Source organism: Taudactylus pleione, unplaced genomic scaffold, assembly GCF_031769625.1.
Source record: "Taudactylus pleione unplaced genomic scaffold, aTauple2 ptg000418l, whole genome shotgun sequence".
NCBI lineage: Eukaryota > Metazoa > Chordata > Amphibia > Anura > Myobatrachidae > Taudactylus > Taudactylus pleione.
The window spans coordinates 326,114-398,202 of record NW_028284820.1 but is presented as its reverse complement, the minus strand read 5'-3'; the positions used below and the strand labels follow the sequence as shown (position 1 = coordinate 398,202).

At 44.7% G+C, this 72,089-nt stretch overlaps 2 protein-coding genes across 4 annotated transcripts in view; both read left to right on the top strand.

Moving 5' to 3' along the window:
* SCUBE2 (signal peptide, CUB domain and EGF like domain containing 2) overlaps positions 1–213 on the top strand; it is a 118,298-nt gene extending 118,085 nt beyond the window's left edge. For all 3 annotated transcript variants that reach the window (XM_088447101.1, XM_088447100.1, XM_088447099.1), the window contains one exon: positions 1–213. This exon is cut by the window's left edge and continues 1,317 nt beyond it. The gene's annotated coding sequence lies outside the window, so the exon portion shown is untranslated.
* Positions 214–19,299: 19,086 nt separating this feature from the next.
* Positions 19,300–52,103, top strand: NRIP3 (nuclear receptor interacting protein 3). The gene is made up of 7 exons (XM_088447088.1): positions 19,300–19,588; positions 35,951–36,130; positions 36,797–36,879; positions 41,240–41,379; positions 42,936–42,988; positions 45,201–45,298; positions 50,115–52,103. The coding sequence occupies exons 1-7, from the start codon at positions 19,415–19,417 to the stop codon at positions 50,128–50,130; spliced, it is 744 nt and encodes a 247-aa protein (XP_088303214.1). The 5' UTR covers positions 19,300–19,414; the 3' UTR covers positions 50,131–52,103.
* The last annotated feature ends 19,986 nt before the right edge of the window (positions 52,104–72,089 follow it).

Sequence of the window (72,089 nt, the reverse complement as noted above, 5' to 3'; positions counted from 1 at the left end):
GAAGGGGCGTTTGGAACCGCCGTGGAGAAGAGAATACTTTACTTGCTGTAAATGTTGTACAGAGTTTTTTATGCACTACAAAAAGAAAGCATCTATGCTCTTTACAAGAGTACAGAGAGCGGTAGGATCGTAGCTTTAGTTTTCTTCAAAATCTATGGGGATATTAAGAGAATATTTTTTTAGTTTTGTGGACTATTAAAAGCGCTTATTCACAATAGAGAATGCTTGTGCTTGTGTGTATTACTGGAATTTAATGTACAGAGAAGAGATGAAGATGTCTTTTTATTATCCCGAAAGGAGATCTACACCCACTTGTTTTACAGTCATAGCCCTCGAGTGATAACAAGGTGATAGGTTCAATCTTTGGGCTCTGCACCGAGGCAAATATGGGGTAAATAATGATGCATTACTAGTCTTTACTCCATATTTGACTTAGGACAGCTACCCCTGTTGTATCAGCGGCGTGGCGGTAGGAATAGACGCGGTGCGCACTGTATTTATATTAACCATTACCATGCCACCTATTATATATATTGCTCCGCTCTAATCCAAAAGCAAAGCTCTAGGACTGTTGTGTATTTGAATCAAACCTTCTGCACACAGGTGAAGAAGTTGCCCATATCAGCCAATCAGCTTGTAGCTATCATTTCATAGAAAGTACTTGATAAATGATAGCTAGATGCTGATTGGCTTCTTTAGGCTACGCCGTCATTTGTCTTCTTTAGAAAGTTTGATTTAATTACCCCTATATGTGCATTGCCTATAGACCGTTGTTCTGTTTTGCACACAAAGGGCTCAATTCAATTGAAAGCGAATTATATAGCGCTGGGAAGGAGCTCCCGAAGCTATTCAATTCAGCACGCTGTGAAGGATTTCTTCTCGCCCACTTCCAGGGGTGCGAGCAGAAATCAGCATCGCGCCGGGCAGTTTATTCGGAGAATGCCCGTTCTCACGACTAAACACCCTGTTTAAGGATCGGGAGAACCGGCATTCTCTGACCTAACAGCGCTGTGAATTGAATAGCTCTGAGAGCTCCCTTCGGACGCTATTTAATTTGCGTTCAATTGAATCGAGCCCAAAGGGTTAATCGTTTCTTACATACTCATTTGATAACAGCACCTCTGGATCTGTCTTCAGACAAGTAGGTACAACTTTTTTTTTTTTTTACGTGTACTTCACAATAATACATAAATCAGCATTTACGCAGGTTAAAGCAGCAATTGCATAGCTAGGGACATTTTAAGCCTGTATCTCAGGGGTATTTTTGTAGCTGTTTTCCTGCTATTATCTCCTTTTCAAAATCTCATTGGAAGGCAGACAAGCATGGCTGCCAGATATACACAAAGGGCCTGATTCAGAGCCGGTCGCTATTTGCGGTCGTTCGTTCCGAAAAAAGGGGTGGCTATTCAAATGAACCGTTCGCTCTTTGCGGTCTGTTCACGCCTCTCGGTCTGAACGAGCGAACAAAACTTGCGGTCGTTTTTTGGGAAACTACGCCCCTGGCCGCTCGCATCCTACATCATGTCCGCTATTTATTTGATTAATCGAATACATACCAGGGTATGAACTGCTCGCTATTCTTGTGGTTGGTTTTTGCTACCACAATTTTGCGAGCAGTTCTGGCTATAAAATAACCCAGTGACGTGGCCAATGACGCTGCTGTTTTAATTATGCACACCCATAAAACGCCCGTTTTGACCTTCAAGCACGCCTGCGATCGGATCTCCACTCCCCGTTTTCAAGCACCTTCCCCTGTTACCACCCACATACGCCTCTTTCTGTCACTCAAATTATCAGGCATTCGCTATTTTGTGAGCACATGAATTTCGGCCGCACTGACTGGTTTGCGCATGCGTATAACGATCCGTACGCATGCGCAGTTGGGCAAACATCGCTTGGAGCGAACGAGTGGCCGCTGAATCAGGCCCAAAGTCTGTCTGCTACACAGACTATTAGCATGTCATGTGATGGCTAAAGGGGGAGGATGTCAAACAAAGCTCAGAGGGGAGTCCCAAAGCCTCTCTGTTCGCTACATAATGTGCCATAAGACCAAACCCCTCAACAATGGGGAGGATAGGGTTTGGACTTTTGAGCACGCCCCGGAAATTGGGCATGGCCTCATGATGTGTGAGGCAACACCCCCCTGGTGCTCTCGTTTTGGGGACGTGACTGCGCGTCATGCCTTTGTTTTCGTCACAGCACTACGGGAGCTGCTGAGCAGGCCCTGCCTCTCCTGAAACAGTGTGGATGATGCTGGACACTGTTGCCCGTGGGTGCGGCAGCTGGATAGTGCCCAAATAGCGCATGGGAGGTACGTAAGACTGTGGTTGCTATGATAGTCATATAACACTGTGGAAAAAAAGCACAACAAGCAGTTCAAGGTGCTGTCACAAATTTTGTAGTTTTTAAACACATTTAATTAGCATACTGTATATAAAACAATGAATTGCCATAAACTCACATATCCAAAAATACAATAAAACATATAATCACATAGCACATCAAGCCGTTTTTCTACCAAGAGGTTAATATATGTTAAAGACACAGAAAAAAAAACTACTTATTCCAGAGTTAATTGTTAAATCTCACAGCACAATTTAAATGCTCTAAACTGACTTGAAAGGGATGGCATTTATTTATTTCCCATCTCTGAAAGAATGTATCACTTTAGTTTCTAATAGTATCCTGTTATTGTAATATAGTTCAGAAGATATGGAATTCAGGGCCTGATTCAGAGCCACTCGCACTGTGCGTTCGCAAGCGCTCTGATGTTCTGCACACGCGCATGCGCACGCTTCGTTCTGCGCGTGCGCGAACTACACACTGCGATCGCATCCCCCTCGCTCGCCCAGCAAAGGCAGCCCAGGGTAATGAGTGACAGGAGAGGCAGTTTGTGGGTGGTAACAGGGGCAGGACACTAATAACGGGGGGTTGGAGATGCGAACGCAGGCGTGCCTGAGTGTTTCAACGCCGTTTTAGAGGTGTGCATAAGTAACAGGCAGCGTCATAGTACACGTCAACAGCCTTTTTTGTACACTGATTTCCTCGCAATGCTTGCTGTAGGGTAAAGCTACCTCAAGCACTGCGTTCACATCCGATGGTTCTCGATGTACCAATGGTTTAATACACTTCCTGGAGATGACGTGTTGCTGGTGGGCGGCTCTGCCTGTGCGATTGGGCGTACGCATACACAAAGTGGCCGCTCGCTAAGACATGGTGGGCGTGCTTATGCCTTGGCAAGCGGTCGCTTCCCGTGGTGTCACTTTTAGAAATTTGCATATGCATCCAGCGATTGTACGCCGATAGAGAACGGGTCTGAATCAGGTCCTTTCAACAAGGTGCACTGTATATCCAAATAAAGGACACAAATGTCCACAGTATTTTAACAGCCTCCGGCTATCCGCAATATGGTATCTAATGTGCAGCCACCAACAATCATTTGCAGGAAAAAACGGAAATGATTTATTTAGCCAGCTCAGTACTTCCTAAAAAGTGCACTATGTATCCAGAAATAAAACACAAGATGTTAGATGTTTCTTTTAATATATGTGACAGTTCCGGTCACCGGCAATATAGTATTTTATGAGCAGCCACAGATAGCCATTTGCAGGAGGGGCTCTATAGTCTCTGCCTTATGCAGGAGACGTCCTATTTGGTCCAGAAGATGGCGTTCCTGCCCTCTGCATATAATACAAAGCCACGGATGCCATCCTTTCGCCCTCAGGGCAAAGCCAAGGGTCAGTCCTTTCCACGGCAGCAGACCCTAGCCAAAGCCTCCAAGCCTAGGGCCAAACAAGCCTGGGCTACTAGACGTCCACCTGCCAAGTCTGAGGACAAGCCTGACGGGACAGGCCTCTCCCTGCGAGGCCGACTTCTTCAATTCGCCCAAGTTTGGCATCAAACCACGTCAGATGCCTGGGTAAGAGAAGTGGTCTCCCACAGATACTCCCTCTCCTTCCTGAGGCAACCCCCCCACCCCAACAGTTCTTTTGCAGAGGACCTCAATCGGAATCAACCAGGACCCTGCTGCTCCAAAAAGCTATTCAGTCCCTACCGAATTCAGAAGTAATAATTCGGGTCCCCTCCTCACAATAGGGCAAGGGCTATTCTACCCTTTTCTTAGCTCAGAAACCCAATGGGTCTCAGCGGCCTATCCTCAAGTCTCTGAACAAGTTTATCAGGGTGCCCAGGTTTCGTATGGAAACCGTCCGTTCTATTATCCTAGCTATGGAGCCTGGAGATTTTATGGTATCTCTAGACATTCAGGAAGCTTACCTACATGTACCTATAGCGCTTTCTTATCAACAATATCTCAGGTTTGTTACACTGCAGCAACATTACCAATTTCAGGCTCCGCATTTGGCCTTTCAACGGCCCCTCGGGTCTTTACCAAGATCATGGCATCAGACTGCGCCCATCTCTTGCTGTTGGCCAGCATCCCAGAGAGTCTTCACTGCCATCTGCAGGTAACCATTGCCTTTCTACAAATGCACGGTTGGCTGATCAACTGGAAAAAGTCTTCCCTGACACCTTCTCCAAGGATGGTACATTTGGGAGCCCTCCTGGACTCTCGAGTTAAGAGTATCTTCCGAACATTGGACAACATTTCACTGCAGCACAAGCTACGCAGACTGCTCCACAATCGCAAAGTTTCAGTGCAGGCCTACCCTAGCCTAGTGGCTACAGACTTCCAATTTGAACAAGAGTCGTCCCTTTTGGATACCGGACTGGGCTCTCCTCACCACAGACGCAATTCTCTGAGGGTGGGTCACAGTAACCAGCCAGCACTCCTTCCAGGGCCGATGGTCCCCAGTCGAGGCAGTGCTACCAATCAATATACTGGAACTTTGAGCCACCTATAGAGCTCTCATTCTGGCTCAGAACATTCTTAAAAAAGGGGCAGTACAAGTACAGTCCGACAACGCCACGGCTGTAGCCTACTTCAATCACCAAGGGGGCACTCGAAGTCAGTCAGCAATGACAGAAGTGTCCTGCATTCTCACATGGGCCGAACACAATCTCCCAGCCATCTCCGCAATGTTCATCCCAGGGATTCTCAATTGGGAAGCGGATTTTCTCAGCCGTCACGACTTGCATGCAGGAGAATGGTTTCTACATCCAGAAGTCTTTCAGCTTCTGCTGGACAAATGAGGTCTTCCAGAAGTGGATCTCATGGCCTCAAGACACAACAACAAACTTCCAGTTTATGGAGCTAGTACAAAGGACCCCGACACGGCTTTCATAGACTCCTTCATGGTAAAATGGAACTTCCCTAGAATATCCCTGCTTCCTCAAGTACTTCTGAAGTTCAGACAGGAGGGGGGCACAGTCCTATTAATAGCTCCGGCTTGGCCCAGATGTCATTGGTACTCCGATCTTCGAAGGCTCTCCATAGATGTTCCTCTTCAACTTCCTCTATGAATAGACCTATTGTCTCAGGGTCCATCTCTACATCCAGTCCTGGCACATCTGTCTTTAACAGCGTGGCTTTTGAGACATCCCTCTTACCGGCTAAGGGTTTCTCCAGCTCTGTGGTCCAGACCATGCTCAGAGCACTTAAACCGGTCTCAGCCAGGATTTATCATAGAATATGGCATACCTATTTCCAAGGGTGTGCTCCAAGAAGCTATGACCCTCAAGACTTTAAAGCTTCTCGTATTCTTGCCTTTCTACAGGCTGGACTAGATCTAGGCCTCCGCCTAGCATCTCTCAAAGTGCAGATCTCTGCTTTGTCTGTCTGATTTCAGTGCAGAATTGCTCCTATACCGGATGTTCACAGCTTCATGCAAGGTGTTCTACATATACAACCTCCCTTTGTCCCTCCTATGGCTCCATGGAATTTGTCATGGGACTTCAGGAACCTCCATTCGAACCCCTGGAATCAGTGGATGTCAAATGGCTCACTGTGAAGACCCTGTTTCTTCTGGCTATAGCGTCTGCCCATAGAGTATCAGATTTAGGGTCGCTTTCCGGTTTCTCCCCCTTTTAATATTTTATCAAGACAGGGCTGTTCTTCGAACATGCCCAGGCTTCCTTCCCACGGTGGTTCTTCGCTTCCACCTGAATGAGGAGATTGTGGTTCTGGTTTTTAATTCACCAGACGTCTCAGCAGGTGAGGCCTCTTTGGATGTGGTCCGTGCTCTGAAGATCTACGTGGACCGTACTACTTCCATTAGGAAATCGGACTCCCTCTTTGCCCTATATGGATTCCAGAAAAGATGGCCAGCTAACAAACAGACTCTGGCCAGATGGATTCGCATAACTATCTCACAGGCTTACACGCAAACTGGCCTTCCTGTGCCGACTACAGTCTCTGCTCATTCTACTCGATCTGTCGGTCCCTCGTGGGCAGCCTGGCGTGGCACCTCAGCTGAACAGCTATGCAAGGTGGCTACGTGGTCTTCTGTCCACACCTTTCTTAGAATCAGAATCATCTTTATTGGCCAAGCATACAGCTGTATACCCAGAATTTAGATCCGGTTTGCTGCATGCCATGAGCTCACATGGAATGACAATTTACAATACAGTAATAAAACTTAAGACAATACATAAGTAACAAACAATAAAAGAAGAGTGCCCTATTTAAAATACTACCACAAAAAAAATTATGCAAATCCGGGCTTTAATTATTCAACAAGCGTAAAGCCTGCGGGGAAAAAACGCCATTTTGGTGTCCAGAAGTATTTAGAGGCAATGCCCTATAACGCCTGCCTGACGGAAGCCGTTTAAACAAGCAAGCATAGGTTTTATGCCTTTAATACATTTACCTCTCAGGAGAACCCTACGTCCGAAGGAAGCATCCTATCAGCTCAAGAGCATTCCCGCCCTGGAACAACTGTTTTAGGACATCCCCAATGTGTCCCTGTGGAGCCCTATGGACCCTGAAGAAGAAAAAGAGAGTTATGGTAAGCTTACCTTCGTTAACTCTTTCTTCAAAGTCCATAGGGTCCACAGGGCACCGCCCTGATGCTCCTAACTTCTATGGGTTCCTTCTCTGTGTGAGAGTGTGATTCCTCAGTGTACCAGTCTTCCTTCTCTCCTATCATTTTCGTGCCTGTGGCTTATAAAAAAAACTGAAGTGTCCTCAGGCTGTGGGCGGGGTATAGGAGGAAGGACTGGAGCATCCTGGGATTGAAAAGTTTTACTGTTGGTGTCCAGTTCTCCAGTTTCCACCTACACCCCAATGTCTCCCTGTGGACCCTATGGACTTCGAAGAAAGAGAGTTCACGAAGGTAAGTTTTACCATAACTCTCTTATTTCATACATCCATAAGGGGAGAGACAATGGGCCTGATTGTGAGTTTGAGGCCAGTGAACGTATCTTGCGAATGTTAGCATTTGGCGCATGCCCCAAAGAAAACGTAGACAGTGCGTGCTTGGATCGGGCTTGTGCACATGAAAGTAGATCACTAGTGCACACAGATTTATCCGTCCATCGAGAATCCACACTTTCTGTAAAAAAAAAGGACGTTTTTCTATGCAGTGAGTGACCACAGAACTGTTCCATCGACCAACTTCCTTGCTCGATCGTAGCGTGCAGATGGAGGTGGGATGCCGGGGTGAGCGCAAGTCCAGATACTACAGCGATGGCTGCAGGTGACAAAACAGTGGGCAGGACACTTCCACGTGCAGACACATGAACACGGGGGGGTTCTCACATTCGCAAGTACGTAGCCTGCCATGTTCATAAGGAATAGCCATGTTTATTCATGGCGCGACCATTCACACAGTGGATGAAAGCAGCAACCACGTGAATAAATAACATGCTCAGTTTCCACAGAGAACGTGGCAGGATGTGTTAATTGGGGTGAGATCATGATATACGTATCTGATGCAGCCGTTTCTGTTTTGCCCTGTGAATGAAATTGATATCACAGCCCAAGTTTCTTTACCTCCATATCTGTTGTACTTAGCAGGAGAAGTCTCCCATTTGGAGCCCATGCTGGTATTTCATCAGGCTGGTGTCACTGTGTCGTTCTGTTGCTCCAATTCTGCAACCAAAAATAAAACGCAGAGATCAGATACTTACATTGACAACTGCGTTTCCCTGTCACAAGAGCGCTGCGTTTCCCGGTGACTGTAATACGTGACGATGGGTTCTTAGTGCTCCCTTGATTGGCTGGAAGGAAGCGATCAAATTACTGGTGTGACACCAGCCTGAGACCATTATAATAGAGCAGTGGCTGCAGCCGAATTGCCCCTGGAGTGTGAATCTCATTTTCCCATATCTAATATGCACCAGTTTATATAACAGACATCTGTGGCCATGAAATATTCATAATCTTAAGCTGATTTTTCCGAAGCTTCTGGATAAATACAAATGGACACACACCTCCCTCACCCTCAGTAATGTCTCATCTCACAGCCAGCATTATAGAGAGACAGCCTGGACATGATTAGACCTGGCCAGATAGGATTGTGTTTGATACATACAGTTGTACCAGTGTCCTGAATGTCTCCCCATCAGCCAATAGTGATCTTTCTAGGTGAGAACAGTTTCTCTCCATAATTCCGCAGGGGCGGGGTGGCTGAGCCTCTCTGTCGCCACAGGCACAATCTGACATGGCGGCCGTCGCTTCCCTTACACAGACCGCCGTTAGATAACTATATATGAGTACAAATACTTTCACCTCAATCATTATATCTGCAAGGAAGGTAGGAGCCTCTGATATAGGCATAGCCGCGTCCGTGTCTGCGTTTTTTTTGTTTTTTCTTTGCCACCCTTCACTGGTGTAAATCTGTGCATGTGGTTGTGTGAAAGTGCTGTGACTCCCACTTTAAACGTCTTTCTGGCGTTTAAATACCGCTTGGTGCGTCCTTAGCAGTCCACCATCGGTCACATCATCGGCGCATGAACCAGCCCCGTGCTAGGTGCATATTTCCCGTCTGACTATGGCTTACAATGTGAGCGATGAACAGGACCGGATTGAGGGCCACATGGGCCTGGAGCTGAAAATGACCAAGGGCCTATTATGAGAAGCAGAGGAGGCGTGACCAGTGCTGTGTGGGTGTGTCCAGTGCCATGTGGGCGTGTACACCCCCTATACTCTCCAATGTCTCCCTAAATATGTAAAGGAAAAAAAATCCTTCATTTTGTGAGGTAAAAAGAAATTCAATTTTACTACTTATGATTTATAGCTGACCGTGTGGAGAGCAGACGGCCAGTCAACATCATGTTGTCATGACAATGGGCCTATTTTTATGTGAAGGCCTGGAGCTGTAGCTCCATCCGCCCCATTGTTAATCTGGCGATGAAGTGTCCTTATATGCAACCGCTTACAGCGACACAAATACTCCCATAAGACGCAGCATCTACGTGCGTCTGAATCGCCATCGCTCTGGAACGCCCGATAACTTTCTAATACAATTCAGACATCCGAGTCAGTGCTGCGACTCTGAGCTAACAATCGGGATGCCTTTCTTTATTATGTTTAGTTTGAGGGATTCCTTTGTTTTAACTAGAGTCCACCCCACTTCCCCCCCGAACCCCCTTTTTTTTGTCTACTGATTTTTATTTTTTACTATTTCTCCTATTCCTTGACGGTTGGCCGCACCGTTGCTGATAGATATTTTCTAGTTTTCTGTCATTTCTTTTTTACATTTAAAACTGAATCACTGTATATAGTCGTGTGACTTGATACAGTTTTTTTCATCATAAGTATATTTTAAGCTTTAATGCTTTGGAAATCTGTCTGTATCTTTATGTTGTGATTCGCTTAATAAAAAAAGTTTATAAAAAAAACAAAAATACAATCGGGATGCACGCACAGTGCGACTTAGACCCATGAGCAGTGCCCAAACATCGCTCCACTGCGTCCAACATCGGCAGTACGTGCGCCTCAGGACCCGTCCCAATGTGCCTTCATATGGGGCCTGATTCAGAGTTGTACGCTATTAGCATGTTAAAATATGCTAATCCTGCAGGGGGCGCCTTCTGTAAATAGGAACCCCCTGCATGCTTCTGCTATCGGATCACTTTGCGTGACCATCGGTCATCTGAGTAACGCTGAGGTTACTCAGGATGGCCGGTGGGTTCACAAAGCTAAAAGGACGCACCCGCTGGCATCATCACGCACAGGGGCCAATACTGCCTGACACCGCCACCCAAATGGCCGCAGCCTATCAGGCTGCAGGGTCCGGGTACTGTACATGTGAATGTGCAGATCTTCAAAGATCGGAGTTGTATGCAAACCATCGGGTAGTATTATACAATTCCATATAAACTGAACAAGTAGTATCCTCCAAAATTTTACAGTTTCAAAATACATTGAGCAATGGTTAAAATAATATTTCATATTAGGCTGTTGGCACAAAAATGCAATCAGACAGTCATAGTAAATGAAAACACTAATTATACATTAAATATGTAAAAAATAAACAATAAAATAAAGGCTTCCCAGTGCTCCCCGCATAAGTCCTCACACCGCAAAGGAAGAGCTGTTTTTTTTTGTTTCAATCGCAAATTTTTGTGCATCTGACGTTAAAAAAGGGCGCTATGCATGTGATCAATCTAAATGGGAGTGGCAGACAGAAGGGGACATGATGCCATCCTTCAAAAACTGCCATAAGACTACCGCATTGCAGTTTTTTAAATTGCCCTAAAACTGTCATCCCTGATAAATGGGGTCTATTTACTAAGCAGTGTTAGGAGACAGAGTGAAAAGTGATAAGGTGCCAGCCAATCAGCTCCCAACTGTCATTTTTCAAACACAGCATGTGAGATGACAGTTAGGAGCTGATTGGCTGGCACCTTATCACTTTTCACTCTGTCTCCTAACACTGCTTAGTAAATAGACCCCAAAATCTTATGTGGACGTGGTCACCACCAATAATGACGGGACCGTGCGAGAAATTGTGATTTCTCAGGTGTAAACCTCTCCCGGTAAACTTTGAGAAGTGCAGTTTATAGGCTACAGCGGCACAATGTAAGTCTGGAATGTGGAGCAATCTGGAGTTTGGTAAATCAGATAGCGTTGCATTCCCTATAGAAACCTAGGGGGGTTGCGACTGCTTTTGGAAATAGAGGAATCACAGCAGATATCTCAAAGAATCTGATGCAATCCCTCCATAAAATATCTGGGGGATACTTATTTGCAGATATCCCCCTAAAACCGGTTGATTCCAGGGAATATGCTGCAAATATGTAATGATCAATAGGCCCCTTAGTCAATGTCTTAAAACAACGATAAACCCTTTCTCCCTTGAAAAATGACTGCTTAGTAAATATACCCGTGTTGGAACGTGCTGACGTTACCGTACAGACTTCAATATAAATTGAGTTTAAACTTTCATTTTGCTCTTCAAATAACAAGTTTATTTTTTGCATGAATTTAGCTGAACTGACATGAAGTGAGGTTAACATGGAGTGAAGCACCTAATTTCACCAGGATTATGTAATAAAACAAGATATAATAAAGTCATTATTAATAGAGTCATTCATTGAGCATAACATGTATATGGGCATATCAGCATTGACCTTGCAGGGAAATTTTGTTCGGCAAGGTGGAAAGCAGAATATAAGAAGATGATTTATTTCACCTGTATCATGGAAATAAAGAACATGACAATGGTTAAACTTCCCCCAGACTTTCACATCAGGGTCAGACAAGGAACAGCAAATTCACCTAATCCAGAACAAGTCTGTAATATGCTGAATCATTGTAACCCAGGACGACTCTGCCCCAGTACAGCTTGTGTTAGATTACACAGCACACCTTGTGTTAGATTACACAGCACAGTTTGTGTTAGATTACACAGCACACCTTGTGTTAGATTACACAGCACAGTTTGTGTTAGATTACACAGCACAGTTTGTGTTAGATTACACAGCACACCTTGTGTTAGATTACACAGCACAGTTTGTGTTAGATTACACAGCACAGTTTGTGTTAGATTACATAGCACAGTTTATGTTAGATTACACAGCACAGTTTGTGTTACATTACACAGCACAGTTTATGTTAATAACACAGCACACCTTGTGTTAGATTACACAGCACACCTTGTGTTAGATTCCACAGCACAGTTTATGTTAGATTACACAGCACAGTTTGTGTTAGATTGCACATCACAGTTTATGTTAGATTACACAGCACACCTTGTGTTAGATTACACAGCACAGTTTGTGTTAGATTACACAGCACAGTTTGTGTTAGATTACATAGCACAGTTTATGTTAGATTACACAGCACAGTTTGTGTTACATTACACAGCACAGTTTATGTTAATAACACAGCACACCTTGTGTTAGATTATACAGCACACCTTGTGTTAGATTCCACAGCACAGTTTGTGTTAGATTACACAGCACAGTTTGTGTTAGATTACACATCACAGTTTATGTTAGATTACACAGCACAGTTTATGTTAGATTACACAGCACAGTTTGTGTTAGATTACACAGCACAGTTTGTGTTAGATTACACAGCACAGTTTGTGTTAGATTGCACATCACAGTTTATGTTAGATTACACAGCACACCTTGTGTTAGATTACACAGCACAGTTTATGTTAGATTACACAGCACAGTTTGTGTTAGATTACACAGCACAGTTTGTGTTAGATTACACAGCACAGTTTATGTTAGATTACACAGCAGTTTGTGTTAGATTACACAGCACAGTTTGTGTTAGATTGCACATCACAGTTTATGTTAGATTACACAGCACACCTTGTGTTAGATTACACAGCACAGTTTATGTTAGATTACACATCACAGTTTATGTTAGATTACACAGCACAGTTTATGTTAGATTACACAGCAGTTTGTGTTAGATTACACAGCACAGTTTGTGTTAATAACACAGCACACCTTGTGTTAGATTACACAGCACACCTTGTGTTAGATTACACAGTACAGTTTATGTTAGATTACACAGCACAGTTTGTGTTAGATTACACAGCACAGTTTGTGTTAGTTTACACATCACAGTTTGTTAGATTACACAGCACACCTTGTGTTAGATTACACAGCACAGTTTATGTTAGATTACACAGCACAGTTTGTGTTAGATTACACAGCACAGTTTGTGTTAGTTTACACATCACAGTTTGTTAGATTACACAGCACATCTTGTGTTAGATTACACAGCACTGATTGTGTTAGATTACACAGCACAGTTTCTGTTAGTTTACACATCACAGTTTGTTAGATTACACAGCACATCTTGTGTTAGATTACACAGCACTGATTGTGTTAGATTACACAGCACAGTTTCTGTTAGTTTACACATCACAGTTTGTTAGATTACACAGCACATCTTGTGTTAGATTACACAGCACAATTTATGTTAGATTACACAGCACATCTTGTGTTACATTACACAGCACAGTTTGTGTTAGATTACACAGCACAGTTTCTGTTAGATTACACAGCACAGTTTATGTTAGATTACACAGCACAGTTTGTGTTAGATTACACAGCACAGTTTGTGTTAGATTACACAGCACAGTTTATGTTAGATTACACAGCAGTTTGTGTTAGATTACACAGCACAGTTTGTGTTAGATTACACAGCACAGTTTGTGTTAGATTGCACATCACAGTTTATGTTAGATTACACAGCACACCTTGTGTTAGATTACACAGCACAGTTTATGTTAGATTACACAGCACAGTTTGTGTTAGATTACACAGCACAGTTTGTGTTAGATTACACAGCACAGTTTATGTTAGATTACACAGCAGTTTGTGTTAGATTACACAGCACAGTTTGTGTTAGATTACACAGCACAGTTTGTGTTAGATTGCACATCACAGTTTATGTTAGATTACACAGCACACCTTGTGTTAGATTACACAGCACAGTTTATGTTAGATTACACATCACAGTTTATGTTAGATTACACAGCACAGTTTATGTTAGATTACACAGCAGTTTGTGTTAGATTACACAGCACAGTTTGTGTTAATAACACAGCACACCTTGTGTTAGATTACACAGCACACCTTGTGTTAGATTACACAGTACAGTTTATGTTAGATTACACAGCACAGTTTGTGTTAGATTACACAGCACAGTTTGTGTTAGATTACACATCACAGTTTATGTTAGATTACACAGCAGTTTGTGTTAGATTACACAGCACAGTTTGTGTTAATAACACAGCACACCTTGTGTTAGATTACACAGCACACCTTGTGTTAGATTACACAGTACAGTTTATGTTAGATTACACAGCACAGTTTGTGTTAGATTACACAGCACAGTTTGTGTTAGTTTACACATCACAGTTTGTTAGATTACAAAGCACACCTTGTGTTAGATTACACAGCACATCTTGTGTTAGATTACACAGCACAGTTTATGTTAGATTACACAGCACAGTTTATGTTAGATTACACAGCACAGTTTGTGTTAGATTACACAGCACAGTTTGTGTTAGTTTACACATCACAGTTTGTTAGATTACACAGCACATCTTGTGTTAGATTACACAGCACTGATTGTGTTAGATTACACAGCACAGTTTGTGTTAATTTACACATCACAGTTTGTTAGATTACACAGCACATCTTGTGTTACATTACACAGCACAGTTTGTGTTAGATTACACAGCACAGATTCTGTTAGATTACACAGTACATCTTGTGTTACATTACACAGCACAGATTGTGTTAGATTACACAGCACATCTTGTGTTAGATTACACAGCACAGTTTGTGTTAGATTACACAGCACAGTTTATGTTAGATTACACAGCACAATTTATGTTAGATTACACAGCACATCTTGTGTTACATTACACAGCACATCTTGTGTTACATTACACAGCACAGTTTATGTTAGATTACACAGCACATCTTGTGTTAGATTACACAGCACATCTTGTGTTAGATTACACAGCACAGTTTGTGTTAGATTACACAGCACAGTTTATGTTAGATTACACATCACAGTTTGTGTTAGATTACACAGCACAGTTTGTGTTACATTACACAGCACAGTTTGTGTTAGATTACACAGCACAGTTTATGTTAGATTACACAGTACATCTTGTGTTACATTACACAGCACAGTTTGTGTTAGATTACACAGCACAGTTTATGTTAGATTACACAGTACATCTTGTGTTAGATTACACAGCACAGTTTATGTTAGATTACACAGCACAGTTTATGTTAGATTACACAGCACAGTTTGTGTTACATTACACAGCACAGTTTATGTTAGATTACACAGCACAGTTTGTGTTAGATTACACATCACAGTTTGTGTTAGATTACACAGCACAGTTTATGTTAGATTACACAGCACAGTTTGTGTTAGATTACACAGCACAGCTTGTGTTACATTACACAGCACAATTTATGTTAGATTACTCAGCACAGCTTGTGTTACATTACACAGCACAGTTTATGTTAGATTACACAGCACAGTTTGTGTTAGATTACACAGCACATCTTATGTTAGATTACACAGCACAGTTTGTGTTAGATTACACAGCACAGTTTGTGTTACATTACACAGCACAGTTTGTGTTAGATTACACAGCACATTTTATGTCAGATTACACAGTACATCTTGTGTTAGATTACACAGCACAGTTTGTGTTACATTACACAGCACAGTTTATGTTAGATTACACAGCACAGTTTGTGTTAGATTACACAGCACAGTTTGTGTTAGTTTACACATCACAGTTTGTTAGATTACACAGCACATCTTGTGTTAGATTACACAGCACTGATTGTGTTAGATTACACAGCACAGTTTGTGTTAGTTTACACATCACAGTTTGTTAGATTACACAGCACATCTTGTGTTAGATTACACAGCACAATTTATGTTAGATTACACAGCACATCTTGTGTTACATTACACAGCACAGTTTGTGTTAGATTACACAGCACAGATTCTGTTAGATTACACAGTACATCTTGTGTTACATTACACAGCACAGATTGTGTTAGATTACACAGCACATCTTGTGTTAGATTACACAGCACAGTTTGTGTTAGATTACACAGCACAGTTTATGTTAGATTACACAGCACAATTTATGTTAGATTACACAGCACATCTTGTGTTACATTACACAGCACATCTTGTGTTACATTACACAGCACAGTTTATGTTAGATTACACAGCACATCTTGTGTTAGATTACACAGCACATCTTGTGTTAGATTACATAGCACAGTTTGTGTTAGATTACACAGCACAGTTTATGTTAGATTACACATCACAGTTTGTGTTACATTACACAGCACAGTTTATGTTAGATTACACAGCACAGTTTGTGTTAGATTACACAGCACAGTTTGTGTTACATTACACAGCACAGTTTATGTTAGATTACACAGCACAGTTTGTGTTACATTACACAGCACAGTTTATGTTAGATTACACAGCACAGTTTGTGTTAGATTACACAGCACAGTTTGTGTTAGATTACACAGCACAGTTTATGTTAGATTACACAGTACATCTTGTGTTAGATTACACAGTACATCTTGTGTTAGATTACACAGCACAGCTTGTGTTACATTACACAGCACAGTTTATGTTAGATTACACAGCACAGTTTGTGTTAGATTACACAGCACAGTTTATGTTAGATTACACAGCACAGTTTGTGTTAGATTACACAGCACAGTTTGTGTTACATTACACAGCACAGTTTATGTTAGATTACACAGCACAGTTTGTGTTACATTACACAGCACAGTTTATGTTAGATTACACATCACAGTTTATGTTACATTACACAGCACAGTTTATGTTAGATTACACAGTACATCTTGTGTTAGATTACACAGCACAGTTTATGTTAGATTACACATCACAGCTTGTGTTACATTACACAGCACAGTTTATGTTAGATTACACAGTACATCTTGTGTTACATTACACAGCACAATTTATGTTAGATTACACAGCACACCTTGTGTTAGATTACACAGCACAGTTTGTGTTAGATTACACATCACAGTTTATGTTAGATTACACAGCACAGTTTGTGTTAGATTACACAGCACACCTTGTGTTAGATTACACAGCACAGTTTATGTTAGATTACACAGCACAGTTTGTGTTAGATTACACAGCACAGTTTGTGTTAGATTACACAGCACACCTTGTGTTAGATTACACAGCACAGTTTATGTTAGATTACACAGCACAGTTTGTGTTAGATTACACAGCACAGTTTATGTTAGATTACACAGCACAGCTTGTGTTAGATGGTCTCATAATAGGAACAACCGTTTCTATCATCTTCCGGGATGTGGATTAACAAATAGACAGTAAAAAGGTCGACAGTGTCTACTGTAGATAGACACCAGATGTTAGACAGTCAATAGGTTGACTGGGACAAAAGGTCGACACATTACAGGTTGACAGGTACAATAGGTGGACACATGATTTATTTATTTATTTATTTTTTAAGCCCTAATCTTCAACCTAACCCTCTCTCCTGGTGCATAACCTTAACCGTTGGGGTAGGTGCCTGACCCTAACCCTCTGGTAAGTGCTTAATCCCTCCCTCCTGGTGCCTAACCATACCCGTCGGGGTAAGTGCCGAACACTAAAAATACTTTTATTTAAAAGAAAAACATGTCAACCATTTTTTGTCGACCTTTTGACCATATCGACAATTTGTACCTGTCGACCTTCTAATGTGTCGAACTTTTGTCCCAGGGGACCTACTGACTGTCTAACATCAGGTGTCTATCTAGACGTTGTTGACCTTTCTACTGTCTATAGTCCAGAACCCCATCTTCCGACAAGCAGCGCAGTCCCCCAGAGGAACACAAATGGAAGAACCTAGCAGCCATCTTGCTCTCTCGGACCCCAGCCAGGTAGTGGAAATGGATGCCCTCATCTGACTATATTACTCATATTACTTTATTCATTTATGTATATATTTTTAAAAAAATGCTCTTTTTTTATGAAAAAAAAAAAAGTGCCGATATCCAGGTAAATGTGCGAGTTCAGACGCGTCTGAATATGGACACCGGGATCAGTTCAACTATAGCAATAGACGCAGCAGCTGACCGCAACACGCTCATGTCTGGCCAGTCACCCCCCTCTTACCAATCAGGAATGGCCACTGAAATCGCCTCTCTCTGTGTCCAAATTTGTTTTGCGGCTTCCGGCGGTAACCATCACCTACGCATGCGCAGTGCGGATCGGACGCATGACGCAGAGTGAAAACATCGGCCGCTTGCGTGCGTCCTTCTCTGAATCAGACCCACAATGGCTGGCTTCCCTAGTACTGGTGTAATAGTCCTTCCACATCTCAGGATGGAATCAGCTTTCCCTGTGCAGCTGTGAGTCAGCTCCGTGGAATGAGCACAGAGATTAATAATACGTTGTTTTTGTGCTTTAATAGTACGTTTCATAGGCAGTGAGATGAAAATCCCCCGTAAGACGGAAAATGGGGGGGAGGTAATGCCAGCACAGATGTCAGGACATTGCTTTGCTTCAGCCGTGTCTGGGTAGAGAATCCTGGAACTTATAGTTCTACAGATGTCATACTATATATATTTAATTGCAATTATATAGACGTTGATGTTAGAGGAAAAACTTCTGATCAATACAATATAATTTAATTAAATGAAAGAAAAATATTGTCCCTATTTTTACCATTGGGGGTAACTGTGTACAAATAGTCAATATCCTGTCAGTCTAGGTTATTGATCCCCAATTATAGCCAGCACATACATCATATATGATCATCACCTACACACTCACACTGGCTTTGCATACATTGCATGCACATTAATTGAATATCAAAACATATTATAGATAACATATTGTGAAAGAAACTTTTGCAGATATATGGCAATGTGCAGCAAGTATTTTGTATGATTTTCTGTGTAAATGACATTAAAAAAGAATCCAAGATATTTTATTTTTCCTTCGTCTATCAATATTGACACTTTTATTTCTGTCAAAATGAAAGAACAGAAAAACGACAGCATGGTCAGATTTTTCTTCAGATCTGAACGATAACGATTTAAAAAATCGTTCAATCGTTCATATCTGAAGGAAAATCTGACATATCTGACATGTCTGAACGATGCGCGTTCCCGATGGTCAGATAACGATATCAGACATCTGATGTGTTTGCAGTCAGATTTGGACGATTCCATTCATTTTAATGCAGTCAAAAATCGTTCATAGTTCAAATCGTTGATCAAATCGTTCAGATCGTTCAATCGTTCATCTGACACATCTGACCGTGTGCACTTTCCGAATGCCTGATTAAAGGGAGATTAATATGCATTTTCCCACAGGTGGCACCAGAATCCTCAGGAAGACGCACAGCAGCCTCCTCCCAGCTCAGTACAGTATAACCGCTCCCGTCTGCACGTCAGATCATTGCATTCTCTGTAAAGCATCAGACAAGAGCCTGATTCCTGCTCATTTCATCCCCCCCCGGCGGAGCTGGGAACAACGCACTGCCAGATGTTTTATTCTGGGATCCTCACGGAGGGTAGCAGGAAGGATGCTGATCTCAGGGAGGCTGCGTCCCTACGGCAACAGAGGAGGATGAAGCAATCGGTCCAGTTCATCCATAAGGATTCGGCGGATCTTTTGCCCCTGGATGGGCTGAAGAAGCTGGGAACGTCCAAGGACACAGTAAGACAAATTCACGGCTGTTGGTATTGGTAGAGGGGTGTGTGATGTTTCACTGTGCTGACCAGAACCTACACAAATCTTAACTTTGGGGGTGTTTTCACCCAACAAATGTTCTGTTATGTTGTGCCGATTTGAGATCAGTCTCCCCCCACCCCCCCCAAAAAAAAATAAAAAATAAACAAATATATATATATTTATATATATATATATATATATATATATATATATATGTACGTACGTACGTACGTGTGTGTGTGTGTATATATATATATCATTCTGAATATATCTTGTACATAATTGAATACAGACAATGGGTCATAGTACTGACAAATCGCCCTAATATGGATCCTGGGAGACAAACATTATTTCTGTACCTAAACCCAAAGGGGGGAAAAGAACCTGCCCAGGTGAAGACATTGGTAAAATGCTCTGGACTGAGAGTCAGATAATAAGTTGATCATACATGGACATAACCTGAAGACGATTGTCTATACATAGTGGGCAGTTAGTAATTTTGAAAATATAAAACCTGGATTTTATTATAATTCTTATACATTCAGTCATGCAGTGATGCACAAGTCCAGGATGATGTCAGGTACATAAGTGGATTACAGTGGTTGGAATACTGTATAAATAACATCTGTGAGAATTCAGTGTGCACAGGAGTCTAATGCACCTGCAGACTCTGCCCTATGCTCTGACCATTGTCAGCAGTGGCAGGCTATCGGGATTTCACTCTGCCATCCACTGCCAACCAGGCAAGGAAAATCAACACCCCCCGCTGTGCGGAATCATTTCCCAGCTGGTGAATGACAAAAACGTCTTATTCCTGTCCCTGCCGGGGACTGTGGTGTCACCGGTGTCCTTCCCGGTATACCGACGTTGGGGGTAGATGAGGTATAAAAACGTGATTATATAATTGAAGTGACATTATAGCAGAGGTCTCTTTATATTTGTGAAGCCAAGGACACCATCCTTCAAACGATGGGACCCTGTATTCATTAAGGGGTCTATTTACTAAGCAGTGTTAGGAGAAGTGAAAAGTGATAAGGTGCCAGCCAATCAGCTCCCAACTGTCATTTTTCAAACACAGCCTGTGAGATGACAGTTGGGAGCTGATTGGCTGGCACCTTATCACTTTTCACTTCTCCTAACACTGCTTAGTAAATAGACCCCTAAGAGAGGGGCAATCATGGACTGGGGCCCTGGATTATATATATCCCATGAGCCTCCACCCAATACTACTGTAAAAAAATACCTCATGCTAAGCGCCATACACCTTCTGTCTACCGTTCTCCATGCAGTGGGTCATACATGGCAGCTCATAGGTACAAGCTTACTGTTCCATACGGTCCCATTAACGGTGACCATGACAGCTGCCTTTGGGTTATACACAGACTTTGGTTACAGCAGTAACAGTCACAGACAGTGATAATCCCATTATGAGTCCCTACACCCAATCATCACACAGCTCTCTCTATGTCGGCCATCTTGTCAGCCATCCTTTTTGTTTTATTGTTGGTAACTCCTCCTAGTGCTCATCTGGGAGACACCCCCTGAGCCCCCAAGCTCTGCTTGCTGATTGGTTACCTGTGCTGTGTGTCGCTTGTCACTTGCAACTGAGTGTTTCAGTTTGTTACTATAGTAACTATATATAATATATATTGTTCTATATAGACGCAAGCACATTGTATATTGTACAGGACGTGCTCTCATGTGGTGTAGTGCAGCAGAGACGTTCGGGCCCTTTAGTGAGCAGGGGTCCCTACACTGAATGATTCATCTGCTTTCAGGGGAGAATGCAAACAGACCCTATTTTAATCCGAAACACGGTTTACTTGATCCAGCAAATATAATTTTATAAAATATATATGTACCATAGAATTCTAGATCAATATATTATTTTTTTTTTTAAGCAACATTTTTAGGAATATATTCCATGTTATTTTGAATAATTTATCGGTACAATGCCCAGTGCCAGAAGACTGGTATACGTGATTCTGCCCGTCTTGGACATATTAATTGAGGATGTGAATGATGAAATCTTATCGGCATGTGAGAGTTTTCCTCCAGCAGAGACGGGTCCAGGTCAGCAATCTATATAAACGGGATAAAGGGCCTAATTCTAAAATATTGATTATCGTACACTGACTTCAACGTCACCAAGCATTCTGCCTTGCCGGAGAGGTGATCGAGCACCTGAATACTGTGTCCCCTCAACATGGAAGCAAAAAAGGTTACTTACTCGCTGATAACAAGTAATCTGCCTTTGGGCGCAAACATTCACTTAGGGGTAGATTTACTAAAGCTTCTAAAACAGAAAAGTGGTGATGTTGCCCAAATCGACCAATTAGATTCTAGCTAACATTTTTCTATTGCATTCTAGAAAATGATAGGCAGAATCTGGTTGCTATGGGCAACACCACTAATTGTCTGATTTAGAAAGTTTAGTAAATCAGATTCTAGCTATTACCTTCTAGAAGGCACTAGATGAATGATAAGTGGAATCTGATTGGTTGCTATGGGCAACACCTCCACGTTTGTAAACCCGCACTTTAGTAAATATACCCCCTAGAGAGGCCTGGATGTGTAGTGCTAGGGTACATCCTGGCACCCATTGCAGTGGGTACTAGGGAAATGAACTAACCATGCCCCAGTTAACTTTGTAATAAAATAAATCTTGTGCCTCTTGTTTAAATATGATATTTACCCAATTAGTAAGAAAATAAAGTGGCTCTATCATCATAAATTACTTAGAATCTTATTTCTAGCTTTTTCTTCTGCCCTACCCATTTGGAATTTTGAAATCCCAGAGTATACAAAAATCCCATAGAAACAAAAACCCTGTTACTCCAGTGAGCTAACAGCCAATGAGCTGCGGTCTCCTATACCACTCAGAGATGTGAGAGCCTATCAGATTGTCTATTCTTTATAGCCACGATTTCACATGAGTTTCTCACATCATGACATCACACACATCTGCAGGAAGCCACCATCTCACCGGTACACAGGGCAGGAGCTTGGGCTCTGGTTATACCCAGGTCACAATTCCCTTGAGGCGGGCCTCTGCACCACAACAAATCAGCAGCTTTTAAACTTAATCCAGGTCGAATAACCCGGGTCCCTCATTTTAGGCTGCATTGTATCTGGTCCGGTCCCCATTTTGACCCTGGTCACAACCAGGGTTGAAGTCCCGGGACACACAACCCAGGTTGACCCTTTCACACCAAGCCAGGACCCGGGTTGTCCTAGCTGGTGTGAAAGGGGTATTACTGAAACTTTAGTTCAAGGCCTGGGGACCCTGCTCCTTCCTCTATATAACTCTGTTTGTGGCTTCCTGCTGCCTCCATTCCTCTCCTCACACCATGTCACTGCCCCTGTCACATACAGCCCTGCCCTCACTATCACATCACTCATCTCCTGATATACTCTGTGCTGCTAAGGAACCCTGATCCTTCGGCGAAAAGTTCTGACAGTTTTGGGGAAATCAGCCTGATACCCCCTAAAGATGCTCTGACATGGGGGTTCACTATGGGTACCCCGAATAGCCCTGCTAAAGGTATTTGGGCTTTTTAAATGGTCTCAATAGGCGCTATTTAGCGTCATTGAGCAAGTGGTGAACCACAGCAAATCAGCAGCTTTTAAACTTAATCCAGGTCGAATAACCCGGGTCCCTCATTTTAGGCTGCATTGTATCTGGTCCGGTCCCCATTTTGACCCTGGTCACAACCAGGGTTGAAGTCCCGGGACACACAACCCAGGTTGACCCTTTCACACCAAGCCAGGACCCGGGTTGTCCTAGCTGGTGTGAAAGGGGTATTACTGAAACTTTAGTTCAAGGCCTGGGGACCCTGCTTCTTCCTCTATATAACTCTGTCTGTGGCTTCCTGCTGCCTCCATTCCTCTCCTCACACCATGTCACTGCCCCTGTCACATACAGCCCTGCCCTCACTATCACATCACTCATCTCCTGATATACTCTGTGCTGCTAAGGAACCCTGATCCTTCCACTATATAACCCTCAGGCCCATATTCAATTTGGAGCGAAAAATCCGTTGCCGGACCTTTCGCCATCATCGCTGGTTTTGTCGGCAAAAAATTAGTGCACGCGTCCCCGCGTCCCCGCGTATCCTCGAATTCCTTTGCAAATGTGCGAAAACGAGACCCGGCGAATTGGAAATCGGCGAAAAGTTCTGACAGTTTTGGGGAAATCAGCCTGACACCCCCTAAAGATGCTCTGACATGGGGGTTCACTATGGGTACCCCGAATAGCCCTGCTAAAGGTATTTGGGCTTTTTAAATGGTCTCAATAGGCGCTATTTAGCGTCATTGAGCAAGTAGTGAAGAAGAGCATTTTGCAACTTTTTTGGGGGGGAAATTAAGTAGTCCCATCAAATTTGGGGTACATGAAAATGGGTGCAAACATAGTTCTAAATCAATAAAAAAAATCTTGAAATTGCACCAAAAAAACGTACCTTCAGCAACCATCTGCAATACAAAAAAAAAACCTCTCCCATACTTCCAGACCCCCCCCAAAGGCTATTTCGCTAGTTTTTGAAGTTGTACCCCCACTTTGAATTTTACCGCCCATTTTTTTCAAAGTGCTTTTTTTGGTGTCCTTTGTGTATATTTTTGCTTTTTTTTGATGCAGTTAGCGTCAGGGGGGGTGTCCAAGGGGTTCAGCATGGTTCCCTCAACATTGCACCCCAAAACCTAATTTCTGCACTTTTTCCCGCCGGGTATTCATAGGTGAACATTCTCCTCCTCACATCATGTCACTGCCCTTCACATCCAGCCCTGCCTTCACTAACTAGGGGTGTATCTATAATGGGTGTAGGGTGTGTGCGAGACACACGGGCCCCTGGGTTCAGGGGGGCCCACACCGCACTCCTTGCACCAAAATTTTGAACACCTATCTGGAATCCTACGTCGGCGATATCACTGGGGCCATTTTCACGGCGCTTTGTGCATGTGTAGTAGGGAAATCACAGGTAAAATGGCTGCCAAGATATTTTCCAGCATGCGCAGTAGACTCTGGGCACAGACTAGTCTACTGCTGCAGTGCTACACACAGTGCGCTGCCGGCTGACGGAGAGAGAGGAGGGGGCCCCGAATGGAGACTGCACTCCTCCCTTAATGCGCCCGTCATTAACACATCATTAATCTCCTGATACACTCTGTGCTGCTGGGAGATCCTGCTCCTTCCACTATATAACTCTCAGTCTGTGGCATCCTGCTGCCTCCATTCCCCTCCTCACATCATGCCCCTGTCCCTGTCACATGCAGCCCTGTCCTCACTGACATCACTCATCTCCTGATATACTCTGTGCTACTGGGGACCCTGCTCCTCCCACTATATAACTCTCAGTATGTGGCTTCCTGCTGCCTCCATTCCCCTCCTCACATCATGTCACTGCCCCTGTCATATGCAGCCCTCTCCTCACTAACACATCACTCATCTCCTGATATACTCTGTGCTGCTGGGGACCCTGCTCCTTCCACTATATAACTCTCAGTATGTGGCTTCCTGCTATATCCATTCCCCTCCTCACATCATGTCACTGCCCCTGTCACATGCAGCCCTGTCCTCACTGACACATCACTCATCTCCTGATATACTCTGTGCTACTGGGGGACCCTGCTCCTCCCACTATATAACTCGCAGTATGTGACATCCTGCTGCCTCCATTCCCCTCCTCACATCATGTCACTGCCCCTGTCACATGCAGCCCTGTCCTCACTGACACATCACTCATCTCCTGATGTACTCTGTGCTGCTGGGGACCCTGCTCCTTGCACTATATAACTCTCAGTATGTGGCTTCCTGCTGCCTCCATTCCCCTCCTCACATCATGTCACTGCCCCTGTCACATGGAGCCCTGTCCTCACTAACACATCACTCATCTCCTGATATACTCTGTGCTGCTAGCGAGCCCTGCTCCTTCCACTATATAATTCTGTGTTAGATACTAATAATAATGAATAATATATTTACGCATCTCCAGAACTTCTGGCACCAGGGAACCAGTTACTCAGCGCTTCTTTCCATGTTTTGCTGTCAGTGACAAAACATATGACAGTTCCCATTACAGGATGATTCAGAGTCTCCTAACTCAGCCACAATACTCCCAGTTACACCTTCAAAGCAGAAACAACATGAAAGACACTGATTGCTTCCCAGATCTGCCGGCTGTGTCTCTTAACCATTCCGTTCCTAGTCTCTCACTGACAGATTCCACCTTCCATAGGGGACCTAACGCTCCAGCAATAAAGATGTTAAATTCCACCTCCGCTGAGCAGAGAATCATCTCAGTGATATATGTCTGCTGGGAATTTCCTATGTATCATGTGTCACTTACATCCACTGCCAGCTGACAAAACACAGCCCACATAGTACTTACAGCCTATTGCTGGAGCACGTAACTATTGAGCCGAGTCTTATATACAGCAACAGCAATCCTTATATGTAGTATCACTGCCCTTGCTCTGTATGCTGGATTCATCCGCAATCCATTCATATAGTTTGCGTAGCGAATCTTAAAGCTGTCGTACACGCAGAAATTACGCCCATGTTACTACGCTATCTGCGGCCACCTTCCGCTGCCTCCTCCTTTTTGCGGCTCCTCTGCCATCCAGTGCTGTGCCAGGAAAAAAGGGAAAATGAATTGGGCCAGCCAGTGGGCTGCCAGCAACCTGTCTGGTCTGGTGACACGTGAACTGGACCCCCAAGATTCCGGTACAAGTGCCCCCCTCCTTCCTGTTGCCAGGCCTGGACACAGAGAAGGTGATTAGGTGAGGGAAGATGGCGCTCTAGTCCGTCCGTACACCCGGCACTCATTAGAGATACGCCACTGACCTAGGCTACTCCAATCCGATGCAACAGATCACATAACATGCCCAGAAGCACTTTCACTGATTTTCTAAAAATGATTGTATCTATGAAGCAGTCTGGGTGTAAAGAAACGCGTCGGGTCTGGGCTTGGCACAAGTTGTACTCCATGCAGGGGGTCTGGCGAGAGTGCTCTTATTCAGTTTGAGTTTTTATTGTGTTTTTTAAAAAAAGCAACTTGCGGAATAAACTACCACAGAGGTTCCCAAGCTCTGTCCTCAAGGCACCCTAACAGTCCAGGTTTTAAGGATATCCATGCTAGACCACAGATGAATTAACTGGTACCTCAGTCAAATTGATTTAACCACCTGTGCTCAACCATGGATAGCTCTAAACCTGAACAGTCAGGGAACCTTGACGAGATCGTTTGGGAATCTCTGTATTACGAGTATGCACTATTATTTTAATATTGTATATAAAGCTGAAAATAAAAATGTACAAAAAAAAAATATTGAGCAATATATTGGGAGGAATATATAAATGTTTTTAAACTAACTAGTTCACGGGTCATTCGTAGAAGTGATGTTTTCACTCTACAAGACATGCACCAATAAGTCTCACTTTAAAATCTGCAATGGTCATCAGCACAGTTGGTGTAGTGGTTAGCATTACTGCCTTACTGCACTGAGGTCATGAGTTTTATTTTCAGTAATTGCTAATCTGTGTGGAGTATGTATGTTCTCTACATGTTTGCGTGTGATTCCTCTGGGTGCTCTGGTTTCCTCCCACACTCAAAAAACATACTTGTAGATTACTTGGCTGGTAGCAAAAAAAATAAAGAAATAAAAGTTCAAAGTAGCACATGGACCTTAAACGTGTGTGTCTATGGACCTGCAATAATGCAGCCAATCCAGTGATATGCCACGTTCCAACTCAGCCAATCTAGTGATATTCCACATCCCATCCCAGCCAATGCAGTGAGATGGCACATTCAAACTCAGCCAATCTAGTAATATGCCACATTCCAACTCAGCCAGTCCAGTGAGATGCCACATTCCAACTCAGCCAATCCAGTGAGATGCCACATTCCAACTCAGCCAATCCAGTGAGATGCCATATTTCAACTCATCCAATCCAGTGAGATGCCACATTCCAACTCAGCCAATCCAGTGAGATGCCACATTCCAACTCAGCCAATCCAGTGAGATGCCACATTCCAAATTAGCCAATCCAGTGAGATGCCACGTTCCAACTCAGCCAATCCAGTCAGATGCTATGTTCCAACACAGCGAATCCAGTGAGATGCTCGTTCCAACTCAGCCAGTCCAGTGAGATGCCATATTTCAACTCATCCAATCCAGTGAGATGCCACGTTCCAACTCAGCCAATCCAGTGAGATGCCACATTCCAACTCAGCCAATCCTTTGAGATTCATCGTTTTATCCATATCTCCTGTCCTGCCATACTGAGTCCTTGGGATAGGTACAACTAGCCATCAGCTGTTGTCCTCTGACCTCTGTCACACTCAGGGCCTGATTCAGAGCCGGACGCTATTTGCGGAAGGTCGTTCCAAAAAAGGGTCCGGCTATTTAAATTGAGCGCTTGCTCTTTGCGGTTTGTTGACGCCTCTATGTCTGAGCGAGCGAACGAAAAATGCGCTCGCTATTTTGTAAAGACGCCCCTTTGCCGTTCGCATCACACGTCATCTCCGGTATTTATTAGATTAATCGGGTACATCGAAAGGCATCTGAACTGCTCGCAGTGCTTGTGGTAGGTTTTCCTTTACTAATTATGCACTCCCATTAAACGCCCAGTGTGCCAATTTAATTAAACTGGTCTCACGGGCTGCTATTAAGCCAGATTACCTGCCATGTGTTTTCTTACTGACTCAACCTTCTACCGACAATGAATGGACCTCTAAACCCATAATGCAAATTGCATTAAGGATTAAAGATATTTGCTATATGGCATGTTTCCATATACACTTCAGTCCTCGGGTCAGGAACCCTGTTGAATGACCTTGCAGGGAACCACTCACCTAATATGGCTGACAGTATGGGCTAGGAGTTGTCACTGTAAGCCTTTTATGTAGCATGGTCGCACAGTGGTTAGCATTGTTGCCTCACAGTGCCCAAATTCACCACTAGGGCCATGTATTTAGAGTTTGTGTGTTTTCCCTGTATTTGTGTGTGGTTCCTCAAAGATCTTCATCTTCCTCCCACACTCCAAAAATAAACCTGCAGGTTAACTTGCTGGTTATGTTTTTCAGTAATACCTCTTTTACACCAGAGCTAAAACCGGGTTATTGCAGGGTAAACCCGGGTGTAAAAGGGGACAGTGTTGGATTCCCGGGTGGAGTGACCCAGTAATGCAACCCAGGTAACTTGCAGGGTTTAACTCGGGAATGACCTGTGAAACCCTGCAGTGTAAACGGCGAGATGCGGGTCGCGATAACCTGGAGCGCGCCGCAGGCCTGCCGATTGGCCGGCTTCAGTGGCGCTTGGAGATGATGTCATCTCCAAGCGCCAACTTCCACGAGAGCCGGGTCACTGCAGACCCGGCTCCGGTGTGAACGGTGCCGACTCGGGAATATCCTGGGTCGGTGCCGGCTAAATTCCGGGTCTGATCCGGTTTGGAACCCTGTTCCAACCTCCGGGTCAGACCCGGAATTTAGGTATAAAAGCGGTATAACAGGGCTCATTTTTAGCTTTCTCGGTACATTTCAGGGTTACAACCAGCAATAGTGTTGGCAATTCAAAGAGATAAGTAGCTCCAGAATATCTTTTTGAATTTAGGTGTATAAGTGCCTGTGGTAAGTGCCAACATTTGTTAGGTGGGAATAGGGAATGTGCACCATTTTGAGGGTCACAGTCCATAGTGTGCCACAATGGAAGTGTGATTTCGCTTCCCGAGCTTCTCCCAGTCACTTTTGCGCAACATCAATTCACCGCTGCTCTGAACGTGGTGCAGCCGGTGAGTGGCCTCCCAACCTCCTCCCCCCCACACGTGGGACGGCGACTGTCCCACCAAATTGCCACGGTTGGGAGGTCTGAATCGGTCGTCTATTTGAGCCTCATGTATTGAACCATCTTTATTGCAGTGTGAAACGTATGCACTAATGAATGAAGTTGATAATTAATCAGCCTTGTGTAAATGCTGCTATTAGTTATAAGCTAGTTATTCTGCGTCTGGTTTTAGGAGGCCGTTTGCCCTGCATGAGTGTGGGGCTAAATCACTTGCGAATCAAAGCATTGGATATTAAATCCTGTGGTTTGGAGGTAAAAACAAATGATGGGGTGGTTTGATAATAGTGTAAGGGGAATATGGATTACAATCCACATTTTATTTATACGAATGTAGTCAATATTTTTTCACGCAAAATCGCAACATGGAAATTAATATTTTCAAGCACATTTACCAGGTTTCTCTTGCCAGGAGACGGGCCTGTCCTGGCGAAGAGCTGGAAGCAGTAAAGATGGTGTTATTCTATTGTGGTCAAGCTCTGGAACTGCAGCCCCCATAGAACCCTTTGGGGGCTGCATTTGTAGATGAACATTGAGGGACTGCTGCAGTTATTGGCATAGGCAAACACAGGGGGGGGGGTTTCCATCTGCCTGGAAACCCCCCTCCCCAGCCCACACCATTACCACAATAGAATTTTACTAGTGCTGCATGTTCTTGGAATGGTGCTCACATTTAAAATAAAAACATTCAGCTCAGGCAGGATGGCTCTACTGCTGCACTGAATGGCTTACTGTGATCGCTGGTCCTGTATATGCTGGAATTATGATGCACTTTGTATGACACATATTATAGCTGGTTAACTGCTAATTATGCCCTCCTCATGGACTGGCCACACTTACTATAAAATCGAGCATTTGGAAACCCCCCTCTAGAAATCCTGCGTTCGCCACTGATTGGAGATATATATTGCAATCCTTCCATAGTACATCTGGGCAATACTTAATATTTGCGGGTTTCCCCTCGAAAACGACTGTTTTGGGGGGAATATTCCACAAATATTTAATACTAAATATTCCCCTAAGTACTTCCACCAGCAGAAGGGAAGAATGAAGCAGATAGAGGTGGGAACGGGGAGGGGGTTAAACCCACACATAGAACCTCATTCAGAGCCGGTCGCACAGAGCGTGCGGTCGGTCTGAATGAGGGGAGGACGTCTTGAATTTTCAAGACGTCCTCCTTTGCGGTGGTAAGGCTGTGGGTTAACACCCACAGCCTTACGACCGCCTAAGGTGATGGTCGCGATGGTCAAGACCATTGCGACCATCGGGGCTTACGACGAGACCCTAGGGTAGGGTCTCCCTTGTCGTAAGCCCCGGAGAGCTTCTGTCTGAGCCGGAAGCTCTCTACTGACATCACTAGTGATGTCAGTGGGGCCGCCCCCAAACGGTAGGCGTTCCCATGGGAACGCCCCCGTTTGGGCTGCCACCCCCCCGGCCCGCCTTCCAAACGGGGCGAGCTGTCAATCAACATCGACAGCTCGCCCCCTTTGGATCGAGACCCGCTACGACCGGTGCTGTCGGTCGTAGCGGGTCTCAAGTATGCGTACGACGGCGCCGGCGCCGTCGTGCGCATGCTCTGTGGGGGGCCATCGACCCGGTCTGAGCGCATCAGCGCTAACGACCGGGTCTGAATGACCCCCATATACTGTAGGAGAAGCTCTTACCTGGAAACACAGCAATAGTGCTGGTGCTGTGCATGGGCTCTTTGTAGCAGGCACAGAATGTATATAACACTACTCTGTACAAACATTTACATCTGTTTCTCCATTACGTAAATCACATAAGAAACTTCAGTGGCCATTTATCCGTCCCTACCATCTGCCTGTATGACTTGTCCTGTGGTCACATCTCTAATATACCCGGACTATAGGCTATAAGTGCTTGAACGCCTCAGCGCACTTTATAACCTATTGCAAAATTATTTATTTCCCATTTAAATCCCAAATATAGATATGGGTGACACAAGCGTTATTACTCGCTGTTGGGTCTCTGGCGCTGTGCGCACGCAGGTTAATGAGATCCCATGATACGTTTCTTTCCCTTCCCTGTGGTGGAAAAGTGGATATGAATTGTCAGACTGGGGAGGAAGAGAAATGCTGACTGCAAAACGGAACTGGTAAAACACTGTAGAGGGAGCTGAAATTCTGTTTTAAATGCATTTATCTGGAGGGTACAGGATAGATGGTATGTTTGCGTTTCATATAATAAAATATATTTGATGCAATGTATGTATGTATGTATGTATGTATGGAGTGCCAGCCTCATCTGTTTTACTACTAATTATAAACATGTTGAAATGGAGTGCAGTAATCAGTGATAGCTCCAATATCGGACCCGAGAGACACAGAACAATTGTATGTATAGCAATCTATTTATTGTAATAATAGTAAGGGTATTCCTTCAGAAATAGACAGTAAAAATATGTATATTACTGTCATAAACACATAAATAATAAGTTCTGCATGCAGAAAAAAACAGCAACTTAAAAAATCACATAAAACAATCACAGAAAATTAGACCCTCAACTATACAGTCTTAAGGGGTAAATTTACTAAAGTGAGAGATTTTTAGAATTGGAGATGTTGCCCATAGCAACCAATCAGATTCTACTTAACATTTAACTAGCACCTTCTACAAGATAATAGCTAGAATCTGATTGGTTGCTATGAACAACATCTCCAATTTTAAAAAACTCACTTTAGTAAATTTACACCTAGGGCAGGGGTCAGGGAACTTTTTTACCTTTTACCCCAAAATGTATTTAGACATGCCGACGTTACCCCCTTGATTTGAAAGGAAGGAAAATCATATAGAAGTGCCCCCATATAATGCCCTTGTAGTAATGCCCCCTTTGTAATGCCCCTGTAGTAGTGCCCCCATATAGTTCCCCTGTAGTAGTGCCCCCATATAGTTCCCCTGTAGTAGTGCCCCCATATAATGCCCTTGTAGTAATGCCCCCTTTGTAATGCCCCTGTAGTAGTGCCCCCATAGTTATGCCCCTGTAGTAGTGCCCCCATAGTTATGCCCCTGTAGTAGTGCCCCCATAGTTATGCCCCTGTAGTAGTGCCCCCATATAGTTCCCCTGTAGTAGTGCCCCATATAATGTCCCTGTAGTGGTGCCCCCATATAATGCCCCTGTAGTGCCGCATGTACAAAAAAACACTTACCTTAATCCCCGCTCCTGCATCCGCCACCATCCTGTCCGCCCGGCTGCTCTTCAGAACTATGGGAGAGACGTCATGAAGGTGCGCATGGAGAGAGGTGGAAGCTGGAGTTCAGAAGAGAACTCCAGCCTCCGGCTAACACGGCGCTGCAGGGAAGGAGCCTGGCGCCTGCTGGTAGTAACATCTCAGCGGGCGTCCGGCTTAGAGCCTCCCTGCGGCACAGCCGGGCATGCATATGAATCATTCTATATTATAGAATAATTCATATGCATGCCCGGCTGTCCGTCCATTACCCCCAGGAATTTAATTTTTACCCCATGTGGGGTAATTTACCCCTGTTCCCCGACCACTGCCCTAGGGGTTATAATATGAGATATATCTTGGCTTTTGCCTGTGTAATCAAACCTCTGGAGAATTTCTGAGTCACAAAGTAGCAAGTGTCACTGTAATCAGGTATCAATGTATCCACTCACATTGAGTCCTCTTAGGATCTAGGACTCCAAAAACTTCCTCGCACTAGCATAGGTGCTCTGGGGTCACTATCGGAATTTGTAAGCTGACCATATATATTCCGAACTGTTTATGGAGCCGCAGCATAACATAGACTTTTGGAAAGTTCTAAGGAAGTTTTTGGAGTCCTAGATCCTTAGAGGACTCAATATGAGTGGATACATTGATTGCTGACTACAGTGACATTAAAGGTGCCCACACACATACCGACTTGCTCCCAATCAGCCGATGTACACGATTTCCCCTGAACTCACCCTGAACTCTCCCCCGACAGTCGTGGTCACGATTTGGAGTTAAACATGTCCAATCTGACTTAAGATCTATCGTGCAGCCAGTGCATTGTATCCCAGATTGGCTAATCTGCCCTACAGCACAGCAGATCAGAAGATGCGATGTACGACGAGCGGGGACGCGCATCGGCCTCGTGATCAAGTGTAGAAACTCACGATTTGGCCATTTTTTACATGATCTGTCGTCACGATTCGTCGAAATCGGCTAAATTGGATGAAAAGTCGGTATGTGTTTGGGCACCTTAACTGTGTCTTGACACTTGTTTCTTTGCTACTTTGTGCCTCAGAAATTCTCCAGAGGTTTGATTACACGGCCAGAGCCAAGATATACCTCATATTATTAACCACTAGGGGTAAAGTTACTAAAATTAGAGTTTTTAAAATTGGAGATGTTGTCCATCGCAACCAACCAGATTCTAGCTATTATCTTGTAGAAGGTGCTAGTTGAATGTTAAGTAGAATCTGATTGGTTGCTATAGTCAACATCTCCAATTCTAAAAACTCTCACTTTTGTAAATTTACCCCCTAGACTCTATAGTTGAGGATCTAATTTTACTACCGTGACACTGTGTCTTGACACTTGCTACTTTGTGACTCAGAAATTCTCCAGAGGTTTGATTAAACAGGCAAAAGCCAAGATATACTTCATATTATTAACAACTAGACCAGGCCTGGCCAACCTGTGGCTCTCCAGCTGTTGTGAAACTACAAGTCTCAGCATGCCTTGCCAGAGTTAGCATTCCCTAATAGCAAAACTGTGGCAAGGCATGCTGCGGTAGAGCCACAGGTTGGCCAGGCCTGCACTAGACTCTATAGTCGAGGGTCTAATTTTATGTGATTTTTATATGTGATTTTTTTCTGCATGCAGAATATGTTATTTATGTTTTTATGAGAGTTATATACATATTTTTACTGTGTATTTTTTAGGAACTATCTGAAAGAATACCCTTACTATTAAGATTACAATAAATAGATTGTTATACATACAATTGTTCCGTCTCTCTCGGGCCCGATATAGGCAATTGGCACTATCACCGATTACTGTACTATTATCTTTTAGGCTTTGGGTGTTGGCGGAACCCCTAAGAGAGCTACTAGCCATTATTCAGCCACTATTAGGAGAGCGCCCTATAGCTTCTATTATGTTGAAATGTCCTGTGACAAGTAAGCGGAGCTGTTAGTACGTGGGGAAGCAATCGGGAAGCCGACTGCCTAAATACCGGCAGCCGGCTTCCTGACTGTCTTATCCCGGCAAGGGTGAAATGCCGGGCGTCTAGATGTAGACGCCCGCATTTCCGGAGACCGGCGCCCGGCATCCCGATCGTAGTGATGCCGGGCGCCGCGAGCGGACAGCCGCGGGGGGGGGAGGGTTAGGTTTAGGGCTCCCGGGGGGGACTTAGGGTTAGGCACCCCCCCGGGAGGGTTAGGGTTAGGCACCCCCCCGGGGGACTTAGGTTTAGGCAGCGGGGAAGGGGGTGGTTAGGGTTAGGCACTTAGAGGGGGGATTAGGGTTAGGCACTTGGGGGGGAAGTTAGGGTTAGGCACCCCTAAGGAGGGTTAGGGTTAGAGGGGTTAGGTTAGTAGATACTTACCTATCCACGATCGGGATTTCCAGCGCTGTCGGGCTTCCGCTGCTTCTAACTCTGCTCTTGTCGGGCTGCCGCTGACGGGAATCGAACCGCCGGCCGCATACCCATTCCGATATGTGGCCATGGTGAGCCAGTCAGAGGGAGCTAGGGCTAAAGATGGCTGACAGGAGGTCCACTCTATGCAACATGCAACCCGAGGGAGGAGGGGGGATATGCAACCATCGGAACTCGGCCACCATTGGCAAAACATTGACCACCAGTAGCAAACCATCGATGTTGACTAAGCTCAAAGATTCAATTCTAAAAACCTAGACTGAGATCATGAAGATGTAGCACAGTAATAATTTACAATGCAGACACTGTGCAGAAATTATAGTCTATATATAGAGATGGGATAAAGCGGTGTCTATTCTTAATGCTGAGTGCTGTGGGCGGGTTAGTCAGGGTGGAACAGAAATGGCGGAGGGCGTTCTATTCGGAACATGTAAGGTCAAATTCCGCTGGTGAAATTCTGCAGACAGATGAGCAATAAACGTAATATTCTGCAGAAACCACTTGTCTCAAAGTATAACACAAAGGGCCTGTACCTAATCTATAGTCCTTTTCCACATTGTACATGTATTGTATACAGGGCCGTAGCTAGGGTAGTGCGGCCGGTGCCATCGCACAGGGCACCACAGGTCAGGGGGCGCTGTTTGGGCCTGTCAAATTTCTATTTATTATCATTCTTGCTTGTAGCTTCCTCTTATTTCATCCCCAGCATCTCCTGGCCTCTCCTATCTCTTCCCTGGCCCTTCCCCATGAGGCCATGGCCCTTATTTGGGTGCATTATGTCCCTTTGAAAAATGAGGGGGGCGCCAATGCTCTTTCTGGCACAGGGCACCAAAAAGTCTAGTTACGGCTCTGTGTATATATATATTTGTCTGCACCATTTCTGACAGTTTGATTCTTTTTAAGCAACCGCACAATATTCTACAGCGGCGTTTGCTGGAGACCAACTTGACGAAACTGAGGAATAACCGAACAGCATGGATTCCTAAGAGTGAACTCTCAGCTCAGAGTAACAAGCTGCATCACGGGAAAGTGGAGAGTCCCAGGAAAACTGAGGAGGAGGATGCTGTGTTTGTTTGGTGTCAGGTAGAGATGACATATTAATGCCATGTGCACAACATACAGTCACAGAGACCCAGCTTTGACAGGAGCAGGTTGTTTGCGCCCAGTATTGTATTTAATGTAATTTCCCGTCAAAGTCACGACGGCTTTGTAAAGGGCTGCATAGTAAATTTAGACCTTTCGTTATGATCTTATACTCTAAGGTTGTTTAGTAACATGTATTTATATAGTGCCAGCATATTCCATTGCACTTTAAAATTGTTCCCTGGTTTATCCCATACAATCATAGCATAATGTAATCTGAGTTACTAGAAATCAAACAATTCCATGCAGTTATGTAGTGTTATAAAAACCAAAGCTATCTGACTTGTTTATTTAGGGACACAAAGACAGAACATTAGTAAATGTAATTTAATAAGGCAAAAAAAGTCACAATATTCTATACAAAATGTGATATATTAACATACAGAGATATAAATGCAACAAATTATTTATAATAAACCAGAAATAAAATACAGAAACAATCTCAAGATTCACCTTGTTTTTCCATCTGGCAATTACGGTGTTGGACATACAGAGTGACAGTCCCGGGAATTTACCTGTTGTCTCACCGTCGTGAGATGGTCCCCAGTCACCCGAATGTTTCCCACTTTTCAACTGATAAAGTAATTAATTTTGTGTCTCATTTAGTGCGCTGGTAAGGAGGTGAAAGCCAAGATCGACACATCCTGTCAGTACAGCATCATTTCTTCAGCTTGTTTGGACAGACTGGGGTAAGCACCAGGAACGTTAACAAACACAGGGCCTGATTCACAGAGTTTTTGTACTCAGCGGCTGTGCGAAAATATTCAAATGTGGCAGCCAGTGCACAAAGACACAATCATCGGATGCACATGGGTCGATAATCAGCCATCTAAGTACTACTGCTATTCAGAATAAGCGATGGATCTAAGACGCCAGAGCCATTTTGACTGCATATGGGAGTGCAGTCGCCAGTTGTGACACAACCCCAAAACAGTTACGACAGGCCTGCGTTTGAGTCGCCAGCTCCCCGTTGCCACCCACAAATGGTCCCTGCCTGTCAATCACTTTTGCAAATCAATCCTCTCTGCGACAATCATCCAGTACCATCGGAATGCATGCGCAGTACGAAAACCATTGACTATTTGCGGAATAGCTCCCATCTCTGCATCAGGCCCACAGTGCGGACACGACGGAGGGTGTTGTTACAAACAAATCATATATTTGCTTTCCATTTGTAACCTAGACTATGCGAACACCACATTCCCTCTTTGTACCACTTTTCATAGTCACCCCACTGCATGGGCCTGATTGAGGGGTGGACAAAATTCTGAAGTTCAGTAATTGATCGATTTTTGAAACTGCGCATTCGTGAAAATTCATGAAAACCTGTACGGCGCAGTCACAATATCGGTATTACATGTTTAGGGGCAGGTTGTGCTTAGGGTAACAGTTAGGTTTATAGGGCTCCATTTACTAACGAGTTTGTGCAGCTATGTTATTTAGCGTTACCGCTCGCCGCGGCTTTTAGGATTTCTTTCCTTGAATTTATCGATTGTTTGTTCCCCGGCGAGGATCCTGTCAGCGCTGTGTTTTCTCTCCAAACAGCGCTGACAAATGGAAGTTTTCGTTTTATTTTGTAATGTGCGTATGCGCCGTGAGACCTGGCTCCCTTCTTCTTTGTGGTTTCCCGGCAACGGCAGCAATCTCTCTTCCCAGCCCGGCTTGTTGTTTACTGGGTTGGGAGGGAGGCTGCTCGCAGGGATGGAGAGGTCTCTGTGCTGGGGTCCTGCGGGAGGGAGGAGGAGTGGGGAGAGTGAGGGGGGGGCAGCATACGGTTATCTACATCACCAGCGTGGGGGGCACTGTGGTATAATGTTAACTGGGGATTCTGTGTGATGAATGTGATCTGGGGCCACTGCAGTGTGGTGCTGGAAGGATTTACACACAATACTTTTTTAATAACATTGCTGTATATCATATTGACAATTTTATTGGTAGAGGCACCCCACAAATTAGTTGTCCTGGGGCTCCTACATACCTGAATCTGGCCCTGGATGAATTCCCTGTCTAGTGGTTATTTTGCACCAATAAAACTAATCTGACAAAGTCAAACATCTGGGTACAGCGAGACTCACGAACCAGGGACCTACAGAAACATCAGGTGCAACTTACATACGTGTACAGCTCATTACTGCTCCGATAAAGGCACAAGGCTAATGTTTAGCCCCTTACTATTATTATTATTGATCATGGTTTTTTATTTGTATTAGTATTGGGAATATTTCTGACATTACATCTGGGAATCACAGTATTCAGGTTCCGACGTTTCACTTGTACAGTACAGAGGACCTCATTCAGAGTCGGTCGAAGCGGCCGCACGGTCGTACGCCACCGATGTTCGCTATACTGCGCATGCATAAAGTTCGCAATGCGCGTGCGCGCAAACTAGCCGCTACGATCAGAAATTTCTCTCTCCTTGAACACAGCCAGGTCGGTAGTTTGAGTGACAGATTGAGGCGTTTGCGGGTGGTAACAGGGGAAGGTGCTTGAAAACGGGGGAGTGGAAATCCGAAAGCAGGCGTGCCTAATTATGCGAACAGCGTTTTATGGGGTGCATATGGTTTATGGGAGTGCATAATTAACAAAGTGGCGTCATGGCACATGTGACATAGGAGGTTTTTACACTGACATGATCGTAGAGCTTAAGAGAGGGTATGGTCAACCTTAAGCTCTACGACCAGTGCCGATGGTTCCCGATGGTCTCGATTAATCCTTATATGCCCGGAGATGACGTGCAATGCGTACGAGAAGGAGGCGTATTTTTTTGTCTTCTGACCGCTTCCTCCCCTTGGTCGGCCAACTACCGATCCGAACTTAGGGACGCAACTTGCGAGGGAATCATTCGAATATCCGGCCCCTTTTTCCGTACGACTGTGCGGCCGCTTCGACCGACTCTGAATGAGGTCCAGAGTACAGTGCTGTACGTTCTGTAGGCCAGATTCAGAGATGGACGCAGGGGCGTATCTATAATGGAGGCACAGGGGCCTCTGGGTTCAGGGGGCCCTGCACCGCACAACCCTTCACCCATATTATCTAATACTCACCTCTCCGAGGTCCCGCGTCGGGTGTTTTCAGCCCTGCACAAAATGCCGGAAAATGGTTGCCGTGGCCGTTTTTCCTGCATTTTGCGCATGCACAGTGAGGAAATCGCCGGGAAAATGGCCGTGGTGCAATTTCCCCGGTGACCTGCGCATACGTAGCAGACTATGGGCTCACTCTAATGCCCAGAGTCTACGGACGCTGCGGTCGGCGGTCTGAAGCATCAGTCTGCCGCCAGGGAGAGAGGAGGGAGCCTCGGGCGGGGAATGAACACGGGTCCCCTCCACTCTTAATACGCCCCTGGATGGACGCAATGTTGATGTTAAGCAGTTGAACGATTATCGGAGGTCCAAGTATGTGCCTGCGACGCACTGTGCCTGCGTCACGTTTTATTAGCAATGTCGCTAGTAGTGAGGATTTATTGAGAGGCGGGGACAGTTTGTGGACGGCAATGGGGGAACTCAAATGCAGGCGTGCCACAATAGTTTTTTGGGCTTGTCCCTACTATCACGCATGCAGTCAAAATGGCTCCGTCGTCTTCGTTCCCCTGGCCGTTCTGCGCGACCAAAGGATTACTCAAAGGGCCAATTAACGACTGGCCTGTGACCGATGCTGTGTCTTTGCACACATTTGATTGGATATGCGAAGCCGCCGGTGGCCGTCTCAGTACAATTCCCTGCGGCTGCGATGTTTACACATTTTCGCACAGCAACTGTGTAGACATGCGGTGCTGTGGCGGCATCAGCGTACATCTGTGAATGAGACCCCGTGCCACTTAGTAAGGTTGGTGCAGTGAGGCGGACCCGTCCTACATCCTTGCACTGCAGTGTGGGAATTGTGCTGAGCTCGTCCTCTCCGCCTGGCAGAATGAGGTCACCGGCTGCATTAATGTACCAGGCAGCAGCAGATATATCTGGGAGATACAGTATGAAGCAGCTGGATTACAGAGACTCAGGGAGAGCTCTTAGTGTTACATCTAGATTCCTCGTCTCTTATTGCTGGTTATATAAACATTTTGCTTTATCCTGGACACTGTGCAGATTTGGTCTGTCTAGATGGTTATTATTATTATAACTACCCAGCGTGTGCCCCAGAGATCCTATTCTGTATTTCATGGTATGAACCAAAAACCAGGTCATACCGCGTTGGTTCATGTGTCATCTCTTTAGCGGTGGTCATTCGTCTCGGTGTAATTATGTACCCAAATATCGTTATAATGCATATATATATATATATATATACACAGTATATACACACAATCCACTTTCTGCGGCACTCAGGTCTGAAATAAATGGCACAGAGGCAGGATAAACCTCCAACATTTTGATGCACTAAGTTTCCTGCATCGTCCTCAGGGAATATACACACAATATAAAAAGTTACACATACCACAAAGGTCGCGTCTTCCGGCGTGTGGTGCCCACAAATGACGTCCACACCCTGCGTCCATTGCCGCGGCTACAGGATACACAAACAAGGCAAATAATACAAAAGGTCATATAAATTACAACATCACACTTACTTAAGTAGTGCTGTACTCCTTCAGCCAATGCAGGTCAAGTAAAGAAATGCAAGATTATATACATACATATAAATATATATATATTGCACTGCGAACCAATAAGTCGAGATAATTTCACAGTCATCTTCTATATCGTATCAGATCAACGTTTTGTTATAAAAATATCAGCTATACCCAAAGTCTTTATATACCAAAATTGGACATAGGGTCACAATAACAATCTCTCATTGCTCAGCCGTATGGCACCTGGGGTTCTCTGGGGGAGGTGTATCAAACTTTCCAAAGAGGAAAAGTGTAGACGTTATCCATGGCAACCAATCAGCTTCCAGCTGTCATTTATCTTGTACAGTTTATAAAATGGTAGGCAGAAGCTGATTAGTGGATATGGGTAACTTCACACTTTAGAATGTTTGATATATTTTAGCTCTGTGGTTGAAGTGATAGGACAGTAGCTGGATATAACCCCTCTCTCCACTTCTTTTCCGCAGATTAAAGGAACATTTCAGGTCATATAAGAACGAAGACGAGAACATGACTTTACCCTATAACGTGAAGACCATCGGGCAGATAGACCACATGACGGTGACCTTGGGCAGAGTCTCTCTGGACTGCAGCGCTGCGGTCATAGGTCAGATATCATTCCCGAAACGTTAAACCCACGGGGGAAACACAAGGGGCTGATTCACAGATGGAGGCACGGCGCATGCATCACGTTTCATTACTGATGTCACACGCAGTGAAGATATATTTGCAAATTGATTGACAGGCAGGGACTGCTTGTGGGCGGCAACGGGGGGAGGGGGCGACTCAAGCACAGGTGTATAGCGACCATTTTCGGGCTGTGTCTCTGCCGGCAACTGCGATCTCATTGTAAAATTGGCTCAAGCGTCTCAGTTCCAGCTGCCATTCTGCAAGAACGTAGGGTTACTCAGAAGTCCGAAAATCGCCTGATCTGCGAGCAACCTGGGTCTTTGTACGCAGTCACCTGGATTTGCAAAGCTGCCGGTGGGCGTCTCAGTGCAAATCCCGGCGGCTGCGACATTTGCATACTTTGTGCACAGCCGCTGCGTACAAACTCGCAGCTGCTCCAGCATTAGCGACCATCCCTGAATCAGGCCCACTGTTGGGGCTGCTGACTAGGCACAATGGGGTCAACAGTACAACCAGATGATTTATCAATATGTACCTGATCACAATGATATAAAAAAACTCTGGGTACACACTAAACCACAGGTTCTCAAACTCGGTCCTCAGGACCCCGAACAGTGCATGTTTTCCAGGTCTCCTCACAGAAACACAAGTGAAATAACTATCTCCAACTGTGGATCTTTAAAAATGTGTCAGTGAGTAATGACTACACCTGTGCTCCTGCTGGGTGACCTGGAAAACGTGACCTGTGTGGGGTCCTGAGGACCCGAGTTTGAGAACCAGTGCACTAAACGATTGTGTACCCAGCGATGCCACCCACAATCCCAGCGCCGAAGGGCCGACATATCGGGCATTCCATACACACTGGCCGATCCCACCCACACGATATGCAGGCCCCCACCGCATAGCGCTGCATGGGATCATAAGCCGCATCGCCTGATCTTCATGCATGTACAAAAGATCAGGCGATGCGGCTGAGAGCCCCATGGGAGCGCAAACTACGCATGCACACTGCACCATATTGACGATTTGTCGCTCCGATGCGTCGGAATCAGCCAAATCATTAGCAATATCGTGTAGCGTGTAGGGGCCCTGAGTGCTTACATCTATCAAAAGAATATTGCCACAGCTGAGGAGGTGGCTTCCGGCTCAGGCATGAGCAGGGGAAGAAGAAAATATATTTGATAAATAGGCCCCAATATCTTCATTCTTTAAGCTCAGTAGCCTATTTTGCCAGATTCAGCTGTAAATCCATTCTCAGCTGTTATGGCAGTAACACACGGCGTGATTATAGTGGGTCGGTCTGACCAGCCTGACCAGGCCCGAAACATGTGATTGGCTGTGACCTAAGAAAGTTTGAAAGATATCTCCCATCGCTGGGTAATTGGCCCAGTGTTCACCGAGCCCAACTGTGATTGTGCTGTTCTGTCGGCTCATTAACAACCAGAGGAGAGCAGCATGGCCCCTGACACAATGATAATGTACACCTGCATTGCCATGTGCTCTGTCAGTAACACTGACTCTCTCCCCTCCTAGATGACAAGGAGAGGAACATCTCGCTGGGGCTTCAGACTCTGAGATCCCTGAAGGTAACAGATCATCCTGCACATCCACAGTACGAGTCTCATGTTCAGTTATCCGTTCCATGCCGAGGCGGTTATCAGAGCCGTAGCTAGAGTTTTTGGTGCCCTGTGCCAGAAAGATCATTGGCGCCCCCCTCATTTTTCAAAGGGACATAATGCACCCAAAAAAGGTCCATGGCTTCATGGGGAAGGCCCAGGGAAGAGATAGGGGAGGCCAGGAGATGCTGGGGATAAAATAAGCTACAAGTGAGAATGATAATAAACAGAAATTTGACAGGCCCAAACAGCGCCCCCTGACCTCTGGTGCCCTGTGCCATGGCACCGGCCACACTACCCTAGCTACGGCCCTGGCGGTTATTATATAGCCAAGGCTCATACCTCTGTTGGAACACTGGCCCGTATTCCACACCTCCATCATAGTGGCTGGACAAAATGACGGCATCCCCTTCTGCCGACTTTATTTCTTCCAAGTCAGATGACAGCGAGGCCTGGGGAGTAGAGTACACAACTAACAATACCTTGTATATTTGGTATCCAGTCACATTTGAGGCGCCGTGTCGACATCCTTAGAATGTCGACACATACACAGTGTCGAAATCTGAAATGCCAATATGTAAAATGTTGGCAATCTCAGAATGCCGACACTTAGGTGCCGCTGGGAGGGTTAGGGTTACACACTAGGGTGTATATTTACTAAAGTGAGAGTTTTTAGAAGTGGAGATGTTGCCCATAGCAACCAATCAAATTCTACCTATTATCTTCTCTTGAAGGTGCCAGTTTAATGTTAAGTAGAATCTGATTGGTTGCTATGGGCAACATTTCCACTTCTAAAAACTCTCACTTTAGTAACTAGGGGAGGGGGTTGGAGTAGATATTAGGGATAGAGGGAGAATACTCACCGGAGCGCTTCTCATCAGACGTTTGCTCATCACATGACCGCTGGGACCCGGAAGACAACGCTAGAGACGCTGCTGCCGCCAGAGCCAGGTAAGTGATCTCTGGGCCACCAGGGATGTTATATCGACATTATACCATGTCGACATGTCATCCGTGTAGGCATGATGAATGTCGAAAAGGTCAGGCTCCATGTTGACCTTTCACCTATAACGTCATTCTTAAGTCGACTGTATGCTGTTGACATAACATACCGCACACCATAGAATCAGAATAGCTTTTAAAATAATAGAATTATTTTCTCTATATACTTTTTAAACAGATATCAGAAGGCAGGTGCCTACAAATCTGATCATGGAGACTTGTATCCGTGTTCTGGGGTTAGCTATTCGCTATGATACCCATCCATTCAGCTCAGTCATATTGCTGGAAACTGCCCCCCAATATCACGGTGAAAAGCCAGCTTATACACAGAATATATTTTATCTTACAATAAAGACATTACATTTCTTAGTATATGTCATTAGTAGTCATTTATTGTGTTCTGTCAACCACATGTGCTGTACCTACAGCAGCCAATCAGACAATTGCTTTCATTCTACTATTGATCAAACCTGATAAATGATTGGTATCTGGTCAGAAGATCAACAGTAAGCATACAGGTGGGACAGGGCGAGATTGAGCAGGGGGCCGACCAATGTGACCTGGCACATGCTGGTTCCCTTTACTAGTTTAAAGTAATCCATTCTATTGTGGTTTATGCTCAGCAAGAGCATGTACACATAGGGCCATGTAACTGATGGGACACACACAGGCAACTCCTTCAGCACCCAATTTTGTGTATAGATAGAACACAAGTAACATGGCCCAAACAAACAATATCAGACAGCAGCCATTGTTAGTGCCATACAACAGTCTGATAGCTGAAGAGAGGTCCTCAGTCATATTAAAGGGGCGTGCCACCTTCAGGCACCTTTATCTTACTGACGTGCACACGCCTCCCTGCAACAATTTCCGAAACTCATTGCTTTTCGGTCATGTATTTATATCATCAGTAGCCGTTTTCGCTGGTCCTAGACACAGTACGACACTGAGCGTATCGGAAGCGAGTTTTTGTCGTGTCCGAAAGGTGATAAAAAAAATAAAGCCCTGTCTCTGATTATATAGCTTCATAGCTAAAGAGCACGGAGTAAAAGTGGCAGGAGGGCACATGCAAACAAGGTGTTCTGAAGGTGGGGAACTGGTTTGCCGTTAGCCTAATTCTTGTGGGAGAAGATCATGTTTCTAGCAGTTAATGGTGATGGTTATACTTTGTCCTTCTCAGTGTGTGATAAACCTGGATAAGAACCAGCTGGAGGTGGGCAGAACAGAGAGAGACACCATCCCCTTCATTGTGAGCAGGAGCACAGGGAAGGAAGACCGGTGAGTATAACACCTGCCCGCTGCTCCCAGGGACAGAGGCAACAACTAGATTTCCCAGGACCCTTCCTACCGTAAAGGGGTTATTTACACTAAGGGCCTAATCAGAGATGCGCACAAGTCCGCTTTGCGGATGAGTTTTGGCAGCTTTTGTATACGTTGGAGCTGAGCACACGGAACTTGATGCAGCTACGGGAGATTTACAGTCATATGCATCACAGCCACATTTCCACGTGTAACTGGGCGTTGGCACGTAGGCTAAGCATTCCGTGGTCGCGTTGGCGGAATCACGGATTATTCTGAGTTCTGCTTACGCAGAGATCCGTCTGATTTCAGATGGATTCCTTGCACCAGGTATATAGCTCTGCTGTATCTGAGCGGTGCTGACCGTGATGATGAGCGCTTTCCCAAGCGGATGTATGGGGGGGTACTTGTGTACTTTACGGACTTATTGCAGAAAGAACCCAAGTGTCCTACACTCATTGTTATTCATGGTAATGTCATAGTAATGTCTAAATCCCCTTCACGTAGAGGACCCTGATGTCATCAGCCAGTGTCCGGCGTCATTCCCAGTGTCCAGTGTCATTCCCTACCATCCAAGTGGACATAGAGGGGGAATATAACCTTGTAGCGAACCACCGAGCCTGAAGCGTGGCGAGCGCAGCGAGCCCACAAGGGGACAACTTTCTTCTTTAGGTGGGGACAACTTTCGGTACTTGTGTATATGAAGTATACATGTACCATTTCAAAAATTCATTGGGTTCTCTCTGCAATGAGTCCATAAAGTACACAAGTACCTATGGGGGAGATCCAGCCGCATAGACGCGGCTAAAACTGAATACAGGCGAAGCAGTGCAATTATTTCCCGCCATGCAATGCTGACACAAATACGGACGAATTGCGCAAAACTCTGAATCATCCCCCAAAATGCTAATTTTACTTAACTCCCCCAATTACAGCACTTTGGAGGGGGGTCTTTAACCATTAGCCGTATTTAACCTGGAGTCTGCCTATGACCTCCGTCATTACTTACAGTATGTCTTATTGTAGCAGGAGTATCTGTTGCAGCAATTTAAGGGCCTTTAATTAGTACCATGAAGTCATATGTCTCCTACGATGGAGAGAGGCCTGAGCTGGGGCAGAGGGGATGATCAGAGATCTCCTGGCTGTATGCAAGTGTCAGAATCCTATTCAGTACAGCGAATGGCGAGGGACTCCACCAAGGGGGCGTAGATTAAAAGATAGACAGTAAAAAGGTCGAGAGCGTCTAAATAGACACTAGATGTTAGACAGTCAGTAGGTCTACAGGGATTAAAAGTCAATAGGGATAAAAACGTCATCATGTAGGAAGATCGACATGTACAAATGCCTGCCATGGTCAAAAGGCTGACATACCAAAAATAGTCGACAACTGTTATTTTTTTTTTTTTCTAACACTAATCTTCAAGCCAACCCTAATGCTCCCCCTGGTGCCGAACCCTCCCTCCTAGTGCCTAACCCTAGAGGTGCGTATCCACTAGACGGTTAAAATTAGCGATTGAACAATTATGATATTGCTCAATTATCGTTCATAAACCGTGCAGTAAAATGCCGGCAAGGACCAGCGATGTGCGCTCCCGCTGGTCGTTGACTGCATTTTTCATCGCCTGAACATGCAGGCCAACCTGTTGATATCGACAGGTTGTGCATGTTCGGGTATGAGGGTGGGTGCCTTGACGATGGTGACGGCATGTGTGCAAAAAAAAAAAGAACGACAACCATAATAATATCTTAGAACAACATAATGAAAATTTCATCCATGAAGACTGAGATTAAATATTAAAGCAGGAGATTATCCATATACAAGAGGAGAGATAATATAATATGGATGAAGGATAGTATAGATACTCTCTGCACAACAACTAAAATCAAGAATATACAACCTCCTCTATCATTCTTTTCTGTATAAGATAACTATTATAGAGAGAGAACATCACTTACCATAATGAAATGGATTAGGGAAGGGCAATATAGAGATGGATGGACTCTCTGAGATAATAAGAAATGGATGATGTAAGAAAATAAAAGTATAGATAAAATACATATGGATTTAATACACAATTGATAAAACAATACACAATCGACACACCAACAATATTTAATAACAATAGGTAGAATAATTGAAGGAATAGAGAATTTACCATTTAGAGATTTTACAAAGTACAATATATACACTTGTATACACACACTGGGAGTAATACACATTCATTCACATATTTCACACACTTATACACAAGCACATTAAGTAATTAATAGCTATATTTGATAATCATGGATAAACACATACATAAAAATACACAATCACTAGTGAACACATATTTTGAGAATAATTCACCTAATGGTTATTACTTTTAATTTGAACTAACACATTTTTATATATTATTTTTCACCTTTGTATTTACATTACACAATAAATTATTACTCTTTGGATAGACAAATCTTGGGGTTTAAGACAACCATAATATTATCTTAGTACAACAGAATGGAAATTACATCTATGAAGATAGAGATTACATATTAAAGTATGAGATTATCCATATATAAGAGGAGAGATAATATATTATACATGAAGGACAGTATAGATACTCACTGTATAACAATTAAAATCAAGAATACATTCCCTCCTCTATTATTCTCTCCTGTCCCCCCCCCCCTTACTATATATTTGGCATAATTTTGATATGAGATATGTATCTAACGTAACATGTATATAATGTATGAGGATACCATATGAATATAACAATTAGCATGGATCATAAACACCATGCTAAAAGAATACCAATTTATAATATTATTGATCCTAATTTCCCAAGGATTATCCAGATTAATAATTAGCACTATATAATAACACATATAAATAAAAGGTATTCTCATACTGACAAAATAAAGAAAATATATATCAAAATGGTTGTAGAATATTCATAAATAATATAAAACGTGCATAAATAATTTTATCAGTAATATATCTATGTAATCATAAATATCAAACAGAATAACATTGTAACCTAGAAGGATATATTATCCCTGAATGCAATCTTTTCTCTCTCCCCCCCTCCTTTTCTGAATTCTCAATCATCATGGACATTATATACCTCTAAAATAATTAATAAAAATATTTTGACACCATAGCGATAAGATGGTTAGAGAAATTAAAATAGAAATAATAAATTACATTATCCTTAAAATCTAAACGCATGCTGATGAGCCACGCAAGTATACTAATTGACATCATAATTATGAAAACTATTATATAATAAGAAGAATGATTTTCCTTTTATTATTAAAAGAAATGAATTAAGCAGCGATGTCTCAGAAACATAAATGTGGGAAATTTGTCTGGAATTAAACAAAAGCAACATATAATATACAAATTATGCTCAATTAATTTATATGGTAATTTAATCAATACAGGGTAGAGACGCAGCTAACACAACGGACATAATGACATAAACACACCTTGACATACAGAGTGAGATTTAACAGCCAATCAGGAGAGGAGCGGGAGAACGAAATTCAAACAGACGAATTACTTCCATAGAGATCGTTTAAAAGGAGGACATGGAAGACGATCGGGTCACTGCCTTGAAAAAGCAGCCACTCGGCGAAACGCGCATCGGCGTTCCCCACTCTGCCGCCGGACACAGCAACACTGTGTTGATAATTAGGGGTCTATTTACTAAGCAGTGTTAGGAGACAGAGTGAAAAGTGATAAGAAAGTGATAAGGTGCCAGCCAATCAGCTCCCAATTGTCATCTCACAGGCTGTGTTTGAAAAATGACAGTTGGGAGCTGATTGGCTAGCACCTTATCACTTTCTTATCACTTTTCACTCTGTCTCCTAACACTGCTTAGTAAATAGACCCCTTATTGTCTTGAATATACAGTACCTGAAAAACTTGAAATATAGGGGGTGATAATTGTCCAGTAATAAGTATGTCATTTGATAACAAATAGAAATAGGCAGAACAAAATAAGTACTGCACGGATTTCAGTTCCCCAGAGGGACACTCGTTACGGAGGTATCGCAGTAACAGGAAAGAGAGTGTCAAATTGCAATATAACAAAATAATGGCAGAGTTGTATGAGTGAGAAGATACAATTGGATACTGTTGCAAAGTGTCAGTATTCTGCTACTAAAAGAACGGATGATACATTTGTACAGGGACTATGATAATATTTTTTTCTGAATCACAAAGAAAAAAATACGGTCTGATCCTCATAGCCCTAATTTGGGGGAAATAAATATCACTTTTCACTGATCCAGTGTTGACACAGTAATATCATACAACAACACATTTAGCCAAACTAAATTATACTGTTATTCTGCAAAAAAGTAAGCTCATTGTATTCTATTTAATCTGGACAAATATATACCCTGATGTCATATAACATCACCCCATTTTTGTGATACTTAAAGTACTTATATTATATTCAAACAAGTCCGACAATAGTGGGAATCAATTTTAAATCTATATCACTTTTTCTTAATTCTATATATACATCTTTAAACTATACAACTTTTTATTTTATTTTATAATATTTCGCCTAACCACTTGTGGACAATTATCTTTTTAAATAATAATTTATAAAGAAATAATTTTAATATATTTTTCTAGAGATTTTCTGTCAGAAAATAATTATTGGATCTAATTGTGCGTTTGACAAATCAACCTTGCCTTTTTCTTTGTTTTGGCATGTGTGCATTGTGTTGAGTCTCTGCCCATCTGGCTATAAACACAAAAATAAGTACCGGAATAACCCGCAGCTCTTCTTTGTGTCAGTTCATCAGATGCGTAATGGGAGGAGCCTCGGCTGAGCAAGGGAGGGACAACTCTCTCACCAGATCCAAACATCGTCATCGTGTGTACTGAGTCCTATGACGCATTAGTCTCTCTCTGTGCTTTTTATACTTGTCCCATCCTTGATAATATCACTATTAACTGGAGATTTTTTTTACTAGATGTATTTTAATATGCTGCTATTTATAGAAAAGATAATTGTACACACAGTAACCTGGACCGGTCTCCTGCTGCTGCTCCTCAGCTCTCTACTATGGCGCCCGTGAGCATGAATAACTCTCATTGTACCAGCCACCCCCTTCCGACTCCCTCCCCCAATGTCCTCCTATACTCTCTTGATAGTCGCCAACCGCTTTAGTAAGGGCAACATGGTGAAGAAGCAGCAAAGCTTTATGTGTGAATCGCTCTCTACTAGGCCATGTTTTCTGGATTTACCTGTGTGGGAATGTGAGATGGTTACTGACATATAAAACATGACCTGCTGGGAGCACTTCTAGTGGAGGTAAGGGCGGAAGAATTCCCGGATGCAGAAAATACTACAGATCTAACAATAGATTTCTTACCCAAAAAGAAGGCGTACATTTATATATAGAGCAACTAGGACATCACCCCAGTGATAGATTAACCCTGTGGTTTATTTCCACTGCATCAGTTGTCCCAAATTCCCTATAAAGAATATTTGTATACTGATTGATACAATAATAAGATATAAATGCAAACTATAGTAACTAAAGTAAGATTTACTCTGAAAAAACCCCATAAAAGTGAGAATTACTTCTTTTATATTGCAATTAGTGCCCCTGAGTAGCAGAAAGTAGAAAGAGAGCAGAAAGCATTGTTTTCCTTCAATAGAACAATTTATGTCATTCAGGGCTCTTTACGGGCTGAAGGGTAACTCAAATTCTCCACACACTGTGTAATTCACAATCTCAGGGGAATGATCTGCAAATTTAGGAGAGAGTAAGATATATAACAATATAAAATATATAGAGGGGATTTATGTGTTTTTTTGTTTTTTTTAGGAATGGTGTTTTGCTAGGTGATTATTGCAGTTTAGTTATGACTGTAATCTTTCTGGGGCCCCTGAGAAATTCTCACTACTCTTTGCTGTGTCTGCAAAACTAAAGAATAAGCCATATTCTTCCTCGATATAACACTGACTGTCCTAACCATTCCTGCCAGCTGCTGGGAGTTGTAGTTCCACAATAGTTGAAGTGGTAAAAATTGCCCCAGTCTCCTCTAAGCAAATGTGGTGGCAAAGAATTTATACTGTAATACTGGTTATCAGACCAGTATATAGATATAGAACGGATTATCTCAGGGTTGTTTAGCTGGAAAGATAGTAAATAATGGTCTGGTATCATACTACATGGCCGACCCCCCACCCCTTTCATGACAACCAGCATAATTTTAGATTTTTTACCAAAAACCCTCTAATATCATCATGTGCTATACATTATCAGAGAGTCTCTGGAGCTGAATGGGTGAATGATCTATCTGGCTTACAGCCACCAGGAGATCGTCTTTCGTCAGTCTATTACAAGTTACCCTTATGAAAGCTGATATCTGATTGGTTGCTGTGAGTTACAGTACATTCTACTGTATACACTGTAATTAGCTATGCCTTTAAACTGGACGTGTCACCTACACCCGGTGATGTCTGCCATTTTACACGGCGAACCCAATATTCAGGAGAATGCAGTCTATCAAGTCATTGGGAACTAGTGACGTCCCTCTGTGCCTTATGCCTCAGTGATGTCACTGGGTCCTAGGTAATATAAAGGATGAATATTGGGTCGGTCCACAAAATGGCTGCCGCCTCTGTTCGTCGGTGACGGGTGCACTTTACCTATTGCTACAAGCCATCAATGCACAGACAATCTGCCTCCTATGGAAATGTGCCAATGTTCACTTTAATTGCTAATATTTGTTGCAGCAAATTGTGACAATAAACATTATTGCATGTTGAAATGTGTCTTTGTGTCTTATTCTGCCATTGGGACTTGAGTTGTCTTGTCATCAAATCATTTCCAGTGTATCTTATATGAGCTGCCAACTCCCATACAGCATTGTATTTCATTATCAGCTGAACCCCAGCGCTTTACGCAAAGGTGTGTAAGCTGCCATTGCTACAAGTGACTGGTAGCCAGCTGCTCAGTACATAGAGCTGGATGCATAATAGAGGTTTGAGGTCTGTAATAGGTGCACAATGTTATAGGCATAATAAAAAGGGGTTAGGTATAAAATGCCGACAGCCGGGATCCCGACAGGTTTAACATACAGATACCTGTTGTTGGGTATCCTAACCATCCCTACCCTAACCCTAACTCTCCCTCTTTTGTGCCTAAACCTAACCGCCCCCTCCTAGCACCCTAAACCTAACCCTCCCCCCTTAGTGCCTAACCCTCCCCCTAGTGCCTAAACTAACCCTCCCCCCAACTCCGCTACTTACCTTCGGCATCCCAGCAGTTGGGATGCCGGAGCTAGGATTCTGACCGGCATTGGGATTTCGGCTCCAATAATGTAAGTGTCTGCATCCAGACCACTGGAATGCCGAGCGCATCGATTTCTCTGCACCCTAAACAAAGTTTCAAACTACCACCCCTATTACCCCAGTCCCTAACAAACACACTTTTCTAAAATAAAATAAAAATTACCCCCATCTCCTGGCTGTCATAGCTACGATCTATATGTACTGTTGTCCAAATGCAGAACACTGGGCCTGATTCAGACCCGCTCGCGAGCGATGAGCGCTCGCAAGCTGGTCGATGTTGCCCAAGTGCGCATGCGCACAACGGACCCGGGTCTGTCGTGCGCATGCGCGAGACCCGAATAAAGACGGCCAAGCTGTCGTTATGGGTCTCGCACCAAAGGGGGCGTGCTGTCGATAGTGAATGACAGCACGCCCCCTTTGGTGGGGGTGCCCATGGGAACGCCTACCGTCTGGGGCCGGCCCCACTGACATCACTAGTGATGTCAGTGGGACTGCTTTTGGCTCTGATAGAGCCAAAAGCACTCCAGGGCTTGCGGCAGCGAGATCCTACCGCAAGGGTCTCGTCGCAAGCCCGATGGTCGCGATGGTCTTGACCATTGCGACCATCATTTTGCCCGCTCGCTATAGCTATGGGTGGTCACCCACAGCTATGCGAGCGACCAGGAGGCAGCTCCAAAAAGGAGCAGGGACGGCCCTGATTCAGAGCGAGCGCTCTGTCAGAGCGTCCGGCTCTGAATCAGGGCCACTGTCCAGACTCCACTGCTGCCCAGGACACTGTCCAGACTCCACTGGTGCCCAGGGCAGTTCCATTTTTGTAAAAAAGAAATGTCAGAGACTTCCTTCATCTTTATATTGTACTTACTATGTAGCTTGGGCAGTGCCTCCCCCAAGATCCTGTCACCCTAGGCAGCTGCCTACTGGAAGTACTGGTCATGAGCATAAATTACTAATTTACAGAGATACTTAAAGAGTAATTCTACCAAGCAGTTAATTCAGTTATCATAAATACTGAATATTACTTCTTGGGTTAGAAGTTCCCCTAGTTATTAATATTCTTATTCTTTTTTTTTTGTCTTTTTTGATATATATTATATGATCTTGTGTAATAGTCAACTATGGTAGCTCTTATATACACTATATTTGTTACGGTACGATTTTTGTAAAATCTTTATTTGCTCCTTTCTGAATAAAAACAAGTTTAAAAAAAAAAGAAAAGTGAAATCAAGTACAGATGTGAATAACATTATGTCAGGTTTATCTGGGACAGATCTGCCCATTGGCTGGATACCCGGATCGTCCCTCATATTAATGAGAGATAAAGTGTTTGTGTTCGGGCCGGTGCTGGAGCTGGGCGTATAACTCTGACATGAAAGTAATGACTGTGCTCAGTATGTCTCCCTCTGTCTTATTTCTCCATCTGATTGATGTGCGACACCCTGCGGATAAATGTTCTCTGTTGCATAGGTTGCCTGCTGGCCTGTCTAATTCAGCGACTGGGTCTCCTGTGCCTAAACGCAGCTGCCACTAATGGAAGATGCTGGAATTGTGGCCAGTTTATCATGTACATTTCCTCTGTGTGATATTGGCAATAAGAAGCTCTCACCCATCCTATTCACCTGCAGAATGTGTAATGATAGGTGACGAGACCTGGAGACAGACATAACACAGTAACACACTGTTCCTGCAGAGCGTCCCAGGAGACTGATACAAGCAACTATTCTGTTTAAAGTTATTTGTAATGATCTAAAGTAAATTTCAGAACTGTGTAAGTTCAGCAAATTGAAGGTTAGGCTGATCACTAGTTTATACTGTATACAACTTCTATAAAAGGCTTATATTGTAGACTTTCTGCAGGTTACAGGAGAACCTCAGCAGGATACAGATGAATCATACTTCCCAATTCTCCCTCATTGTCAGGGAGACTCCCTGAAACAGTAGCAATCTCCCTGTCTCCCTGAAGAGCCTAACAATCTCCCTGATTACACCTTACCCCCATTATGTAGCTGTTATATATAAAAATAAATAGAGATATTTACATTCAAATGGGATCATTAGTATAATTTCCCTGCATTGGTTATGGCATAATGATCCCTATGGCTACATGCATTTTCTGTAATATATCAGTATGTTTTTATCAAAACAGAGATATTACTAACTGCTTTTGGGATCATTTACATTTGGATGTAAGTCAGTTTTTTGGTACGCCTCTCATATGTAGCAGTACACGCTGTTGCTTTCACAATCTCCCTGAAAAGCTAGTAGGCAAGCATGAGATGAATAGGTAACTGCTGGCGCACAGGAGAAAGGTGATGTAGCCCATAGTAACTAGAGACGTGCGCAGACCCCCGGGTTTTGGTTCTAAATCACCATCAAAACTACCCTCAAGTGTTTCGGTTTGATTTTGGATCTCATACAAATCAATAAAAATCGATAAAAAAATAAAAACAGCTAAAATTTGGACCTGCTTACATGCAATCCAAAACCCGAGTTCGGTTTTTAAATCCCAGTTCTGAACTGACAGCAGACCCGAGTCGGGACTCTGTACTACTTGGATCCCCAAAGTGATTCTGAACTGGAACTCGATTACACTCGGGAACCCTAAGTTCGGGTGCATTCGTATTTCAGGAAAAGCGAACCACACATCTCTAATAGTAACCAATCATTTGCACCCAAAACTGTTCTAGGAAATTGCCAAAATGTGATGGTTACAGTTGTTCTGTGCAGCGTTTTTTTTATAAATGTCCCCAATGTTTGGTCCTGTCATATAGGTCCATTCAGTCCATTGAATCTAACTGTCCAACAATCGTGGAACCACCTGCTCACTCATCCAAACTACACTCCACATCAATAACTTCATCAAACATCACCTCAATCCCTGGGGCAACATCAGAATCCCAGATGCAGGTCCAGCTCAGGTTTATTGTTACATTGATTAATGCTTATGGACGGTGGCATCTATCTATTGAGATAACACAATGGCTGACAATCAGGACCTATAACTTATTCAGTGGTAGATAGAGATTGAGGCTCACATGAGAGACTTTGTAGCTACCATTATGCCCTGTAGGGCTGGTCCATTAGTGGAGGATATAAAGGCCTACATCATAACTGCATTCACAAGAAATGTTTCAGTAGCTTAATGTAAATGGTACCCAGTCGGCGTGTCGCCATTTCGAATGTCGACACCAGAATATCAACATGTTCTGAATGTCGATAGTACATTTTAGGGCTAGGGTTTAAAAAAAATGCTGACCATATGTCGACACTGTGACCATTGCTGTCATTCTGAATGTCAGCGAGTATCAAGGTGCAGGGAGCAGCTGTTTCTCATGGGAGTGCATTGGGTCTGTATCTAAAGCTCAGTGCTGTTCGTATGTACGGGGAAGGGACGCCTGTTACTGACGGATCCCTTGCACCTAGCCTGGTGTCAGTGCAAGTGCCGATACCGATGATGGCGCTAGAACTGTGGGTGGGATAGGCATGTACTTTCAGACGCACATATTTGCAACTCACTTTGGTGGATTGTCGCGTTAGCATATGAAAGTAAGTATAATGCCGCGACCTTAGGGAATAGCGCCCGTAGAAGCTTCCCACTCAGAGTCTGGCCCTCAGTTGGCAGTGCCATGGAAAACCGACATTTTCTTGTACAAGCTTTTGTGAAACTAGGGCACATACATGCAAAAATAGACGTGGCTTGTAAGGCGGCATTGCCCAGCCCGCGGGTTCTTACGTTATATCAATATTAAATTATCACAGTGAAACTGCCAGAGAGTCAGGCCAGCCTTATGGGCAAAATTGGTCCATTAAGATTTTCAGCTACTGTACTAAACCTAGCACCCACGGGCATAACTAGAGCTTTGTGGTTCCTTAGCAACATTTTTAAGGGCATTTTATGCCCCACAGTAGTCCCCAACTTAATTTTGTGAATCTAAGTAGTGCTGTAGTACACATAATGCCACATAGTACCCTCAGCTCAGATGCTGCAACATTGTAGTGCCTCCAGTTCACAGTATGCCACATTGTTGTTCTGCCAGTAGACATTATGCCACACAGTACCCTCAGTTTTACCATTACATATTATGCCACATTCTGTGCTCCCAGTCAGGGCTGCCATCAGAGATTGTGGGGCCCCGAGACTCACAAAATAGGCTGCAATGCCCCCAGTAGTTGTGGCCCTTATGTAATGCCTCCTGTAGTTGTGCCCATTAAGCAATGTCCCCCAGTAGTTGTGTCCCTTATGCAATGCCCCCTGTAGCTGCACCCATTAAGCAATGCCCCATTTAGTTGTGCCCCTTATGCAATGCCCCCTGTAGCTGTGCCCATTATGCAATGAGCTCAGTAGTTGTGACCCTTCTGCAATGCCTCCAGTAGTTGTGGCCTTTCTGCAATGCCCCCTGTAGCTGTGCCCATTATGCAAAGCCCCCAGTAGTTGTGCCCCTGCTGCAATGCCCCCAGTAGTTGTGCCCCTTCTGCAATGCCCAGTAAGTAGTTGTGCACCTTCTGCAATGCTCCCTGTAGCTGTGCACATTAAGCAATGCCCCATTAGTTGTGGCCCTTATGCAATGCCCCTTGTAGCTGCGTCCATTATGCAATGCCCTCAGTAGTTGTGCCCCTTCTGCAATGCCCCCAGTAGTTGTGGCCCTTCTGCAATGCCCCCTGTAGCTGCGTCCATTATGCAATGCCCTCAGTAGTTGTGCCCCTTCTGCAATGCCCCCAGTAGTTGTGGCCCTTCTGCAATGCCCCCTGTAGCTGTGCCCATTATGCAAAGCCCTCAGTAGTTGTGCCCCTTCTACAATGCTCCCTGTAACTGTGCACATTAAGCAATGCCCCCATTAGTTGTGCCCCTTCTGCAATGGCCGCTTTAGCTGTGCCTATTAAGCAATGCCCCCATTAGTTGTGCCCCTTCTGCAATGGCCGCTTTAGCTGTGCCTATTAAGCATTGCCCCCATTAGTTGTGCCCCTTCTGCAATGCTCCCTGTAGTCATGGCCCCTAAGGTAGCGCACCCAGTACTAGCTCCCCATCCCCGCCCACACCCCTATGAGAAACTTACCTTCATGCTTGTACCACTCCACGCCGTCAGGGCTCCCGAGTCCCGCCATCGCTGCTGCTGCCGCTGCATGCTGGATCTAACTGGATCCAGCAGGCTCGCGGGCTCCTCACATCATGACGTCACCCGCGCACTGCATTACTGGGAACGCTGGCCTCTGAAGCGATCAGGGGCTTCTTTAGTCTCTGATAGCTTTAGAGACCAGCGTTCTCAGAACTAATGAGGGTCTGCCGAGCCGCGAGCCAGGAGCCGCATCGGAAACTCGGAACAGCCTCATGCGGCTTGAGAGCTGCGGGTTGGCCACCCCTGCACTATAGCTACACCCATGCTAACACCTGACGTTCTCACCAACTATGGTACTGCCTGAAGAAGGAGTAGCAACAAACGTTTGACTGGAGGACAAATAAACATTTTTATAAATATATTATTTCTATCTACAGGACACAGAAATGTGTTTTCATGCAGAATAGATGCAGAACAATCTGTCTATCCGGTGATGTAACCAAAGAACATGCTGTTTCCCCAATGCCCTTAATTGCTGTGTGCAGTGGATCCTCTCAGCATCCCTAGGGTTCATCAATGACAAATAGCCCAGCAGCAGCGGTCTCCATACTGCGCTGATAATTAGGGCGATTGTCACGCGTAGGCCCATCTCATTAATCAGACAGAATAAACAGCAGATTGTGGCCTTTACACCATGGAACTGATAAAAGTCAGATTTATCCCAGTGATATAGCACTTCCCAGGTAACCTGGAAATCCCGCTGCGCGGCTCAGCGTGGAGGCAGCACGCGGACATCAGACCAGCCGAAGCGTGGAGAACAGTGGAAGAGGCGCATTAAATCCTCTGGGTGATGCCCATAGCAGCAACTAGAATTCAATGTAGCAACTTCCTTTATTCAGAAGGTTCTATTTTGGGACATGTGGAGAACAGTCTGAGGGGATAGAGAATGGTAAATGGCTGTAATTATCCCTGAACAACGGGAGAGGGCGGATCTGTGATCTGCTTCTGTGTCAGATCTCTGTAACCATAATGACACAATCCATGTACTGCAGTCTGCCCATAACCTAAGATCTAGTGACATCACTGGGGCGCAGGAGACATGGGGGGGTCTATGTTCTAAGCCATGGAGAGATAAAGTGGACGGAGATAAAGTACCAACCAATCAGCTCCTAACTGTCACTTTACAGTCTATGGTGTCTATTTACTAAGCCTTGGACGGAGATAAAGGACCAACCAATCAGCTCCAAACTGTAATATCTCCAAACACACCTTATGATGTGACCAGGGCCGGTGCAAGGTTTCCGGGCGCCCTAGGCAACATTTCACCAACCGCCCCTGCTCCCTCCAATTTATAATATGCTGCGCATCAGTCTCCCCAGTTAAATAACATGCCACACAGCAATGTTCCAAATTCATAGTAAACTATATAGAATATTACACACAGGAGAGCGCCAACATCATAATGTACCTCATAACACTGCCGCAAATTCTTAATATGCCACACAGCTGTGCCACAAATTCATTATATGCCACTAAGCCATGAATTTGCCATTCTTTTTTTTTTTGTGGACTCAGCGGCGCCCTCCAGTGGCTAGTGCCCTTAGGCGGCTGCCTAAGGTTGCCTAATGGTAGCACAGGCCCTGAATGTGACAGTTAGAACTGATTGGTTGGTATTAAGGACCTCATTCAGAGTCGGTCGAAGCGGCCGCACGGTCGTACAGGAAAAGGGGCCGGATATGCAAATGATGCACTCGCATGTTGCGTCCCTAAGATCGGATCGGCAGCTGGCCGACCAAGGGGAGGAAGCGGCCGGAAGACAAAAAATACGCCCCCTTCTCATACGCATTACACATCATCTCCGGGCATATAAGGATTAATCGAGACCATCGGGACCCATCGGAACTGGTCGTAGAGCTTAAGGTTGACCATACCCTCTCTTAAACTCTACGATCATGTCAGTGTACAAACCACCCATGTCACGTGTGCCATGACACTACTTTGTTAATTATGCACTCCCATAAAACGCCGTTCGCATAATTAGGCACGCCTGCGTTCGGATCTCCACTCCCCCGTTTTCAAGCACCTTCCCCTGTTACCACCCACAAACGCCTCAATCTGTCACTCAAACTACCGACCTGGCTGTGTTCAAGGAGAGAGAAATTTCTGATCGTAGCGGCTAGTCTGCGCACGCGCATTGCGAACTTTACGCATGTGCAGTTTAGCGAACATCGGTGGCGTACGACCGTGCGGCCACTTCGACCGACTCTGAATGAGGTCCTTAATCTCTGTCCACTTTATCTCTCATCAAGGCTTAGTACATCTACCCCCATGGTCCGTCATTTCTCATGTGGTTACTGCACACTTGCGCACTTTATTTTATCCCTCCCCGGGAGAAGCCCGGGGAGGAGAAGCATTTGGACGGTGATGGGGGGTGTGACCTGACTTTTCACATAATTAAGACCAGCCCCTTCATGGTGAAAATTCGCTGTAAAATTCTCCCCATTCCCCAGGAATGCGGAAGAAGTGCCTTCTCTACCGGGTGTGCGGGGGGTTACCCCAAAAATCGTAAGCCTCTTACTGTATTATTCCTATAAAATGTTAAAGGGATTGCGGTCTTAGGGCCATTTACAAAACGGAGATAAACTAGTCTTGCGGTGCCAGTGCGATATCACGTTGCCATGTACTGTGGGCATGCGCAGTATGACGAACCCATAATCTTTTCAATGGGCATGCGTGGCCTTATCGGCTAATGCACGCTAAGTATTTAGATGGGTGAAGATAATGACTGGCGATGTGGGCAGTGGGCTCTCTGTCCTCCGCATGCGCAGTATGTTTTTATAAGGTTCCTGCCACAAAGCCATTATTGTACTGACGTGAGCTCTTGAAATGCATCCCCCTTAGGTCAGATCTTTAGTGAATAGTAGCGGTAACCTGTTTAGCACCAGCCGTACATATTGACAGTTGCTGTTGCATCTTAGTAAATATACTCCTATGTATGAGATGCAGACCAGCGTCAGTATACTAAGAGCTAGTGGCATCACGGTGAGGCATAGTTTACAATGTGGCAGTGGCTCCTTAGCTCTCCCCCAGGCTGCGTGTACATGCTTGGCAAAATACTGTGCTGAGAAATACAGGCAGGTACTTATCCATCATGCAATACCATCAGGGAGGCGAGTGGTAAGATTGGATCCCAGAAGACATACTAGGGGGTTCAGGCAGGGGCGTTTCTAGAGAGGAGGGTGCCCGTGTGCAGTCTCTGACACGGGCCCCCTCCTCTCCGCACGGCGGCCGGCAGCGCACTGAGCTATGCGCGGCCAGCGCCGGAGTTATAGACTCTGGGCACTAGAGTGTGCCCAGAGTCTATAATGTATACAGAGGTCACCGGGAAAATGGTTGCGGCAACCATTTTCCCTGTACTGGCGTGGCCATTTTCCAGTCGTTTTACAGCGCCGCACCCCTGCGCCGATGTGAGACTTCAGAGAGGTAAGTAATATTATGGGTGCAGGATGTGCGGTGTGGGGTCCCCCTGGACCCAGGGGCCTGTGTTCCCCGCACACCCTGCACCCGTTATAGATACGCCCCTGGGTTCAGGTCCTGGGCGGCCGTCCCATTGGTGTACGCTGGTAAGAACCCGGAGAGCCTGTTCTGGGCCTTACACTGGAGGATTTGGATGAAAACTTCACAGGCAATTGGTCTGGGATGCCTAATGGAGTGGTTGGGGTCCCCGTCAGACCTCAAGGCAGAGTGTACCGGGAAAAACTTTGACCCATGGAGCCTGTTCCGGGCCTTCCATTGGATGGATGTGGATGACATCATATAATGAAACTACTGGCAGCATAATTGCCGAATGAGGTGCAAAGAGTGGAAGGTGCTTCAGCCGCCTGTAGGGACTGCAGTTTTCGGGCTGAAATAAGGATTTTCCTCATATAACGCGGCCGCCATTCTCAGATGGCGTTACAGTATATAAGGTAAGGCTTTAAGGATTTTGGGCCTGATTCAGACCCACTCGCGAGCGGCTGTCTGCTCGCAAGTGGGTCGATGGTCTGCACTGAGCATGCGCACGACGGAGGGAGCTCCGTCGTGCGCATGCGCCAGACACGACGAGCGAAGGACTTTCCTTCGCTCGTTGTGTCCGATCAAAGGGGGCGTGCTGTCAATGTTGATTGACAGCACGCCCCCTTTGGTGGGCGTGCCGGGGGCGTGCCTCCCTGACGGGGGCGTTCCCACGGGAACGCCTCCCGTCAGAAGCCGGCCCACTGACATCACTAGTGATGTCAGTGGGAGTGATTTTGGCTCTGATAGAGCCAAAATCACTCCGGAGCTTGCGGTTGAAAACCTCAACCGCAGGCTCCGGCTCGCAATTTCGATGGTCGCGATGGTCACGACCATCGCGGCCATCAAAATGCACGCTCGTATAGCCTGTGGGTGGTGACCCACAGCTATACGAGCGTCCAGGAGGACGCTCCATGAAAATGGAGCCCGGCCCTCATGCAGAGCGTGCGCTCTGCTCAGAGCGTACGGCTCTGAATGAGGGCCTTTGTTCATGTTTTTCTGCTTGCTGCACAACAGAAAACATTAAACGCTGTAGAGAGATGACTTCCTCTGCACAGTGCAATATTAGTAGTCGGGCATTAACGGAGAAGATCATTTCCTACTTAGGCCCGTATCCAATTTGAGGTGAAAAGCTGGAATCCGCGGGAAAAGTTTCGCCGATGACGTAATTTTGCCAGGCGGAAAGTCAATGCAATGTAATAGGAGGAAAAGTTTCGCCTATGAATAGCAGGCAGAAAAAAGTGCAGAATTGGGGTTTTGGGGTGCAACGTTGCGGGAACCCCCGTGCAACCTTCAGACAGTCCCCCAAAGGTAAAATGTGTCAAATTTAAAAAAAAAAAAACCCTTAAGATTACCCAAAAAAAATCACTTTGAATTTGGGGGCGAAAAAAAAAATGGTGGGGGACAAAGATAAAAACTAGCGAACTTGACTCTGCCCCCCAAGTATACCCCAGGTGGTTTTTCTCATTGCAGGGGTTTGCGGCAGGTGGATTGTTCACGATTTTTTCAACTTAACTTTAGCAACTTTAAAATATGCTGACCCCCAATTTAAAGTACCCCAAATTTGCTGGGATAAGTTATTTTCTACAAAAAATACTCCTGAATACTATTCTGCATCACTTATACAAAAATGCTATTTAGCAGCTATTGAGCCCGTTTAAAAACCCCAAATACCTTCAACAAGCCAAATCGGGGGGTACCATAGGAACCCCCATGTCAGAGCATAATTTGGGGGGTGTCAGGCTGATTTCCCCAAATCTGATAGTACTTTCCGCCTGTTCAAGTTTCGCCGGGTCCCGTTTTTGCGTACTTTCAAATTGAATACGGGGATATGCGGGCACGCGCGCGATACTTTTCCATCTACAAAACACGCGATGTAGGCGAAAAAGTCCGGGAGACGGAAAAGTATCGCGGGTCCGCTCAAATTGAATACGGCTCTTAGCTGGGATACGTAAATCATGCGGAAAGGATTTAAGTGACCTTTTGCTTGCTAAATACACTGATTGGCGGATGGTGCTGGTTCTAGGCTCATTGCTGCCCCTCTCCCTGTACTAATCAAAAGCACAGGATGAGCAATGGTAACTTCTGCTATGTCACTGATTCCAATGAATAGACTGCTATGCTGATTACTGGGCTGGTGTTCATACATAGACGCCCTGTGTGTAATACTTTACTGTATATGCCTCACCTCTCTGACATACCTTTCCCATCTGAAAGGCCACTGAGCTGAACAAATCTCCATTGACGCACTGTGCAAAAGTGTCAACGCAACATCAAAGTCCACTCTCCTGCAACTTTATATCCTCCTCTTGTCATTATCTACATATAATAATTCTACAAGGTCTGTCACGAGTCAGACATGTGCAGTGGGAGCCACCCTCCATGCTAGTGGCTCCCACTACTGGAGGACATGGAGAAGTGGCCCTGAGAAATTACGCTGGGCCATGTGTTGAGGGAAGGGGGGAGACATTTTCAACTTGGCTAATTCTGGGTCCAATATGCTAGTAGTAAATACAGGATCTGGGTTAAGGTGGTTTGTGGGGGTCCCAGGGCAACTTACTTGTGGGGACCCCCTACCAATAAAATTGTGAAAATTATATACTGGCAATGTTATTACAAAGTATAATGTGCAAATACTCTCAGCACCACAAATATGTTCACCATGTCACTGAGTGCCCCCAGTTCACATTATGATACACTGTATTGCCCCCAGTCCATATTATGCTACATTGTAGTGCCCCAGCCCACATTATGATACACTGTAGTGCCCCTAGTTGACATTATGCTACACTGCAGTGCCCCTAGTTCACATTATGATACACTGTAGTGCCCCCAGTCCATATTATGCTACACTGTAGTGCCACCAGCCAACATTATGATACAGTGCAGTGCCCCTAGTTCACATTATGCTACACTGTAGTGCCCCATGTTCACATTATGATACACTGTAGTGCCCCCAGCTCACATTATGATACACTGTAGTGCCCCTAGTTCACATTATGATACACTGTAGTGCCCCCAGCCCACATTATGATACACTGTAGTGCCCCTAGTTGACATTATGATACACTGTAGTGCCCCTAGTTCACATTATGCTACACTGTAGTGCCCCTAGTTCACATTATGCTACACTGTAGTGCCCCCAGTCCACATTATACTACACCGTAGTGCCCCAGTCCACATTATGCTACACTGTAGTGCCCCAGTCCACATTATACTACACTGTAGTGCCCCCAGCCCACATTATACTACACTGTAGTGCTCCCTCCCAGTCCACATTATGCTACACTGAGTGCCCCCAGTTCACATTATGCTACTGTAGTGCCAACAGTCCACATTATGCTACATTTTAGTTCCCCAGCCCACATTATGCTACACTGTAGTGCCCCCAGTCCACATTATACTACATTGTAGTGCCCATAGGGTCCCAGGCCAACTAACTTGTGGGGGTCCCCTACCAATAAAAGTGAAAATTATATATTGGCATTACAAAGTATAATGTATGAATACTCTCAGCACCACAAATGTGTTCATCATGCCACTGAGTGCCCCCAGCCCACATTATGCTACACTGCAATATCCCCATCCCACATTATACTACACTGAGTGCCCCAGTCCACATTATGCTACACTGTAGTGCCCCCAGTCCTCATTATGCTACACTGTAGTGCCCCCAGTCCAAATCATGCTACACTGTACTGCCCCCAGTTCACATTATGCTACACTATAATACCCATAGGGCGCATAATGCTACACTCTAGTGCCCATAGTCCGCATTATGCTACACTGTAGTGTAGTGACTCCAGTCCACATTATGCTACACTGTAGTGCCCCCAGTCCACAATATGCTACACTATAGTGACTCCAGTCCACATTATGCTACATTTTAGTGCCCCCATTCCACATTATGCTAGACTGTAGTGCCCATAGTTGACATTATGCTAGACTGTACAGTGTAACATAATGTGGACTGGGGGTAGTGCATACTTCCAGAGCGCTAGTTTGAGTGACAAAACGGGGCGTCTGTGGGTGGAGACTGGGGAAGGTCTGTGTAAATGGGGTGTGCTTGCACTAGCGCAGGCATGGCTGGGCGTTTTTACACCAACTTAAGGGTGTGAATAATTAACACGTAGTGTCAGCATACGCGTCATACTAGATAAATAAATTAAGCACTGCGTGGTAGTTCTATGTCACCCGATATTACCAATGTTTTCATACACTTGGTGATGACGTCTGAAAGTGGGCGTCTTTTCTCCAGGCTGGTGTGCGTCTAACTTCACCCGATGATCGCACGTTCAGACATAGGAGGCGTCCTCATGCCTTAGTGTGCGATCGCATAATTTGCATATTTTCTTTCCTTAAGGCTGCGAACGAGCGCACCCTAGCGAACGGGTCTGAATCGGGCCCTGAGTGCAATATCATTATATTCCACACACAGAGACTTAGGGCCGAATTCAATTCAAAGCCGCGGTTTTCGCCTGTTTCCAAAGTATTCAATTCCAGGACGTTTTCGGCTAGGCAAAAAACTCCATAGGCAAAAACAGGTGAAAAAGTTTCTCCACCAAAATGCAGGAGAAAGTGCAAAATCCATATTTTGGGGTACAAATGTTGGGACTTGGGGCCTGATTCAGACCCGTTCGCTATCTGTGTATGTTTGCTAGATGCGTATGCAAATTTTTCAAAGTGACACCACGGGAAGCGATCGCTCGCCGAGGCATAAGCACGCCCACCATGTTTTAGCAAGTGCCCACTTTGTGTATGCATACGCCCAATCGCACAGGCAGAGCCGCCCACCAGCAACACGTCATCTCCAGGAAGTGTATTAAAACATTGGTACATCGAGCACCATCGGATGCGAACGCAGTGCTTGAGGTAGCTTTACCCTACCGCAATCATTGTGAGGAAATCAGTGTAAAAAAAATGGCAAGTGACGTGTACTATGACGCTGCCTGGTAATTATGCACACCTCTAAAACGGCGTTGAAACACCCAGGCACGCCTGCGTTCGCATCTCCAACCCCCCGTTATTAGTGTCCTGTACCTGTTACCACCCACAAATGGCCTCTCCTGTCACTCATTCCCCTGGGCTGCCTTTGCTGGGTGAGCGAGAGGGTTGCGATCGCAGTGAGTAGTTCGTGCACGCACAGAACGAAGCGTGCGCATGCATGTACGCACAACATTAGCCCGCTTGCGAATGCACAGCTCTGAATCAGGCCCTTGGTTCAAAACCCTTTGGACAACCCCCCTAATTACTAATTAGGGAAAAGAAAAATTATCTTAATTCACCCCAAAAAAAGACATGTAATTTTTGGGGCGAAAAATTTAAAAAGTGTTGGAAAATGGGTCTACTCTAAAGTGGATGCAGCAGGTGTATTTTAAAAATTTTTATAGACATCAAAATATACTAACACCCATTTTAATGTACCCCCAATTTAACTACAGCAATAAATCCCCCCCCTCACAACACAAATGCTTTACATAATTTTTTTCTTTTTTTTCACACTTATGCAAATATGCATATAACAGCCCTTTGACTTAATTTAGGTACCCTAATTACTTTTCTTAGGGTTATTAATATGCTTCTATATTGATTCCCTGGGTGAGTTTGGCTTTATTGGCGGTACAGACTGATTTCCCCCCCAAAAAAACTGACATTTTAAGCAGTTCCGCTATTCACTGCATTTGCCAATATTCGTTTTCGCCTGTTTTACAATTGAGTAGGGCGAAAAGCGGGTGTGCGCATTGAGTAAGCAGGCGAAAACTTCGCCTCAAAACACGCGAATGAGGTGAAAACATTTTTGTTTTTCGCCGATCCCGGCTTTTCGTGGCTAATTGAATTTGCCCCCTTAGTCTAATTAGGCTTCTCTATTGGAGAAAACTCAGAGGCCAGAGCAGGCGAGCAGAATGCAATCCCGGCCTTGATATTTCTGTCTGTGTAATGAGGCTGAGAGCAGAAAATGGGAGCAGAGCATTTTCTTTATGGTCGCCATGGTAATCCTGCACAACTAGGCCACGATGGCTGTACCGCCCCCCCCACTGGCACTGTGCGTCCAGAAAATCAATAGCAGAAGCCAGTGGTGACTGAGCGATTTGCAAAACCCCAGCTGAGGATAAATGTGTTGAGTTTTTAGTGCATTTTGCACATCCATCCAATTAGTCTTGTGTCGTCTTTGTCACGGCGGCTTCATTTACGATAAAAGATCTGCAATAGCACGCAGGGCGGCGGACGCCTGGAACAGGCTGCACTCATCACTGTGGTTACATTAACTCCAGATTGGAACTTGGAAGCTGAGCCGCTGAATCTATGAGGCTCCTACATCACAATGCGTCTGAGAGGAACGTACATGATGTATTGTACTGGGAGATAATGGTACTGATCTGGTTATAGCCTCTCTGTGACAGACGTAGTTACCGATGTCCTTAGTGCAGCTGCGGCACACGTAAAATAAGGCTTAATTCATTTACTAGAGTACAAAAGTTAATGACATTTGTTATAAATAAATAAAAAAATAAAATAAAATACGACTCCTGGTAATTTAATTTTCCAACCCTCTATGGTCTAATAAGGGCCTTCAGCATGGAGCTAAGTCAAAATGTGCTGACTGTCACCAAAACACAATCACATGACTGCCAGCTGTGCTGATTGGTGGAACTTGAAATGGGTGCGGGTCATGGGGAGGTGAATGAGGGGTGTGACTGGATGGATCAGGAGCAGGACTTTGACAGGATTACAGTTGAGTGGTGTACTATATGCAGGATTAAGGGGCCCATTTATCCCATGTATGAAGCAGGGATTGCAGCAGATATCTCTGATGGGATGCGGTAAAAATCCTGACAGTCGGGATGCCAAATCTTAGAATGCTGGCGCTGGAATCCTTGTGCTGGCATCCCGACAGTAAGGTGCGGGGTCAGGGGGAGGGCTAGGATTAGGCACTAGGGGGAGGGTTAGGATTAGGCATTAGGGGGAGGGTTAGGCACTAGGGGCAGTGCTAGGGTTAGGCACTAGGGGGAGGGTTAGGATCAGGCACTAGGGGGAGGGTTAGGATTAGGCACTAGGGGGAGGGTTGGGGTTAGGCACTAGGGGGAGGGTTAGTATTAGGCACTAGGGGGAGGGTTAGGATTAGGCACTAAGGGGGGAGGGTTAGGATTAGGCACTAGGGGCAGTGTTAGGATTAGGCACTAGGGGGAGGGTTAGGATTAGGCACTAGGGGGAGGGTTAGGATTAGGCACTAGGGGCAGTGTTAGGGTTAGGCACTAGGGGGAGGGTTAGGATCAGGCACTAGGGGGAGGGTTAGGATTAGGCACTAGGGGGAGGGTTGGGGTTAGGCACTAGGGGGAGGGTTAGGATCAGGCACTAGGGGGAGGGTTAGGATTAGGCACTAGGGGGAGGGTTGGGGTTAGGCACTAGGGGGAGGGTTAGTATTAGGCACTAGGGGGAGGGTTAGGATTAGGCACTAAGGGGGGAGGGTTAGGATTAGGCACTAGGGGCAGTGTTAGGATTAGGCACTAGGGGGAGGGTTAGGATTAGGCACTAGGGGGAGGGTTAGGATTAGGCACTAGGGGCAGTGTTAGGGTTAGGCACTAGGGGGAGGGTTAGGATCAGGCACTAGGGGGAGGGTTAGGATTAGGCACTAGGGGGAGGGTTGGGGTTAGGCACTAGGGGGAGGGTTAGGATTAGGCACTAGGGGGAGGGTTAGGATTAGGCACTAAGGGGAGAGGGTTAGGGTGCAGGGAATGGGAGGCTAGGTTTAGGCCCTAGTGGGGGAGGTTAGGGTCAGGCACCGGGGAGGGAGGGTTAGGGTTGAGAGAGAATACTCACCAACAAGTGTCGGTATTCTAACCCTGTTGGGATGCCACGGCATCCCATACCCATTCCAGCTCCAAAAGCTGCTGTGATCCCTCCATTCCTGCAGGCAGCTGCATACCCCATGGGTTTCTATGGGGGATTCAATGCTACCAGATTTACCAACATGCTGAATGCGATGCATTCCTGATATTGGCCCCCGCTGCTAAACGCCATCTGAAGATGGCATTAGCCCATTGAAGCCAATGGGCTACACATTGCAAAACTTACCGGGAGAGGGTTCCAAAGTGAGAGTGCACATGCACAGTAGCCTCGACAGCTCTCCGGGCACATCGCATCCTGTGCCGACGTGTGCCGGATGATACATCCCAGCATTATAATCGCATTTTGCAATGCAATCATGGACGGTACTCTCATTCCCAGATCGCATTGCATATTAGATCATTAATAAATGGGCCCCTAAATGTCTACTTATAAAATGTACCCAGTTGTTTGTCGAAAGCATAGTACATAGAGGTAGTAGCAAAAGTTAGAAGGGACCTGGAGGTAGCAGTTGATTATCGGCATTGATGACTAGCAACCATTGATGACTTGCTGTTGAGGGTTTTACCATTAATGGCATAGGTCTGATGGCGCAGAGTTACATATTTGTTTCTTTGCACACGTGCGTCTGTGATCTCACTATTTCTGTGCAGTGTGTGATCATTGTCAAAGCTGGAAAATTGGCTGAGACAATATCAGTTTAAAATTGAATTGCGGCGACGCCATCTTGCGACTGGCCGCAAGACACCATTTTGGAAATGAGATCGCAAGACGCCATCTTGCGAATGGCCGCCCAAGCGCCATTTTATATAAACTCAAATTTAAGTACATATGGCGATATTACTATTAGCACCATGCAATTGCATATTTTATCATTTCTCAGTAATACGCACAATTGCGCTGTTAACTAGTCGCATATTAGCGAATGCATACATTCCTATATGAAAACACCGTTTAGTAGCTAAATGCGCACGCACCCGCACCAAGTTAACTAGCGTCTTTATATCAAACCCTGCATACTCACACATTACATATTCACATACAAGGTTTCATAAGCTTTAAGGTAAAAGATTTAAGTTAGTTCAGTTAGTATAAATGCTGTGAAATAAAGATATTTGATAACTAGGGTTTTATACATGCTAAGAAAACCGTGTTTGGTTTCGTACTGATGCGTACTCTTTCAACAGAATTCCGGTACTATCGGTGTGGAGACGCATCATGCATTCTCAACTTATGGACCGCAGAGACTTCAAGCAACAAAATGTATAACTGTTAGGATTTTGCATGGGGGCGGGATGACAGAGACCCCCAGTTGTTAGAGGCTGGGTGAGTCTATTTGAACCAGCCTGTTACACTCTCTGTAACAGATGCTTCCTTCCTGGGAACCAATGACATCAGCAACAAACTCTCCGGTCTATTCTGGGGGGGTATAAATATGTGTGCTCAAACACTGGGATTTTAGTCTTCATGCTGAATGCTGATAGACGAGGGGTTTCTTGCTGATGCCTAACATCTGGTCCGGAAGCGCTGCGTATGTATACTGTACTTGGGTCTGTATAATTCCTTTGTGCCGAATTGTGTCTGGATCAATAGCGTGTAACTGACTATACTTTTACTTGAATAATACTTGTGCTTTGGAACCACAGATTCCAGGTCTTAAGTCTTTATTTACTGTATGACTGCGCAAATTAGCGTCATCTTTAGAAGGTATAGGCAGGATATTAGAAGGTATAGGCAGGATATTAGAAGGTATAGGAAGGAGTGTATAGAGGTTCAGATCCAGTATCGTTAGTTGGGGGCTCGTAGTGAAGTCACTTACCTGCTCACACGGTACATACGTCTATCGATATTTCAGCAAAGGGTGGAATGGCCACATGCAGGGTTTACCTGCAACCACTTTGTGCTGAAAGATCGCTATCCATCTCCGTGTGAATCAAGGTAGCTGACTAGAATCCAGGGACAAGAGAGGAAAAAGTTTGTTTTCCTCTGTTGATAGAACCTTACGTTTAAAGGGGTGCCACAGTACTGAGTATGTGGCTGAGTCGCAGGTTTGCGCACAGCAAATATGCACTTTTGTGTACGCAGCTAAAGGTTATCATACGGTTGTGTGGTAGTCGCATTATTGTGTATGCGACTGGTCGCACAATAGCGTATACGTACTTCCAGTTGTGCTGCCACGTGTTTTAGATAAAGCTGTTGAGGTTTACATTTTTCAATTATTATCAATATCTGGGTTAACGTGTATTTTTCTGCGCAGGAAGTGTAACAGTGAGTGTTTGTTGGTAGGGGTAACCTGTTCCCTACAGTTAAAGGTACCGTATGACCTTTAAGTGCTAAGTGCTAGTCGCTCGGTAAGCAGCTTTACCGTTCTATACACAGTAGCAGGTGTACATGTTGTCTTTGTTGTAGAGAGGTGCATGGAAGTGGCCGACATACAAACTTTCATAGGTGTGGAAGTTGCCTTACTAAATCTTATCCGGGTGTGGAAGTTGCCTTTTTCAAATCTTATCCAGGTGTGTGGGCGCCGCCGACTTAAATCGTCCACTAGTAAGTGAAAGTATCTTGATTGTCTTTCACCAGTTTAAATCTTCATTGAAAAGCATAGGATTTTGTCTCAAAATGGGAGCCGCGCAAACAGTAGAGATGTTAGACAATGATGTGCTGCTAATGGAGGTGCCGATCGGATCAGCTCGTCGTATTATGCATACTAAGTACGGTACTTATGCGATAAGGTATTGTGATGTATGGTTTAAAAAGACGATGAAGAGTGTTAGACCATTTCCCAGAATTGGTAGTTTTGATAGAAATGTACTAGATAATGTCCGGGATCACATCAGTCTGATGCGCTCCCGAGAGAAAAAGGTTAAATATTATGAATGTTTAAAACTGTGGCAGCATGAATGGGATGCGTTGCTTAAAAATGTGCAAACGACGCAAACTAGCGTCGCGAGCACATTGCCATAGAATACATCCGCGACGCTAAATTGCAATACGACGAGCCGCAAAATGGCAAGG

Excerpts from the sequence above, each read along its gene's own strand:
- NRIP3 (XM_088447088.1), top strand. The coding sequence starts at position 19,415 with ATGTTTTATTCTGGGATCCTCACGGAGGGTAGCAGGAAGGATGCTGAT. Across the intron at positions 19,589-35,950 it reads TGGGAACGTCCAAGGACACA|CAACCGCACAATATTCTACA; the intron begins GTAAGACAAATT and ends ATTCTTTTTAAG. Across the intron at positions 36,131-36,796 it reads CTGTGTTTGTTTGGTGTCAG|TGCGCTGGTAAGGAGGTGAA; the intron begins GTAGAGATGACA and ends TGTCTCATTTAG.